Source organism: Sminthopsis crassicaudata, chromosome 4, assembly GCF_048593235.1.
Source record: "Sminthopsis crassicaudata isolate SCR6 chromosome 4, ASM4859323v1, whole genome shotgun sequence".
NCBI classification, from domain to species: domain Eukaryota; kingdom Metazoa; phylum Chordata; class Mammalia; order Dasyuromorphia; family Dasyuridae; genus Sminthopsis; species Sminthopsis crassicaudata.
The window spans coordinates 96,571,599-96,623,272 of record NC_133620.1 but is presented as its reverse complement, the minus strand read 5'-3'; the positions used below and the strand labels follow the sequence as shown (position 1 = coordinate 96,623,272).

At 40.4% G+C, this 51,674-nt stretch overlaps 1 protein-coding gene across 2 annotated transcripts; it reads left to right on the top strand.

The window, feature by feature from the left end:
* Positions 1 to 18,236: 18,236 nt before the first annotated feature.
* PHLDA3 (pleckstrin homology like domain family A member 3) lies at positions 18,237 to 47,561 on the top strand. 2 transcript variants are annotated; one of them, XM_074308762.1, is made up of 2 exons: positions 18,237 to 19,232; positions 46,090 to 47,561. In XM_074308762.1, the coding sequence occupies exon 1, from the start codon at positions 18,788 to 18,790 to the stop codon at positions 19,166 to 19,168; it is 381 nt and encodes a 126-aa protein (XP_074164863.1). In that variant the 5' UTR covers positions 18,237 to 18,787; the 3' UTR covers positions 19,169 to 19,232; positions 46,090 to 47,561. The 2 variants fall into 2 exon arrangements, with proteins under 2 accessions (XP_074164863.1, XP_074164862.1); XM_074308761.1 differs by lacking the exon at positions 46,090 to 47,561 and adding an exon at positions 21,697 to 22,396 and having other exon boundaries at positions 18,255 to 19,232.
* The last annotated feature ends 4,113 nt before the right edge of the window (positions 47,562 to 51,674 follow it).

Genomic DNA, 51,674 nt, shown 5'->3' with positions numbered 1-51,674 from the left:
GATTGGAATAAAGCTAATCTGGTGTCTGAACTAATGCTAGGACCAATATAGTGAGCCTCCCATATATTTGGGAGTAGGGAGCCACTAGATTGCCTGAGGAGGGATGAATAGGACCACAGGAGAAAGGGATCAGGTTAAAATTTTCATGCTGTGAATCAACATGAATTAGGCTATGAATAGGGCAAGACAGGAGGCAAGAAACAAAATGAACATTGAAAGAGGGAAAAAAAAAAGTAAAGAAAGGAAGGGTTGGCTCTGTTACTATTCCTATTTTACCATTTAAGAAATTGAAGCATTTAGAGTTAAATGACTTGCCCAGAGTCACATAGTGAGTAAATGTCTGAGGCAATTTTATTTTTTCTGCAGAGCTCTATCCAATGAGATACCTGGTGGCCTCTTGTGTTACTTATTCACAATACTCACTAAAAAAGAAACAAGAAGCTGCAAATGACTGTATTCTTTGTTTCTTCATTTGCATGAAACTAATTTATCAGGACCAAATGAATAGAACATCTGGAGTTTCTGCTGTGACTAAAAATGATCTTGTCTGCTCCTGTGTAGGCATGTTGTTCAATTATGTTTGATTCTGATCCCATCTGGAATTTTCTTGATAAAGATATTAGAATAGTTTGCTATTTTCTTCTCCAGTTCATTTTACAACTGAGGAAACTGAGATAAACAGGATGAAGCGAATTGCCCAGGAATATAGAGCTAGAAAGTGTCCAAAGCCACATTTGAACTCAGGTCTTCCTGACTGCATGGCTGGTGCTCTATCCATTGTGGTATCCATCTGCCCAGGCCTTTTATAGATAGAACTCTTAATAGATTTAGAACTGACTGGAATCTTAGAGGTTATTCTGTGCAAGCTTCTTATTTTACAGATGAGACTTTAAATGACTTGCTCAAAGTCATACAGAATGGGAATGATAGGATTTGAATCCAGGTTCTTACACTAAATTCAGTGCCCATTGGGCTTCCACTCAACATTGGTCAGCAGTGAGATAGAGGCAGGCCGAGGGAGGTTTTTCACACTGGACTCCAATCCTGGATCTGTAGTCAAAAAGTTGCCAGTTCAAATCTCCCCTCAAACTCTAGCTCCATAACCTCATATGGGTTCCCCCAAAACTCTTCTTCAGCTGTAAAATTGGGACAATAATAGTGCCCCTCAGATGGCTGTGATCCACAAGATATGGTCTCTTGCCCTGCAGAATGTTATATACCAGTTGTGGAAACAAAATATAAACACATAAAGTGTAATTTCCAATGACAAGGCAGGATATGCTTAGTGTCACAGGAGGAGTATACAAAATAAATATGTGAAACAGTCTGGTCAGAGGAGGTGCCTTCCTTGAGAGAAAAGAAGAAAGGTTGTCATGTGGAAATTTTGGGAGTTATTGATGAATCCATTGGTATGATAATAATGGAGCAGCAGAGGAATTCTACTAATTCCTGTTTAAGCCTTAGCTAGTTTACTTGTGACTGTTACAATCAGAGCTGCTGAGAGGCTACTCTACCCACTCCAAATTAGTGCATTTGCCAAGGCACAAATGGCTCCATTTGTCCTCCTTGGCATAGGAGAGTGTAAGCCCCAGTGTTCAGGAGCTGCTCAAGTCAGTTTGCCATTCTGGCAGAACTAGCCAGTTCTTGGGTTGTGGCATCCCATCAGTACAAAAGGGATGTGGTCTGCTGTCACTGGCTGGCACATGCCATCGCAGTATCCTTTGTTTGAACATTAATAAATTATAATGGAGAGTGAGCTGAGCTTCTGTTGTTTACAACCCAATGACGCGTTACATTGCCCTTAGGCAGGAGAGACCATTGGGGGTGGCTACAATTCTCTCAGTTCTCAAAAACAGAGGCCACACTTTATGTCTTCTTGTATTCCTTAGAGAATCTAGAACAGTTTCCTAAATATAGTAGCTGTTCAACAAGTGTTTATTGAAAGAATGAATAAGTAATTCATATTTAATAATTCTAAGTTCATAAATTATTTTTTCTCTCAACAGACCCATAAAGTAAATATTGCAATGGATAAAGTGATAGAAATAGAGTTAGGAAACAAGTGTCAGACACTTATTAGCACTGTGACCTTGGGCAAGTAATACATGAGAATCATCCATTGAGTATAATTATAGTACCATTAGATTATAAACTCCTCGAAGAAAGGAATTTCTTTTTGTCTCTTTTTGTATCCCCAGACCTTAGCCCAACACATGTGGGTTCATAATCCACAGTTTAAGAAGCTTAGGTATAGATGAAGAAACTGAGATTCAGGAGGGTTAAATGATTTAGCTAGAGTGACATAGCTTTATAGCTAGGTTCTGAATGCTAAATCTCTCCTGATTCTAAGCCAAGAAGGCTTAGGAAGGAAGGAAGAAAGGGAGAAAAGAAAGGAAGAAGAGTAAACCCTCATAACAAGTATGCATAGAAAGAGAAAAAGAGAAAGAAAAGAGAGGGAAGGAGGAAGGAAGAATAGAAAAGTAAACCCTCATAACAAATATGCATAGAAAAAAGGAAGGTAGGAAATAGAAACAACAAAAGAAAAAGAGAGGGAGATAGGGAAGAAAGAAAGGAGGAAGGAAAGAAGGAAGAAAGGAAGGAAGGAGAAAGGGTAAACACAACAAATATGCATAGAAAGAAGGGAGATAGAGAAAGAAAAGAGAGGGAGGGAGGAAAGGAGGAAGGAAGGAAGGATAGAAGAGTAAACCTTGAGAATAAATATGCATAGAAAGAAGGAAGTAGGAGATAAAGAGAAAGAAAAAAGAGGAAAGGAGGGGGAAGGAAGGAAGAAAAGAGGGAAGGAAGGAAGGAAAGAAAAGAGTAAACTCTCATAACAAATATGCATAGAAAGAAGGAAGGGAGATAAAGAGAAAGAAAAGAGGGAGGGAGGGAAGAAGGAAGGAAGGAAAGAGGGAGGAAAAGGGGGGATAGAATGGAAAGAGGGAAGGAAGAAAGAAAGAAGGGAAGGAGAGAAAGGACTGAAGGAAAGAGGAAGAGGGGGAGAGAAGGAAAGAAGGAAAAAAGGGGAAGAAGGAAGGGAAAGAAAGAATGATTAGAGAAGTTTCCTCAGAGGAGGTAATATCTTACATCTTACAAAAGATGTAGAGGCAGAAGGAACATTCTGGGTGAAAGGAACAATATGTACAAAAGATGAGCAAGGATTTCTCACAAAGGCCGAGTCAGATATTTTCAGTCATGCTCAGGGGTCCCAGGTAACCTTGAGGGCGGCTGAAAACATTGGGCAGCATGCTGGACTCAAGTCCTGAGGGACTTAGTGCTAGAGGCAGGTCGCCCTCTGCTGGCTGCCCATTCATCCCTACTGCATTCTAACTTTTTTTTTTTTTTTTACAACTGGTCACCCTTCTACTTACACCTACCATTGCTTAATCCTGCAGAATCCTTGCTGCTGGGGACTAGCTAGCGAACTCTGTGGTTACGTTTTTTAAACTGGGAAGGACTTCAGAGATCATCTTGCCTCATTTCCTTTCATTTTTACAGATGAAGAAACTGAGGCTGAGAAGAATGTTAGTGACTCGCCTAAAGTCCCAAGTTAGTAAGTGGGATTTGAGCCCAGTTTGTCTCCACTGTGCTTTTTCATCCAATACACCTCTGGAACATCTGGGGAGCCAATACTAAGAGGAGGAGACAAGATTTGTGGATCAAACGGGAGGCAGAAAGAGGGGCTGAGCAAGAGTGAATTGGATCTTGACTCCAGAGATGGAGGCTGGAAGATTATTTTCGGAAGGGATCGGAAGGGTGGTTTTGTGGCACGTTCTGGCATTTTGGATGGAGCAAGGAGGGAGGGAATGTGTGAAGAGGCAAGAAGGGGCAAGAGGGAATGGTGCTGTTTCTATGGGGAAGCAGCAGCAGCAATGCCTCTGGCCAGCAGCAGATGGTGCTAGGGAGTCACTAAGAAGTCCGCTCTTCTTGTCTATAATCCTTTACTACTATTCAGTCAATAGTCAATAAAAATTTATTAAACCTGCTATGTGCCGGGCTTTGTTAAGCACGGGACTACAGAGCTTAGCAAGGTGCTTTAAAATTCACACAATATTTCACGTATGCCCTCTTCCTGGGGCATCTGCTATATTCCATTAAACAAATAAAAACACAGTTGCTCAGAAAATAGAACTGAACAGTCCAAGATAAGGCCAGACTCAAACCTAGATTTTTGGTTGGGGAATAGGACTGGTTCTAACATGGGTAAAACTATAACTTGAGATTTTCTGTCCTCTTACTCCATCAGCATCTTGGGGTCCTCCTTCCCATTCTACAGACCTTCCTTCCCTAGTATATATATTACCATATATATTAGTAAATTCGTAGAAAGTTCTCTTTACTCTGCTATCTATCTATCTATCTATCATCTATCTATCTATAGGGCCTTTCTCTCAGATCCATGCAAATTAATCCCAGATACATCTTTCTTTCTTTCTTTCTTTCTTTCTTTCTTTCTTTCTTTCTTTCTTTCTTTCTTTCTTTCTTTCTTTCTTTCTTTCTTTCTTTCTTTCTTTCTTTCTTTCTTTCTTTCTTTCTTTCTTTCTTTCTTTCTTTTTTTTTCTGTTGTTGCTGAGGCAATTGGGGTTAAGTGACTTGCTCAGGATCACACAGCTGGTGGTTAAGTGTCTGAGACCAAATTTGAACTCAGGTCCTCCTGACTTCAGGGCTGGTACTCTATCCACTTCGCCATCTAACTGCCCCCCCCCCAAATTTTTTCTTGAAGACCTCAAACCCTTCTTTGCCAAAGAAGAGACACTTTAATGGATTGACCTGAGGCACTGGGGCAAGGGCCCTGCCTGAACCCTTTTGAGAAATTGACTCTTATTATTGGGAGGAATTCTTTGCCACATGCATAAAAGTGTTTTTTTGGTTTGTTTTTATCCCTGTATCTCTAGGAAATGAGGGGTATCTCACACCAGAGGCAGACATTTAGTGAGAAAGCTAAAGATATGAAAAGGGTAAAAGCTGGGGCAGCTAGGTGGCCCAGGGTATCTATCAGCCTCAAGTCAGGAGGACCTGAGTTCAAATTTAATCTCAGACAAATAACACTTCCTAGCTGTGTGATCCTGGGCAAGTCACTTAACCCCAGTTGTCTCAGCCAAAAAAAAAAAAAAAAAAAAAAAAAGTAAAAGCCAGTATCAGTATGATGATGGCTGGTGGAGGTCATCTCTAGGACTGAGCACTGGTCTCGGAGTCACATGACAGAGGTCTGGGTAACACCTTGGTTTCTTTACTCATAATATAGAGGATTAGACCATATTCCTTTGAGGGTTAAGTCCTGTGTTCCTAGGATCTTTGCTCATTCAGTGATCCCTTTCAGCAAAGCCATAACAAGCATTTTCCCTCTGGAACAAAAATTAGGAAAGGCGCCCTCAGTGTAAAAGGAGACACTTTGGGATACCAGCTCAAGGTGGAGGGGGAAAGGGATACACATCTGTGGGAATTCCCTCATAGCTACAATCCCATTCAGCAAGCATTTATCACATGCTAGTGTGGATAGTGGATGTGATAGTGTGATAGTGATCACGTATCTGAACACTGTTGGATAATAAAGATTCTTCAACAAATTCTTCAACAAAGAGAAGAATAGTTCCTGCCTTCAAGGAACTCACCAGGTGTATATATTGGGGGAGGGAGAGGGGGAGGAAGGGGAGCAGTGGGCAATATGGAAGTAGATAAGTAAATACAAGATAATTATAGGAAAGACAGAGCACTAATAACTGGGAGATCAAGACATGCTTGTTGTAGAAAGTGACCTGTACTGAATTTTAAAGCAATCTAAGGATATCAGAAAAAAAGAAGGAAGGGAAGAGGGAATGAATTCTAGGCATGAGGCACAGTCTATAAAGGAAGATTGAATTTGAAGGAGGAAGATTGAATACTAAGCATGGAAAACAGCAAATAGGTTAGTTTAGTTAGACTGTGGAGTGTGTAAAGAATAGTAATATGAAACAAATCTGGAAAGATAGGCTGGAGTCCCAATATAAAGAGGTTTAAATACTAAACTGCTGGATTTATATTCTATCCTGAAGGGAATAGGGAACTAATGAAAATTCTTGAACTGGGGAGTTACGCAGTACATGGATAAGTACAAGGTAATTGGAAAAGAAGAGAGGCTTCATGAAAGACCTGAAATTTAAGGTGAGCCTTGAAGGAAGTAAGGTTTCTAAGAGGCAGAGGTGAAGTATATGTATATTCCAATTTTGGAGAAAATTTTGTGCAGAAATATAGAGACAGGCATAGAACATAGGCTCCAGTGCTTTACACAACAAGCTGAAGAGATTTTATTTTATCCTGGAGGTAATAGAACATCAGGGAAGATTTGCAAACAGGGAAATAACATGGTTAGATATGCTTTAGGAAAATAATTTTGGAAACTATGCAGAATAGATTGAAGAAGAAGAAGAATCTGGAAACCCAAAATCTTGAAAGGAGGCTGTTGCAATAACCTGGGAAAGAGATAATAGGAGTCTGAAGTAGGGTGGTGGCTCTGTGAGTGGAGAAGAGACAGATAGGAGGTTTGTTGCAGAGGTAGAATCAACCTTGGCGACTGATTGGCTATTGAGGTATGGGGTGAGGAAGAAGGCAGAATCAAGCATGATTCTGAGCTCATAAACTTAGGTTACTAAAAGACAATGGTGTCTTCAAAGGAAATAGGGAAGTTTTGGAGAAAGATGGGTTTTGAGAAAAGGTAACACATTGAATTTGAGATAGCAATGACACCTCCAATTGCAAAGGTCTAGCAACAAATTGAAAATGTAGGACTGGGCTCAGGGGAAAGTATTAGAACTTGAAATACCAATCTTCAAAGAGATAATAATAGAATTCATATGAGCTAATGAGATCATGGAGAAAGAAAGTGTGAGAGAAGTGAGACCCAGGACAGAACCTACAGTTCTGGGTGGGACACCGATTAAATGATCCAGTCAAGGAGTCAGACAGGTAAGAGAAGCAGGAGAAAGCAGTATCATGAAATCTGAGGGAGGAGAGAGTTTTCAAGAAGAGGGAGTGGCTAATAATGCCAAGAAAGGGAGAGAGGTCCAGAAAGGTGAGTTCTGAGAAAAGGCTAGTGGATTTAGCAATTAAGATATTCTTGGTAACCTTGGAAAGAGAGGAGTGAGTGGGTGGAGAGGAAGTAGAGGTAAATAGGAGCACCAGCTTTTTTCTAGGAGGTTGGTTGTTAAGAGGAGGGTAGCTACAGTAAGATAGCTTCCTACTTAAACTAATTATTCTTGATAAGTGCTAGTTATGCCAAGGGAGGTCAGGATGATTACTTTGGAGTAAGTATGAGAGCGAGTGGGTCTGGGTAAGGAGGAGTGGCAGGCTCTTAGTTATGCACTCACCTCTTCCCTCTACCATCATCATCCCTGTCCTCAGTGCATTCAAAACCCCCAAACTCATTCTTCCTTCTTAAGACAGATGGTGGGTAAGATCTGGTCTTGAGAGGTGGGAAAGGACTGTATCCTTCCTCTGAGGACAGAAGACAGTAGGATTGGCTACCTGAAAAACAGATTCCTCTGGATCCTGGAGAGAGAAGACCTTCTATCTCACAGCACTTGTGCTTCTCTAACCACTCCCTGAACCCACAGGCCTCCTCTTTAGCCTGGAGTACCTCTCCTAATGGAAGTCTTTTAATCTTACTCTCTTTATTCGGTCTAAGGACACTTTGGACCAAAATTACAGGATTTAATGACCATAAGTGTAGAGCTAAAAGAGACCTCAGAGGACCTCATTTTTATGGATGTATAAACACAGGATCAGGAACAGCTAGGTGGCTCAGTGGCTAGAGTGCTATACCTAAAGTCAGGAAAACAAATCTGATCCAAAACATTAGCTGTGTAATATTGAGCAAGTCAACTGACTTCTGTTTGCTTTAATTTGCTGGAGAAGAAAATGGCAAACCACTCCAGTATCTTTGACTGGAAAACCTCATGGACAGTAAGGCCCATGAAGTCACAAAGAGTTGGACACAACTGTATAATTGAACAATAAACACAATATCAGGGAATTTAGTGTCTTAGTCAATGAGGTCCCACAGGAAGTGTCATCAGAGGCCTGACTGGAACTCAATTTTTCTGATTTCTGAGTCAGAGCTTTCCCTGTCCCATGGGGCTTCTTAAGCCTATCACTTAGTAAATAGATCACTGAGATTAGCATCATTCAGCCCCAGACATGCTTATTAGCTGTGTGATCTTGGGTAATTCACTTAATATCTCTTTTGCCTCAGTTTCCCCAAATGTAAAATGGAAATAATAATAATAGCACTGACCTCAAAGGCTGGCATGAAAATAAAATGAGATAATATTTGTAGAGTACTCAGTTCAGTGTCTGGCATAAAGAAGGCATTATATAAATGTTATTGTTGTTATTGTTATTGGAGGGCAGCCCCCATATTATGATCTTCCTCTCTTCAGCTATACCCAGGTACCTCAACTTGTTTCCAGATGAATTTTGAAGATTATTCCCAACTCTATTCTGTTCTCCAGATGCCTGCTGCAAAGCCCTACCTGCCTCACTCTGGTTACAGATCTGCCATTTATTTGGAAACTTCTCTCATAAGAACTTCTGTTTTTGAGATTCCTTAATCCTTAGAAGGACTGAGTTGAAATTCTAAACCAGAACAAGGGTGAAGGAGTTACTGTAAACTAAAGGAGTAGAATAGACCTTAATTATGAGCTATGGGATATATTTCAGGCAAACTAAACAGGAAAAAGAGAAATGTGTTAGTACCAAGGTAGATATTTTGGGGACCCAGAAAGCCTCCAGGATGGATGAAGGAAATTACTGGTGGATGAATGCAGGATTACCTGAAGTACAACCAGGAAATGTTTTCTTCCAAGGGGAAAGATAGAGAGGGAAGACTCAGAAACAGTTACAAGGAAGAGATGAAAATGCTGGCAGAACATTAGCACTTGGCTTAAAAGTCTAAAAGTTCCTCCTAGTACCCAAATCAGGATGGATACAGGAAAAAGAAAAAGTGACTGGATGCCCTGCAAGCTGTGCCAGACTGGACAAGGAGAATTAGTCTATGCTCTTCCATTACACTCATTTTCTTGCCATTTCAACATCTTTTGCTTTTTCTTTAATTTCCCAATTAAGTTCCTTTGGAAAAGTTCAAACCTTACCTTATACCTTATTCGAATTAAGGGAAAAGGGGATTTGTTCACATCTAAGCCAAGACAGTAAAGGGGAGGGACCCAACATGGTGGTGCTAGTATTTCCTGGCCCTAGACTGAGCAAGATAGATAAGATCTCAGAGTAGGACTCCAGGCCAGTGCCTCATAGAAGAAAAGTCCCTGAGAACCTCAGCAGTCCTTTTCATAGTAGTCTGAAACTGGAAACTAAAATGATTGGCTATCAAATGGTGAATGTCTGAAAAAAATTGGGCATATGAATGTAATGGTATATAATTGGGCCATATGAAATGACAAAACGGACGGTTTCAGAGGAAACTGGGAGGATCTTTATGAAGTATTGCACAGCCATCCAAGCAAAACCAGAAGAACAATTTACACAATGCAACAACATTACAAACAAACAACAATAATTTTGAAAGACTTTAGAACACTGAAGTTTAATGATAGCCCCACCATTCCAGAAAACTGGTGAAACACACAACCCATCACTCATTAGAAAGGTATTAGAAAGGTGATGGACTTAAAATACAGAATGAGACTTGTATTTTTGGACATAGCCAATATGAAAATTTGTTTTGCTGGACCATGCATATTTACTACAAAAGTTTACTCTTCCTTCTTTCCTTCTCTCCCTCCCTTCCTCTCTTTTTTCTTTCTTTCTTTCTTTCTTTCTTTCTTTCTTTCTTTCTTTCTTTCTTTCTTTCTTTCTTTCTTTCTTTCTTTCTTTCTTTCTTTCTTTCTTTCTTTCTTTCTTTCTTTCTTTCTTTCTTTCTTTCTTTCTTTCTTTCTTTCTCTCTTTCTCTCTTTCTTTCTTTCTTTCTTTCTTTTCTTTTTCTTTCTCTTCCTCCCTTTATCCCTCCCTCCCTTCCTTCATTTTTCCTTCCTTCCTTCTTTCCTTTCTCTTCCATGGATACAGAATTTTAGTAATTATATGTATATGTATAGCACAGAGACTTTTTTTGGGTAGTATTGTCATGTTTATTATATTGACATAGCCTAGCCTTGACTACTGACTTTTCCTCTAGTTATTTAAATTATTTTTTATTTCTTAAAGGAATACTCTGTAATTGATCTATATTAGTTTCTTTTGTGCTTTGATAGTTTGATCCCCAGATATTTTATTTTATTAAAGCTTTTTATTTTTAAAATATATGCAAGAATAATTTTTCGACATTGACCCTTACAAAACCTGTGTTCCAAATTTTCCCTTCCTTCCCCTCACCTCCTCCCCTAGATGGCAAGTAATCCAATATATGTTAAACATGTTAAATCCAATATATGTATACATAGTTATACAATAATCTTGCTGCATAAGAAAAATAAGCTCAAAAAGGGAAAAAAATGAGAAAAAATAAAATGCAAGAAAACAAAAGCAAAAAGAGTGAAAATGCTATGTGCACAGTGACTTTTTAATTCTTTTTTCAGTTCCAAATTTTTATTCCCCCTCCTTCTCTTTAGCTCATTGAGAAGACAAGAAAAACAAAACCCATTACAAATATGTATACTCATGTAAAATAAATTTCTGTATTGGTTATGATCCGAAAAGAAAGAAGAAAGAAAAAAAAAGGGGAGAGAGAAAACTGTTTCAATTTGTTCTCTAAGTTCATCAGCTCTCTGTCTAGAGGTGGATAGCATGTTTCATCATGAGTCTTTTGGAATTATGGTGGGTAATTGTGTTGACAAATGTAACTAATTGTGTTGATTAGTTACTAAGTCTTTCACTGTCTTTACAACATTTCTGTTGCAGTGTAGATGTGGATTATTATTTTGGTTCTGCTCATTTTACTTTGTATCAGTCCATATAAGTCTCCCCAGGTTTTTCTGAAACTCTTCCTTTCCTAATTTCTCAAAGTACAATCTATTACATTCATATACTTTAACTTGTTCAATCATCCCCCAACTGATTGGCATTCCCTCAGCTTTCAATGCTTTGCTGCCACAGAAAGAGCTGCTATAATTATATTGTTCCTTTTTTTTTTTTTAAACATATGATTCAATTGAGGATGGGGCAGTGTGGGCAGAAGGAGAAAATTTTTTAAAAAATGAATGAGTGAAGAGTTTTAAAAGAAAATTCAAGTTAGGGAATGAGAGTTATGATTTCTACTCTCTTCTTTTCTCCCTACCCCCATATTTCCTTACACACCCTCTCACACAGGATACCACCTCCTTTCCTCCTCTGCCTGTTCAAACAGCTGGACATAGTTGTGATGGCTGGTAATCAGATCCAACACTTATTTTTTTTTTCCTTTCCTCCACTTTTTTTTTTTTTTTTTTTTTGTTCTCAAATGCATTCTCCTTATATCCAATTAAGGGGAGAAAAAGAGAGTCAAAGAATGTGTCCCAGGTCACCCAATAAAGCTGAAGGAGACTAAAAGAACCCCGAGATAGAGCTGTGAAGAGAATCATAGGGTCACAAATTTAAAGGTGAAATGAAATTTTGAGGTCATGAACTCAAATTCTCTTTATCCTCATTTTACAGAGGAGGTATTTGAGACCCAGAAATTTGTCCAGTGTTACACAGCTAGTATCTGAGGGAGGATTCAAACCTAGGTTTTTTGGATCCCAAACCTATCCACTATGCTACATTGCCGTTTGAAAAAGTACATGGTACTAAAGGGAGTTAATTCTTAGGTACTTAAGTGTAGAGATGAGTTCCTTCTCAGATTAATCCTAAATGTAGAGCAGTTATTACACAAAGGTCTTGGAGGATCAATGTTGATAAATAAACAATGTCCTATTGCCCAAAAGTATTTGGAATGGTAGGAAAGGTTCATATTCTCAACAAAGTCTCTTTTCTCATTTAGACACAGTTGGGTACTTGCCTCTCAATTCTCCCTTTATTAGATGGACTGAGAAAACTTCTTAGGACAATGAAATAATCTTTGTTCAGAGAAAGCCATGAAGATCTGATGCCCAGGGCTTCATTGAAAAAGAGTCCTTAGAGATCAGGAATAGATCTGTGCAGGCATTTAGGTAGTTTTCTCATAGCTGGACTATTTCCAATTTCCTCCTTGCCATATTATAGAAAGGCATAGAGGACAAAGAGCTCTTTACTTTGTGGTAAATCAACTCTTGCTGAGATTTCTGGACCTTGTCATGGATGGGTCAGTGTCCAATGTTTCCAGTGCTCCAGGATAAAGAGATGGCATTTCTGCAAATGTAGGAATGCTGGCACAAATGCTGGAATATTGGGGCTACTAAGATCTTTATCTATTTCTCTTGCCCTACTAGGTTAAGAAATGCACATTTTATTTTATTCCAGTTCCCAGCAGATAATCCTCATCAGGGATAGGTATCCCCTCTGAGTGGTTAGGGCCCTTTGAGGTCATTGCATTTAAATTTTATAAAAGTCCTTAAACTTTTTTTGTATCATACACCTTTTTGGCCAGCCAGCGAAAACTATGGACCCTTTCTCAAAATGATGTTTTTAAATGCATAAAATATAAATATAAAATGAATAAAATACAAAGGATTACAAAGGAAACCAATTATATAGAAATTCTGGTGACCAAAAATATTCTTTTTTTTTTCTTTTTGGTTGTTTTTATTAAAATTAAAGCTTTTTATCTTCAAAACATAAGCAAATATATATAATTTTCAATATTAATCCTTGCAAAAGCTTGTGTTCTAATTTTTCTCCCCTTTCCCCCATCACTCTCCCAGATGGCAAGTAATCCAATATATATATTTAAAATGGTAAAAATATATGTAAATCCAATATATGCACACATTTATACAATTATCTTACTGCACAAGAAAAATCAAATCAAAAAGGAAAAAAATGAGAAAGAAAATAAAAGAGCAAAATATTCTTTTTAAAATTGTCAATCTTCAGATTAAGAAGCCCTGATTTAGATCCATTGGGCAGCATGAGAGACTTGGAAGAAGAGGCCTCTATTTGGAGTCAGAAGAACTGGGCTTGGATCCCAGTTTATTTAACCTCTCTGAAGTTCAGTTTCCTCATCTGTAAAGTGAGGAATCTGGATTAGTCGAACTCTAAGAAGCCTTTCAGTTCTAGGTCCTAAATTATTCCCAAATTACAGAAAGGTGAAGGTCCATACTTGTCTACACTTCTGGGGTCCTTGACCCCTTGCTAAGGGATATAGGGAAGTTGGGGTCATTTGAGGGCACCCTGGTATAGTTACCTTTGCCCCTGAATCCTTGGCACCCAGGTGCCAGTATAGCATGGGAAACCCCACAAGCCTTAACCAGACCCACAAAGCAAGCCCCAGCTCCTTCAAGTCCAGGCCCAGCATGTCATAAAGGGGTGGGGGGAGCCACGCTCTTCTTGTGCTAGACGAAAGGGATCTCTGGTGACTCAGGAAAGTTATTGGTTTGGAAAGTGATTAAAGAGCATCTAGTGGGAGGGGATTTCCACTGAGAGAACCAGGCCCCAGAGCAAGTCTGGGCGGGTTAGGGCTCAGCCAAGAGAGTCTGTTGCAATCACACCTATAAAACCCAGATCTTTAGAGAACCCCAAACTTTGATTCCCTTTTCTTTTTTCTTTGCAGAGATCCGAGGAAATCCCAAAGCCACCCCTGCCCCCAACAAAGGCGGGGGCATCAAAGTGGAGCTGAAAGTAGGCAGGGCAAGAGAAGTCTTAGGTCCAACTCCTCAAATGACTTTTGGCTCATCCCATCTCTCAACCTACTAGACTTGTGATTGAACTGGAGCCTGGAGCAACACTAAGCAGGAAGAGACCTTTAAGCATTTTAGGGCAATTGAAGAAGTCCCTGGCTTTTTAGGATGTGAAGGAGTGAGTTGGGAAAGTCCTTTTCCCATCCCATTTGGGTAAGGAGGAGTCAGTAACCTGGCTTGTCTGACTCAAAATCCATGAGACACATCAGGAGGTGGGAATGGGGGTATCATCGAAATACAGATTAGTTGGCAATAGTTTGCCAAGAGACTCCTGTGGGAATGGGAGTCACCAGGTTTAAATGCAATTAACTCACATTTATAGTGCGTTAAGGGTTACAAAACACTTTCCTCACAAGACCCTATGAGGTAGGTAGTGCAAATTATATTATCCCCATTTTCCAAATGAGGAAGCAGACTTGAAGAAATTACTTGCTCACAGTCATACAGCTAATAAATGTTGTATTTATTTATTTATTTATTTTACATATGAGTTCATTACACATGAATTTAATATTTTCTGTTACATGCTATAAATGTCCTTCCAGGGTGATATCATTTGGGACTAGGACCATTCTAGAGTGTTATAAAAACTATACCTCCTCCCAAGGTTTTCAGTCATAGTTTAGGTGACTACTTTCTAAGGATTTTGAAGAAAAGATACCTGTCCAGGTAGAGAGTGAGATTTCTTTTAGATGTGAGATTCTGTGCTTCTCAGGTCTCTTATTTAAAGGTGAAGTCCTTCCTAGTTGTTTGCCTATTAAGGAAAAAGAAGATATTTTTCTATACTGGTTGCCAGTTACTTCATCTGAACCATTTCCCCCTCTTCTACCATGCTCTGAACATTGAGTGGGGGTTTAGCTGTCCCAGGAAGTCAAGATTCCCCCAGAAGGAAGGGCAAGATCTACACTGTTGTTTTTCCTCTGTTGGGGAGGTACCTGAACTCCTTAAAATTGTATCCATATCTCTGGTTTTCCTAGGAGAATATCTCAATACCTGCTAAAAGGATTATCTTCCCCTGACTTTCCCTTCTGACCCCTAAGAAGTTAAAGGGAATGTTGGAGCTAATTCTTTTTTATAATCCCTCTAACCAAGCTATAGTTGTTTCAACTCCACCAGATTCTGGGGCCATTTTGTAGGAGAGTGGGATTATAAGCCAGGACATTTCTCTTCTAGAGCAGATGGCAAAGCCCAGATCTTAGTCCATACCAGTGGGTCAGATCAACTTTCTGCTATGGGTGGGCAGCACAAGTAGGCCAGTTCTGGGCAGAGGCCAAGGGACATTCTGTCCAGTGTCAAGTCAACAAGTCAAGTAAACAAGTGTTTGCTGAGCATCTGTTCTGTGCCTGGAACTGGGCCAGACAACATTCCCTAAGAAGGTCAACCAGAGCATCCCTATTCCAGAAGGTAGCCAGAATCTGACTTAGGAGGTATGAAAGAGCATTGAGTAAAAACATTCACCACTCTCCAGAGTTCATTTACCTCTGGGTCCTCAAATGGCCCAAATGATCTATCCTGGGACTAGAATCCCCACTGCCCATGCCAGAAAGGGATATAAGGTGAGCCCATCTCCCCTATCAGAGGATTGTGAAACCCAGACCAGAATTCCTGGGTTTCAAAGACCCTGTGTCTACTTCTGATCGCCTAAGTCACTAGTGCCTTTCTCCTGAAATGATTTTATATTTACTTAAATGGGTATATGTTATATCTACTAATGGGTGTATGTCCCCTAATGGAATGCAACTTTCTTGAGGGCAGGGATTATTTCATTTTTATCTTGGTAGCACCATAACCTAGCACAGTACTTGGCACATACACCATAGTCCCTTAATAAATGCTTGTTGAATGATATATATAGTGGTTAGAATTGGCTTCTGTTTCTACTACTGAGTTTCTTTGCCATCCCATTTCCTCAACCTGTTCCCTTTTCTTTCTCAGCCCCCTGATCATCCTTTCTTTGACCCTTCTTACTACCCCAGGCAATATGTACTTTCAATAGTTGAAAAAGAAAGGGGAAATTCTGTCACTCAAGTGGGTATAAGGTGTAGGTGTAGGATCATGAAGATTCACACATAAATAATGCTAGAAGGTTGAAGCTGAAGGAGAGCTTAGATTCAGGACAATGAAAACCTCTTGAGGGCAGGGGCTATTTGATTTTTGTCTTGTATCTTTAGTATGTAAGTGCCTAGCACATAGTAAGACCCTAATACATGCTTTTGTTTGTTCTTATCCGAGTTCATCTCTTCCAGTTCTCCCCTTCCCCTGTACCTTTAAAGATGAGGAAACTGAGACCCAGAGAATACACTGACTTTTTCCAAGGTCATAGTAATTGACCAAACTGGGTTGGCACCCACGTCTCCTGATGCATGCTAGTGTCACTTCCTCCTGTAAGCATAGGTAGGAAGGTGGTAGGTTTCTTGGCATTCTGAAGATCTCAGCCTGCCCTCCAGGGCTTGGGAGGAGGAAGTATCTGAATTGGATGGACAACCAGATTGAGGAAGGATGCCCTAGATCTTCTGGTCTCCTTCTGCTCAAGCAGACCACAGACATTGCCTGCAGGAGAATAGCTCCCCCATCACCAGCAACCACCAGTTCAGACCAGTTGTTCTTCTAGGGAAGACACTATACCTTTTCTAAGTGAGGAACCTCACAGTGCAAGTTCAAACATTTAGAGCTGGAAAAAGCCTTAGAGATCATCTTGTCCAATGCGTCCTTTTGCAGATGAGAAAACTGAGAACCAGAGAAGTTGAGAGATTTATCTAAGATCATACAGATAGTAATTGGCAGAGTTAAGATTTGAACCTAAGTCCTTTGGATCCAACTTCACTCTTTCCACTGCTCTGTTTCTTCCTCTCCCTCCCACCCAAAGTTACTAAGAAAGGAAGGGCAGAGACTTCAAAAGTTTTGCACAGAGAAAAGATGGTCTCTCACCTCTTTCCCTTTAACCAAGGACAAGAAAAGTACTATGGGTGACACCGTTAGGTTCTAGGGCACAGAGGCCAGAATCATGAGGTGCTCACACTAAGAATCCTTATTACCAACATTATTATATATTATTAATCATATAATAATCCATTATTAACATGTGTTGAACAGTGCTAATAGGCCCTTAAGAAGCCAATGCCTTGTATTGTATCTAGGTTATATTGTAACACATGTAAAATGTATGGGATTGCCTGTCATGGGGGGAGGGAATAGAAGGAGGGGGGGATAATTTGGAAAAATGAATACAAGGGATATTATAATATATATATATATATATATATATATATATATATATATATATTATAATATATATATATATATATATATAAAGAAGCCAATGCCTGGGGAAGGTGAAATTATGTGGAATCAGTAAAGATGTGATGACCATGAGTAGACCTAGGAGATCAAGTTCTCATCCTCAGGCCCCACTCCCAAGACTGACTTCGGTCCCTACATGGAAGGGAGAGGCTTTTATTTCCTTCTGCTATATCTTATACTTTAGATTCAGGAGGCAATCCGTATCTCTCTTACAATCCATTCCCAGGAAAGCACCTCACCACCCCACCTCTCCGAGCCTAGGCCAGCAGGGTGGAGACTGTCAGCTCCCAGGGTCTGAGCTAAGAGATCCTGGGACTAGATTTTAATTCAGAACTGAAAGTGATGTGCATATAAGGTATCCCTTCCTCTCTCACCCAGCCAGGAAAGAAAGAAGGGCGAAGGGACTTATCTCCTTATCTCCATCCCCTCTCCCAGGCCTGACGCCTTCTCCTGATCCCTAACCAAGGGGCCGCAGCTGCTTCAGAGCCTGCTTGTGCTTTATTTCTCCTTACCTCCACCCCCCAGACCAAAAACCTAGCCTGGCTCTTGGTTCAAATGAACTCTGTTCAGTCTGGAGGGGGAAAACCTGAGGGGAACTGGGGAAAGGAGGAAAAAAGGATTCAGCCTAAGCCCCATACATGAGCTCTGAAAATGTGAGACTCACTCTGACCTTTACTGCTGTGCTGGAGCTCAGGGGAGCTGGCCAAACTGGCAGAGGGCGAATGAGGAGGGGCTTCTTTGGACGAGGGTGCGGGTGCATTTTCATACCGGGACGCATCAGAGGCTAGTTAGATCTTGCCAGGCCCCTCTAACAAGCCTGCACTCCAACTCAAACCCCTCTCCACAGCCTTGGAGCGCTCCTCCTGGCAGGCCCACCCCTAACAGCACGGGTCAAGGCTATTAGCCACATGGTCCGGCCGAGTGGGGGGAGGAGGCGGAAGATGGAGGCGGGGGATGTTGCCTAAGGAAAAGAGATGGAATAAGACTTGGGCTTTTGGGACGAGCGGTTTCCCCTCTCATTCTCATTTCTCCTTCTTCCCACCCCTCCCTTCCCCTCCCTTCCCGTCCCTTCCTCTGCCTCTCCCATCCCCCTCCTCCCCCCGCGTCCGTTCCTCGGGCCTGCCAGTTTGTGAATGAGTCCCAGCTGCCGCCCCGCCCCCCAGGCTGTGTCTGGGCCAGGGCCTGGCCCGCGGAGGGGCGGGGCCGAGCCGGCCAGGAATGCACAGAAGGGCAGAGAGGGAGGAGATAGAGGAACAAGTAAGGGCACATCCCGGGAGCTGCTGCTGCTCAGCGCCCAGACAGAGCCCACGGGGAGGAAGCAGACTGGGGCAGCATAGACGGGCCGGGCCGAGAGGAGCGAGCGCAGCGGGGCCGCAGAACACGGGCCCCTCGAGGTGCCGGGGGCCGCAGGACCGTGCCGGGGGACTGTCACCCGGGGCACAAAAGGAAGGCGGGGCTGTCGTCCGAAAGGACGTAAAACGAAGACTGCACAGTGAGCATACGGAGAGAGCAGGGGCACACATAGCGGGCACGGGTCCCAGCCGGGCAGGGAGCTAGCTCGAGGGGCGGGATCCAGGCGCCAGCGCGGGGGTACCTGCTGCCTGCCAGTCCAGTTTTAGGCTGCCCTCGGCGAGGAGCGGCGGGTATCGGGAGCCCTTCCCAGGGCATGATCAGAGTCTGAGGATCGTGGGGTACCAGGGCTCGCAGCCCCGATGACGACGGCCGCAGCGAAAGTCTTGAAGGAGGGGGTGCTGGAGAAACGCAGCGGGGGGCTGCTGCAGCTCTGGAAACGCAAGCGCTGCGTGCTGACTGAGCGAGGGCTGCAGCTCTTCGAGGTCAAAGGCACCGGCGGGCGGCCCAAGGAGCTCAGCTTCGACCGCATCAAGGCGGTGGAGTGCGTGGAGAGCACCGAGCGCCACATCTACTTCACCCTGGTGACCGAGGACGGCGGGGAGATCGACTTCCGCTGCCCGCTCGAAGACCCGGGCTGGAACGCGCAGATCACTCTGGGGCTGGTCAAGTTCAAGAACCAGCAGGCCATCCAGACGGTTCGCGCCCGGCAGAGCCTTGGGCCCGGGACCCTGGTGTCTTAGGCCCGCTCCCCTCGTTAGCTCCGCCTGGATCCTGCCGTCCTTTCAGGCCAGGGAACCATCGCAGGTTAGTGACCCGGCTTTGTGGGGGTGGAAAGCCGAATTAACCCCTCTCCCCTAACTGCAGGAAGCGGGCAGAGGACATAGAAATCCCGGCCAGGCCCGGGCTCCCAGCTCCGACACAAAGTGGGGGGACATGAACCCGGTAATGCACGCCTGAACTCCCTCCTTGTTGGCAACCGGCCAGAGGGCAGGGGGCCAAGGCGAGAGAGGGACCGCTATTTTTTGACTGAGGGCACAGGTTAAAAAGAAGGATAAAGGAACCCAGATTGACCTGGAATACAATCTCCCACCTGCTCCAGACACTGGGCCTTATTGGCCCACGTGGAAGGAAAATGAGATTTCTTTCCAGTCAGGCTAACCACCATCTTTAGTCAGAGAAGAGGGTTTAAGAATCTCGTGGGCTGGTGTAGTTACTGAGTGTGTCCAGACATCACGCTAATGTCATCAGGTACCCTGTCTGATCTCTCCCCCAGACTATCGGGAGCAGCCACAACCTTGAAAATAAAAGGAAAATAAAAAGTAGAAGCGTCAGAGCGAGGTCCCCACTAACGTGGCAGTCCTAAATTAGGGATGTGGGGCTAGCTGGAGATTTGATGAGGGACTGACTGAAACTCCCATGTCTTATGATCTTATTCATATGTACAGTCATAGAATGTCAGACAGAATTGAATCAAGGAATTAGAAATTAAAATCATCAACTCCTGGAATGTTAGAGCTGAAAGGGGAGGGGTATAGGGGGCAGTCATAGTCCAACTCCTTTATTTACAGATGCAGAAACTTGGGCCCAAAAGGGGTTTTCTTTGTGTCACATAGCCAACTAGTGATTTCCCCCTCCTCCAGATTTAATGATATTTAGGATACAGTGAGGGTTTTCTTCTCTTCTATACATTGTGGCCTAAGCGTTTGATCTCCTAGTGGAGGAAGGGATGGGAAAAGAAGAGACCCAGTGTGAGGGGACAGGATATCAGAATCAGAACCAGATCAGGTTTCTTGTTCCTCCAGCTATCTTTGCTGAGAAAGGAAGCGGATTGGGAGAATGGGGTTCAGAAATAAAACTTAGATGCTGTAGAATTAAATCCTTCATCTTAAAAATCCAGACCAGCACAGCGAAAGCAGTTTTCCTCTCAAGTGCTGTCTACTCCAGAGGGAAGGCATTTGGATGCCTTCCATCTTACCAGGGACTGGCCAGTGGTTAAAGGAGGTCGTTTTTCCACTCTTTTCACTGACAAGGGAGAGATCCTCAGGATCAAAGTGATGAAAGGGAACTGAACTAATGCTCTTCAAATAGATACAGGAGCTTCAGAGGGGCAGGATGGTGTATATTAATAACATGATGGTTTCAAAGAGTGGTGATAATCATCTTGTAAGCATGGACTGTTTTCTCCTCAGGGTCCCCAGACTCAGGACAGGAAATCTGGTAGGGTTCTGAGAGATACATGGGTCCCCCAAAAGATGATAGATCTGAGATCAGACAGAGGATGAGGAAACCGATTCTACAAATTGTCCTAATCAGAGTAAATAAGGCCAGTAAGTAGCGGGCCCAGAGTCTAGAGGAGCAGGGGCTGGACATGATAGGGCAGCAGAAGGGCACACCATAGTCCACAAGACAACACCATGATTCATTCTTCATGACATTTCATATTCCCAGGGAAGCAATGATCTGTTGAAGGAGGAGGGGACGGAGGGAGCAAGCTTAGGAGAAACTAACCCTGGATGTTAGGAATAAGACCCAGGAGACTTGAATCCCAGCCCAATGCCCTCTGCCCCAGATACCATACATCTTGGGGGTGGGGTAGGGAAGGAGAGAGGCGCAAGACTTCAGAGTAGATGAGGAGGAGGCATCGTGCTATGGTAGAAAGACTTCTAGAGTAGGAGTAAGAAGACATGATTCCAATCCTGATTCTGACATAAAGACATAGAGGGACTTTGAGCAAAACCTTTCCCTTCTTTGGAGCTCAGTTAATTTGTCTGTGAAATGAAGGAGTTGGACTACACAATCTTTAAGATCTCTTTCAGCTCTAATGAGTCCATAAGAACACTAATCCCCTTCAGTCTCTCTTCAGGAAGACCTCTATGCTTTCCCACAAAATATTCTATTCAAATCTCAGTTCGTCTTCCTTGTTTTAATAAAGAGAGGATTAGAGTCAAGTCAGCTTTGAGAACCTGAAAAAGTCTATTACAAATCAAACTCCTTTATGGTTGTCTTTTTTTTTTTTTAATTTTAATAGTTTTTATTTACCAGATATATGCATGGGTAATTTTACAACATTGACAATTGCCAAACCTTTTGTGGTTGTCTTAGCCAATATTAAGGATGTCCCTAGTCTCTCAGAAGCAATTTCTTAGCCTTGATAGGTATTCCCTTTGCCCCCACAAGCCTTTCTGCATCCAGCGTGGCCATGGTCCTTTGCTTACTGATGATGGCCATGGGTTGTTGCTTAGCCCTAACCATTGTTCTCCCTCTTCAGCTTCCCAGTCCTTTCAGAAACCGGGGAGCCTGAACTGTCCCTGCTGGTCAGGATGAATGAAGTGGACTCATGTGAATGGGCAGGAGCAGAAGGAAATAGTGTCCATGGGGCTTTGCTTCTCCTGGGGAGGAGAGTGGAATGGCAGGAAGGACTGAGAATGAAGATACTGACCCTGAAGGCCCCAGAAATGTCACTGCCTTCCATATAGACATATATGACTCTGAATTGTCTGAGAGTCTTTCACTACTCTCAGAAGAACCTCTATTCCTCACGTGCAATCCCATTCTTGAAAATCAAGAGACTGCCATCAGTCAGTCTGGGCTCCAGCGCTCACCCAGAGAAGAAGAGGACGTTCCCACAACCATGGGCTGGGTACTTCTAGGACTATGTGAAAGAGGCAGGTGGGGCCAGCCTTAGCCTAGTGTGCTGTGAAGAGGAGCCATGGTGACTGTCTCTGAACTTCTGCATTGGGGGAGCAACCCCAAGGGAATGGAACAGATGGGGCTTAGTTCCCAGTCTTTGGGACTTGTTGCTGCTTAGGTCCTCTTGGGGGACCCTCTGTCTAGGCCCCTTCTCTGTACCCCTATGACCTCATACCTGTTCCCTCCCCGGCTGTGGTGTTAGGGTTCAAGGGCCTTGCCATTACCATTTCATGCCAGTCACAGAATGAAGATGTCCCTGATGAAGGGTAGTGACAACACTATTGACTTGAGTGAATTTATTTCCTCGCCGAACCCATAGTACAGGACAGGGCTTCTTTCTCCTGGTCCTTAGCTCAGAAATTCTCATGGTTTTCAAGTTCGGTAAGGGGGAGAATTTCCATTTGGTAGAAACTGGAAAAGGAGAGGCAAAGTTAGACCATCCCAAACCTCACTCTCACCCTGCCTTCTGGTGACCACCACAAGATATCACTGATCCTTTAAAAAAAAAAAATGCCCCTCCTACAGAAACTCCACTTGGTGGGTTGGAATCCTAGGAATCTGCTCCGCTTCCTGGATGAAGGATATCTGACCTCCCTTCCCCCTTATACTCTGCCCTGAGACCCATTTAAGGGTGAGTTGAAAACTAGAGAACAGATACAGGATGGGAACTATTTATTCTTCCCTCTGTCTCTCTACCCACCCTTTGATTTTTGTACTAAGGTTAAAGAGAAAGAGATGCCCTGGGCCATGCAGGACTTATATGCCAAATACAGACTCCTATGTATTGGGTACCAACTCCCTTCCACTTCTTTTCACTGTCCCCCACATTCCTCACTTTACCTTTCTCCAAGCAAAACACACTTTGGCCAACACAAATTTCATCCCAAGTGTCCTAGGTAGAGTAGCAAGACTGGGTACCAAAGGACTCCTTGCTCCTGGCATAAATCCTAAAGTACATAGGACCCCTCCCATTAGCCTTTCAGGCAATTAAGGTCCTCTTCAACCTGTCAATCAATCAACACACATTTACTAAGTGAGATTATGCTAAGCCTTTGGGATACAAATACAAAAGGGAGAAGATCTTTGAACTCAAAGAAATAATATTAGATGTTCACTGACTTCCTAAGGTTTCTTATTGTGTCCCACACCCAGATTGTGCACTCATTCTTTCCTACCATCTTTTTCATTAAAACTGAACTATCTTCTGTCCCATTCACCATTACCCAATGAGTTCTCTTTTTTCCAAGGTAATAACTAATTTGACTTCAAAAATCCACATTAATAGGTACATGTAACAGAGGGCTGTCCTCCCTCTTTTATTCCTAGGTAGGACTCATCATTTAATGGGAACTTTTTTTTTTACAGAAAATCCTTGCTCCTTTAAGGTCTAACTCAAAGTAATGAAACTGGGGATTTCAGACCAATTCTTTGTGGAGTCTTATTATATCACACCAGATTGGGAACTTCTCTCTCACTTCCAGGTGAAGTACTGAACTTAGGAGAGGTATGGATGGGGAGGGAGAGCAGACATAACCTTTACCCAACTGCTATAGTACTCAGCAAAAAACTTGGAAAAAATCAGGGCCTCCAAGAAATAGTCCTTTGGCTCCTATGGCCTGGGAGAAAGAAGAACATAGTAGACCAATGTATCTGGATTTGACTTCTACTCCTCCCTCAATGCCTAAGGTTTGGACCCCATTCCTTCCTTTATTTCGTCTGGTATTCTCATCAACAAGGGATGCTCTGCCATCCATACCCTCCAGAGCACTATGCCATTATCCCACTCATAGGGTAAGAGCCCCTTTTTCCTACAGCATCTGAGAAAGAATGCAGCTTATCAAAGGTCACATAGCCACAGAGCAGGGCCTAGAGCACACTTACTTTCCCAGCTATGGAATGTCTTTGGGACCATTTGATCCTGATCTGAGAAAGATCTTTCTTCCAGTGTTAGGAATGTTTTAATGGCTCCCAAATGTTGCTATATTCCTAAGGAAAAATAAAAAATCCCTCAAACTTTAGGATTCTTCAGATTAGCCAGAAAATGGGTTGGGAACTCTGTGTGGGGTGGTAGGGTGGGGAATGGATGGGGGGATGACAGAAACTCAGCCTTGGTTATGCCATGGGATATACATGAGATGGAAAAACTTTCTCATTTGGCTCTCAGAACACTGTGCTGCTGAGGAGGAGGAGCTGCAGTCTCTCTGTGGCCAGGCAAATGAGTCATCTTTAAGTAAACTGGGACAGAATAAGTCCCTGGTGAGCAACTAAGAACCCTGTGGACTGTGCAGGCTAAAGGGTTGAGAGCCTGGGGGTGGGGAAATTGGGTGTGGAGGGCATTGAGACAGAGGAGTGATGGCTCACATTTGGATTAGAGGAGGAAGGAGGAGTATTTAGGAAGGTGAAGTTTACTTCCTATTCACTTAAAAAAAAAAAATCGAAGTTCCTACCAGAATTAGGATCTGTACTATGGTGTGGGTATCCAAAGCTTGATAAAGGAAAGGAGTAGTCCCAGTTTCCAGTCAACTAGGAGAGATAAGACAAGAACATAAATAATTGTGAAACTGGCATTTGTACAGTGCTTTAAGGTTTGCAAAGCTCTTTACAGATAGCTCATTTGATTCTCACAAAAGGAAGTGGTATTATTATCTGCACTTTAAAGCTGAAGAATCTGGAATAAACAGAAGTTAAATGAATTACCCATAGCCAATAAATGTCTGAGGTTGGATTTGAATTCATATCTTCTTGACTCCAGGTCCAGTGTTCTACCCACTGTGCCAACCAGTTGCTACCCTATTGGGACACAAGATATACTGTTTTTGTACCAGATTTGTGATTTTGTCTTTGAAGGGAACTCCTAGGGAAGAATGTGCTCTACAATGAAGATCAACATCTGCTCTGCAAATTCTAATAGTCTGAGTTGTCTGAAACATTCAGAAGTAAATGGCCCAGGGTTACACAAGCAGAAGACAGAACCCAGGTTTTCTTGGTTCTGAGAGCAGCTCTGCATTCATCAAGTCATATTGCTTCTCATAAGGTATATTCATTGACTTTACTTGTATACATGTTGTATTCTCCTAGCAGAATGGAAGCTTCTTGAAGTTGGGGAACCATTCTTTGTCTTTAGGTAGAATTTCAGCAGTAGAGCTGATGATAATTGGCATTTGGATTGTATTTTAAAGTTTGAGAAGTACTTTAGAGCCATTATCTCATTAGGAATTCAGATTAGACTGTGAGCTATTAGAGTCAGAGCTGAATTGCTTTTTTTTTTTTTTTTTTAAACAGATGAGGAAACCCTGAGACCAAATAGGTTTGGACCTAAATGCTCCTGACTCCAAATTCTATAGGGAGTATATATTGGATTGAATGAACTATATTAGGTGATTAAGAAAACACTGTTGGTATAATCAAGTAGCTGAGATAATGTCCCATTTGAGTAGAATTTGGGATATATATGGGGAGGTAGCAGAAATATAGTAGGAAAGGCAGATGTAGAGAGTCAGATTTTATAGGTTGAGGACTTTGGACTGTGATAGACAATGAGAAACTACTAAAAGTGTTTAAGCAGGAGAAGACATGATTTGAACTGTGCTTTAGAATGTGATATGCTTTGGGATTAGATTGGGATGTGGAAGAACTGAGAATCAGTTTCCTTTTATAATAATCCAAATTGTAGTACACAGAAATTGAATTTGGTTGGGGATGTTAGGAATGAAAAGAAGCTGATGCTGGAGAGATTGCTGAAGTGACAACTAAATGAATATTTAGGATGAGGACGAGCCAAAGTTGATTTCAAGGTTTTGACTGTGTGTGATTGGGAAGATAGCGGTGCCATTAAGAAAAATATTGAAATCAAAGAGAGGATCTAGAGTGATATGGAAATTGATGAGTATGTTGAGGCTTGCAATCTGATTCAACAATCAACGATTGGATAGAACTTATATATGCCAGGTATTGAGCTAGGCTCTGAGAACACAAGGCAAGAGAAGAAAATCACTGTCCTCAAAGATCTTACATTCTTCTGATGGAGACCAGGAGTCCATATTTCAGTTTTCAGCACTGCATCCTGGTAGATCTAGCAGGTAATTAGAAGTGTAGGTTTGCAGATCCAGAGAGAGAGGCTTCAGGGCTGAAGCTACAAATTTGGAAATCATCTACACAGAGATGTAGGGGTAGATGAAAAATGAGGGGAAAAAGGGAAAAGGGTCAAGGACAAAAATTTGGGGACCATCTATAATGACCTGAAAGGACTCCAGGGACCATTTAATATGACCCTCTTCCCTTTATTTTATAAATAAGGAAATTGAAGCTATGGGAGTTAAATGACTTGTTGGGGTTAATGAAGATAGTAAATGTAGGAGATTGGATTTGAACCCAGGACTTTCTGAGAAAGAGCAAAGAGGTAGGAGAATCAAATGATATAGTGGGACTAAAACCAAGGGAGGAATTTCAAGAAAGAAGGTGTGGTCAATAATATCCAATCCAAAGGAAGCACAGAAGCCAAGGAACTTGAGCACTGACAAAAGGGCTCCAGGATAGATGATTGGGAATTCTTGCTGCCCTCTGAGGGTGAAGTTACAGTGGAATGATGGAAAAAGAAGTTAGTCTACAAAAGGTTGAAGAAAATTGTTGTTGAAAATTCCAAGATGACATCACTATGTCAGGATCAAAATTCAACTGGGGCTGATCAGACCAGTATGAGCTTCAAAGGTTCTGCCTCAGATTAGGCACAAATAGTCCACATGAACACTGGAGTGGAGATGTCTCTAAATCTGCATATCTCCTGTTTCTTTTGAGTTACTACAATTTTGAGTAAGTGTTAGGGAGGAAGTAGAAGTATAGATAGACTATTCTTTCAAAAAAGTTTGGTGGTGAAGGGACACAGAGAGAAAGTAGAATAATTTAAGAAGGTAGAGTTGAGGAAAAACATTTAGGTTAGGGGAGACTTGAAAAGTCCATAGGTACCTGCCTTTTCTCCACTCCTGCCACAACAACTCAATTGCAGTTCTCCTTACCTCTCTCATCTAGGCTATGACAACAGCCTCTTGATTGGTTGGGAATGGGAGCCAAAGCACATGCCTCCGGCACAGGTCTGACCATGTACCCTGTTGCTCATTAAACTCCAATTCTCCCTGGTATCTTTAGAATCTGTTTGTTTTATAAAATAGCCTTCTGTATACTACTTTTCCAGGCTCAATATGCATTACTTCTTTTACATATTCTACAGTCCTGCCAAACTGGCCTTCTTGTAGTTCCTTACACATAGAATTCTCTCTCTGAGGCTTCTTTGTCCCCTCTGTTTGGAATACATTCACTCATCCCTTCTCTTAGAGCTCTTGGCTTCCTTCGAAATAAACTCAGGTACCACTTTCTAGGGTACTCAAGGTCTTTTTTGATTCCCCAACTCTTGCTAATGCCTTTCCCTCCAAATTACTTTGTATTTAAATTATGTATATATATATATATATATATATATATATATATATATATATATATATATATATATATATATACATATATATATGTGTGTGTGTGTGTGTATATATATATATATATATATATATATATATATATATATATAGTATCTACTTGTATTAATAGGTATTGTTTCTCAGATAGAATATAAACTCTTGAAGGCCCAGAGACTGTTTCCTTTTTATTTGCAACTCAACATTAGGCATATAGTAGATCCTGAATAAATAAATTATTGATTGAATGATTAAGGAAGCTAGTGAAAGGTTAAACACTGGACATATGAAGAGATGTTTGGGATAGCTGCTGGAGAGATAGGATGGGATGTGATTCAAGAAAAAAAAAAAGTAGACGAACCTTGGCAAGGAAGAGACATTTCTTCCTCAGATGCCAGATTAATGGATGAAAGGGGAAAAGTGAAAAATATACAGACTTCTGTGATGGAAAAAGAAAGAAACTGAGGGGAGATTGAATGAGATGGACCTCAAACTTGGTAAAAGTAATTCTATTAAAGCGAAGTTTTTGTGTGTGTGTGTGTGTGTGTGTGTGTGTGTGTGTGTGTAAATGAAATGAAAATTGAAGACTTGAGAAGAGTGTAAAAATAATTTTAGAACACTGATTACAAGGAGTCAATAAAGGGATGGCTGAGAAGCAATGGAGTCCCCCCATTAAGGACTGGAAACATGGGAATCTTTGGGCATCTCCAGCACTATTTTTTACTTTCTCCAAAAAATGTTTGCCAGCTAAGGCCTAGGGCATGCAAAAAAATGGGTAGTAGGGGTTTACAAAAGAGTTGAGGAATTTTTATATTAGCCCCAAATCTACCCATGAGCATTTTAATATTTTTTCCAGTTGATTAGATCTGACTTTATTTGTGTGGAAAGTGTTTTGTAATTGTGTTCATGTAATTTCTGATTTTGCCTTGGCAGAGAGACTCCCAAATATTTTATATTATAAATTGAAAATGTTTAAAGTAAGAATGGTAAAGGGACAAAAGTAAAGTTAAGGGACAAAGGCATAGGAGATAGAATGCTGGGCTTAGCATTAGGAGGTCCTAGTTTTAAATCTCATTATGACTGGTACACAGTAGGAATTTAATAAATGTGTGTCTACTGACACCCTTATTTTTCTTATCTGTACAATGAAGGGGGACGATTAGATGGCATCTAAGATCCCTTTCAACTCCAGATCTACGATACTGTCTGTGGTCTTGTGACCATGAAGTTCTGCCTGGACAGGAAAACAAAAATTGTGTGAAGTCGATGGCCTAAAAAAATGGGGGAGGGGGTCATAGTGAGGATAAAGAGAAGTTTATATAGGAATGAAGGAAGAGAGAAAAGAGAATAGAAGATATTGGGAATGGAAAGAAATTTCAGAGTTCATGTTCTTTGAGTTGGAGTCATTTTAAGTGAAACTGGTGGAATGGCTGAAGAGGAATGCCAATGAAAGTAATTGGAATTGAGAACAAAGAAATAAATAGCTAGGATAATCAGTATAGATGTTAAGTTTCAGAACTGATACCTGAGAATGAAGTAAAGAGAAAAATTGAACCAGTTATAAAAGTTAACCAAGTGAAAAAAAGCCAAAAGAGAAAGGGGCATTGAAGAAAGGGGCAGTGTCCAGGAGGCTTGGAATGTCCTAAGCATGAAGAGAAAATGGTATTATCTGATGACGTAAATGTCAAAGGAGGAGTGGTTGCTGAGTGATGATGGAAGCAGCAATAAGGAACAACCAGTGTGGCAATCCCTCCCTCCTGACCTTGTGAGTCAGGAAAAGGAGATAGAGAAGAGGCTACTTCCACTTGGGAAGATTTCAAGGGATATTATATCATCAAGGAACTGCCAGGTTTCCTTTGATTCCAGGAAGAAGAAGGGAATATCCAAGAAAATACTAGAGGATGAAAGGCAATTTATTTGCAATAGAATGAGGTCCCATGGAAAGGTCTAAAAGTGGGATGGATAGAGATATCAGGAAATTGGAGAGGAGTGCTGAGTTGAATAGGAATGAGGGTATTGGGGGAAAAAAAAGTAAAGGAAAAGAGTATGAACCTAGGAAGGCACAATATGACACAGTGGTTAGAGAATTGGGCTTGGATTTAGGAATCCAAGGATGGTTAGAAGACTGGACTCAGTTCCTGTTTCTGTCATGTACCTGTATGAATGTGAGCAAGTCATTTTATTATTTCAGTCCTTAGTTCTCTCCTAAAATAGGATTTAAAATGTCTGTCTCAAACGGTTGTTGTGGGGCTTAAATGAGGCATGTAAAACATTTGATAAACATTGAAATGCTACATGTGTATATGTCAGTTATTATTATTACTTCTTGATAACAGTGTTAGTGAACCCTTCCCCCTCCCCAAATCTGGAATTCCTTTTATTTGTATTCAGTTGAAGGCTTGATAAAAGTACATTTTAAAATTTGGGCTATAACGGATCAATAAAAGGCTTTCTGGAAGATAGCAAAGGCCCAATTGAAACTAGAACACCTGAATCAGTAGTGGACACCTTTAGCTCTGCCTTTTCTTTCTCGAACATTGTTTTACTGATTCCTCCTGATAAACTTCCCCTGGTAAAAACTATTCAGGTCAGTGATTGTATAATTTTTATCTTTATATTCTTATTCTTATTCATATTTTTATCTTCATATTCATATTTTTCTAACATGTAGTCAGAGCTTATTCATTTATTTATTTATCTACTTATCTACTAATTTATTGATAAATAGGCAGAATTTTGTTCATGGAGGAATTTGCAAAATCAATCCTTTTGGAAGTAATAATTATCTCTGGTGACTAATATGGAGGCAGCATTCTGTTCTGTAAAGTGACTGATGTCAGTCAGATACAATATGCCTCAACTGTAGTGAAGGGAAGAGAATGTATACCTGATTGCAAGGTTCGAGGACATTAAAGTTCTTGTTAATGCCTCTGCTGAGTTAATCAACCTTTCCACTAAATTGCAGTGTGGAATGAAGAGAAGTTTAAGTCAAGTGCCTACTATGGGCTAAGTACTGAAGACACAGAGGAAAGCAAAAATATGGTCTCTACTATCAGTTTGTTGGTGGAAAAACATGCAAATAGCCAGGTACAAACTCTCTCTCTCTCTCTCTCTCTCTCTCTCTCTCTCTCTGTATATATATATATATATATATATATATATATATATATATGTATATATATATAGTTTGAACATATGTGTATATGTATATATGTACATGCATATGTATGTATGTATATAAATATAACAGGATGAATTTGGAGTAATCTCAGAGGAAAGACACTAAGATTAAAAAGAACTGGAAAAGACTTAGAATGTGGAATTTTATCTGGGACTTCTTACTTTCAAAGAGTCTAGCTGTGGAGGCAAGACCAACCCACATGGAACAGAGGACAATGAAATGCTGAGCTGTATGATGCTGGCACAAGGTACTAAAATGAGGTTAAGGGAAGGTCTGAGATCAGGGAGATCAATGTGAGTCATGAGGAAGGTGGGACTTGAAGGGTAGGTAGATCTGGATAAACAGAGAGAAGAAGAAAGAAAAGGCCTTGGGGGAGTGTGGAGGAGAGTGTAAATAACAGTGTTAAAAATATGGAGGTGTGAGAGACCGCTGAAGTATACAGTATTGGGCTTTCTGCCACATCCCTTTCTAGGAGCTCCAGCTTCTCCTCTTAGGACTTCCACTGAACTATATTCAGTCTTATGACTTTCACTTCTCAACATTTTCTCAACTTTGCTAATCGTTGCATCCCACTGATCTATACATTGCCACTATTTGTATCTCTGCCACTTATCTGGGTGACCGTGGGGAAGTTATTTACCTTCTCAATACTTCAGTTTCTTTATCTTTAGGATGATCTCATACATCTCTGCTCCTAAAGTTCACCAGGTTTAATTCAGTCTTCATGATCTTTAGTAACAACTGTGGCTAGCATTTATGTACTGCTTTAGATTTGGGAAGTACTTTGGATATGTTATATTTATGCTAGGATCTCTGGCTTTTTCAGGGTCCCAGAACACACCAAACCAGTTTGGGGATTTTCCCACTTGGGTCCTCTGCATGTTGCTCACTCACCTTATTCTACCAAATTAATTTCTCTCTAAGCCAGTTCCTTTTGATTGATGGATAGGCTGTGCTCTAGCTAGGTTGCTGTATAATCACTTAGTTGAGTGTATGCCCCCCCCTCTCACTCTAAGCAACAAAAATGTTCAGGTGGCTCTAGCACACTCCTAGAATTGATCTTCTCTCTGTTTCTCACACATGGTAGTTCACTTCCTTTTACTGTACCTTTATACAATCTATCTCCTATGATGGAATGTCACATCTCTTCAAGCATGACTTTTTCTGATCTCTCCAATTGCTGATGTTCTTCCTCCTTAATTACCAGTATTCATACAGCTTTTATATATTATTTATAATTTTATTTATATAAATATCTTCCCCAATAGAATGTAAGAAATCTCCTTGACAGTAGGAATTATTGGAATTTTTTTTTGTTTTTATATTCCTTTATCTCAAATGAGATATTTGTAAATCATTTAGCACAGTTCCTGGCACTTAGTGGATGCCTAATAGATTTTTGTTCACTTTCCTCTCCCCACCAAAGCTTAACAGAGTATTTGTGACATAGTGGATCCACTTGTAGATCAAGTGTTCATATTTTGAGTACTAACATATTTGAGTTCAAACTTATAAACATCTGAAAACCTATGAAATTCTTATTACCATCTGCTGCCTTTTCTACCCCTCCGCTGCTATCAAAGCAGATATATTAGGAGGGTGACACCAAGAAACATTTTATTATCTTTCTTTGTTTCCAGAAATGAAATAGGCAATCATATACTTTAAGGAACTGATAAGAGAATTGCAGTTTGCTTTTAATTATCTGTGTCAATGGAAGGCTAGCATAATCCAAACAAACCAAAATAACAGGTAGTTTTTAAAAAAAGCATTGCCAGCTGGGTTTGAAATGAATGTCATAAGTGTGGTGATACCAGCTTATTTTTATTAACTATCAGGTTATTCAGAGTATTGGCAGAAAGATCACATTTTCAGAATCACAGGATTTTAGAGTTGAAAGTACCTAACTATTCTTTTAGAGTAGGAAGGGAAGTGACCATTCAGGCCAACTAATATATAAAGAAATCCCTACTATAACATTTAACGAGTGGTTCCAGAAGTAATCTAGGTGGTAGATGAAAGTCAATATGCAAAATATGTCTTATATGTCTATATGTTCCCAAAAGATACATGAGAGACACATACTGATTACTCATTAAGAAACTGATTCACCATTGACAAAATATATAATCCATGATCCATATCTAGTTGAGAAAAGACTTGCTGTATTTTGGAACTGTGACATATTGTATCATAGGACCCTGTGCTGTTTAATTCTTTAATTCTAACTTGCTGTTCCTCTCAAAAAAATTTTCCATGTCTTAAATGTCCCAACTCTTTGCTCTTTCTATTAATTGAATATGTCCCATGCAAATATTTCCTAATTGTTTTGAGAATTGTCTCCTTATTTGGAACCTTAGGGAAAGGGTAGATATTCTTTCTCCTATCTCTGTTCAGTCTCTCCCAGGATTTTGGCTGGGAAGAGAGAGGGAGAGGGAAAGGAAGAAGGAAAGAGAGAGGGAAAGGGAGAGGGAGAGAGAGAAGGAAAAGGGGAGAGGGGGAGAAGGGAAGGGAGGAGAGGGGAAGAGGGGAAGGGAGAGAGAGAGGGAGAAAAGAGAAAGGGAGAGGGAGAGGGAAAGGGAGAGGAAGAGGGGAAGAGAGGAATGGAGAGGGAAAGAGAGAGGGAGAAGAGGGAGAGAGAGGGGAGAGAAAAGGGAAAGGGAGAGGGAAAGGGAGAGGAAGAGGGGAAGAGGGGAAAGGAGAGGGAAAGGGAGAGGGAGAGGGAGGAAAAGAAAGAAAAGGGAAAGGAGAGAGACAACTGAGGGGGAAAAACAGTAATGGGGATGTAATGGGGATATAAGACAGAGGAAAGAGAAGCATGAGGAAAGGAGGAACAAGAGGAAGAAAAAGAAGAGAGTACAAGTTGACCAAAGGAATATCAGGAAATAATCTCCTAAGAAAGTTCTCAGGAAGAAAAGACTTGAAAACTCCCTCTTGTGTTTATTTCATTTTTCATTTCCTTAGGCATCTCTGCCTTTACTAACTCCAGTGAGTGGCCTCATAGAGCTAGTCAGATGGAGTAATACATGGGACCCTGGGTCTAGAATATGAAAGAGCTGAGTTCAAATGTTACTTCAGACACATAACTGTGTGACCCCAGGTAATTCATTGACCCTCTAGCTGCCTCGGTTTCCTCACCAATAAAATGGACAATATAATAGCACCTACCTGCAAGGATTGTTGTAAGGATCAAATGAGATAATATTTGTAAAAGTACTTAGCACAAAGCCTGACATAATAGGCACTTAACAAACACTTAATTTCTTCCTTCATAGAATTTTAGAATCGAAAGGAACTTCAGAGATGATTTATTTCTACCTTCTTCTTGAAACATGAATCCCCTTTGTAAAACCCAAAAGAACTGTCCAGTTCTCTTTGAAGCTTCCAATAAAAGGAAATTCATCACTTCCTATGGCAATCCATTTAACCTTTTGGATAGTAATAGTGGTTAATAATTAGCCATAATGTGCTTTCTATTGTAATCTGTCTCCTACAGCTATTTCTCAGACCCCTGATCTGGGCCCTCTTATGCACAAAACCTGGGAGATCTCATCAGCTATCATGAGTTCACACACACACACACACACACACACACACACACACACACACACACACAAACAGTTGACTTCCATATTTAGACTTGGTTTCTCTCTTGATCTCCATTCATGCAGTGCTAATGACTGCTGTATATATAGCTATGGTATAAGTATCTCAAAGTCTTCATTTCCAGAATGTAGTTCATCTTCTCCCCTAAACCTTCCTTTTCTTCATACTTCTCTATTTCTCTTGAGAGGATCTGTTCTTTCACTCACCCACTTTTGAAACATTAACATCATCCTTGACTCTTCCCTTCCTTTCACCCTCATATTCAACCTGTTCAAGTTTGTTGATTTTTCATACAGATTTTTTTCTTTTTCTTTTCCATTTCCCCCTTTTCTTGTTCACATGGTCAACTGTAGTTAAGATACCTTTGGACTATTCTAATAGTTTCTCATTGGTCTTCCGGCTTCCATTTTCTATACAGCAGTGATTTTTTTTCCCCTCAAAAAATATAGGATCTTACATAGAATTAGGAAGAACTGGCTTCAAATCTCAATCTGCTACCTAATTATGTTACTGTGAATAACTTCATGTCCCTGAGTTTCAGTATGAAAAAAAAGGGAGATAATAATACTTGTATGTAGTAAAACTGCCTATTGATACTTTATAAAGCTAATACATTTTAGGGCTGGAAGTGACCTTAAATTCAACCCTCTCACTTTACAGGTGAGAAAATGGAGTCACTGAGTAGTAAAGTGATGTACCCAGGGTCACACAGATATTGTTAAAGGTGAGACTTGAATCTAGGTCTTCCTGACGCCACAACATCTTATCTATGACACTACACTGCCTTTCACTTTTGAGATTTCAATTAATTGAGAAGCTTTTATTAAATTTCCTTACCTCTGTATAATCTCCAACTGCTGTGTGATCATAAGCAAGTCAGTCAGATAACCAGTATTTATTAAATGCCTGCAATGTACCACTGTAATAAGTGTTAGGGACACAAAGAAAGGTGAAAAGTCATTTCATCTTTGAGCTTCAGTTTCTTATCTGAAAAAATAGGGATAATAATATGTGTAGGATGTACTTACAGCATAGTAATGAGGTCTCATTTGATAAATCTCTCAAATTAGATCATACATTTGAAATGCTAATAACATAAATGGTAGTTATCATTTGCTGTAACATGGGAATGATAATGTACCATTTATCTAATATGGCAGTTGTGAGGAAAATATAAATTTTGTAGCATTGCAAAAATATGAACAAATACTAGTATTCTTAATAGTAATTAGAACAATGCAGTCTAAGGTTGCATTGACTTCTTCTCTGTCATGCCACAATATTGACTCCTACTGAATTTTCAGTACAGTATAATCATTTTCTACACGATCAGTCAATAAACATTTATTATATACCTATTTTGTAACCTGTGCTAAATAGTGAGGATACAAAAATAGGCAAAAAAAATAGTTCTGTCCTTAAGTAGTTTATAATCTAAAAAGGAACTTACCTTTCTGTTATTATGTATATCTAATGGATAATAATAGTAATAATAGCTAACATGTGTATGGCATTTATTTGTGCCAGACTGTGTGTTAAATGCTTTACAATTATTGTCTCATTTATCTTCACGACAAGTCTGAGAAATAGAGGCTACTATTATCCTAGTTTTTTAGATGAGGAAACTGAAGCAGACAGATTAAGTGACTTGTCTAAAGTTACACAGCTAGTAAGTATCTGAGGCTACATTTGAATTCAGATCTTCTTGCCATTGTTCCATCTACCCATACAATTACAAGAACAATAACCAATCACATCTTCTTTATCCTTTATTTATACAGTTAAAGTTTTGAATTCAAGTGTTTTCAGATTAGTGGATTTCCTTTCCCTCCAGCCTCCTATTGTTCTACCCCGCTTGGGTATCCTGCTTCTATCATCCTTAGCATTAGTTTCTCTCTCAGTTTTGTGTAATCCACAATTGTTAAACATGTCATCTATACTTTTACTATTGAAAAGAAAGATGTTTGATGGTCCATGGCTAATGATAGATTCCTGGGGCACTTTACTAGAGACCTCCCTCTAGCTCAGTATTATTGCCTGGCAAAGAGTAAATACTTAATAAATGCTTGCTGATTGATTTTGATCTCTTAATCTCTTCTTGTTGGGTTTAATCATTCATTTAGTTCTGAATGCACCTAATTATGTTGCCTAAGTCATATCTGCCCCTCCCATAAGGACAACATAAGAAGCTTTGTCAAATGCCTTGCCAAAATCCAGAAACACTATCTATGACATTATCCTGATTTAGCATAATTCTTTGCACACAGTAATTGCTTGATAATTTTTTTCATTATCCACCCTCAGAGTAGTGCTTTTCCTCCTATCAGAAAAGGAAATGAGGTTAGTTTGACATGGCCTGGTCTTGATGACCTATTATGGCTCTGAGAGATCACTATTAGGAATCATTACTTCCATTTCTAAGTGCTCACAAACACTTCCTAGAATAACACATTTTAGAAAATTTCTGGGAATAAATATCAAGCTACAAGTCTGTAGCTTGAAGAATTTAGTTTTTTTTTTTTTTTTTAATTGGAATTTATTGGTCCAGGTCCAACAGAACAGCATCTCTCCCATTGTCTGGAATTTTTCAAAAATCACACTGTACTCACACAGATACTTCTCCTTGTCCAGCGGGGTTCAATGGACTTGAATTCCAGTGGGTAGATCTTCCCAAGTCAAGATTTCTGGGGATTGTTTATAAACCGGACCAATATCAACACAGGTGGAGAAGAATATAGGAGCAGAGGGGATGCTGTTCCTTCTTTTTTCCCAAAGAAAAATAAAATGTAAATTAGTCCTTCAGCTGGGAAGAAAGTGATGTGGCTCCTGAAATATTCTTACAATAGTTACATTTCTTCCCTCTCTTCACTTTTTCCTTCACAAGTTTTGATCCTACTGATGTCTTCCTCTCCCTTTCATCTCAGGTTCTTGTAACAGATTCCTGTGACCATAGCTAAAGAGAATCCCACATTCTGCCTGCCCCCATGCCTGGAATGCTCTCCCTCCTATCTCCACCTCCAGGTTTCCCCAGCTTCCTTCAAGTCCTAGCTAAAAATCCCCCCTTCTACAGGAAACTTTTCCCGGATCCCCTTTAATTCTAGAGGCTTCCCTCTGTTGATTATTTCCAATTTATTCATTATCCAATTTGTGCACAGTTGACTTGTCTTTCTCATTAGATTGTGAGCTTCTTGGGAGTAGTTTTACCATTTTTATATACTCAGAGTTTAGCAAATGCCTGATATATAGTAGACTCTTAAATGTTTATTTTTTTAAAAATTCAAAGCACATTAGAGCTGGAAAAGATACTAGAAATCATAAGGCTATAGATGAAGATCTTAAAGGATACCTAGTATAATCCCAGAGGCATAGTTCCTCAGGGGTCACACAGAGAGCAAGTTGCAGAACCATGATCTGAACTCAGGTTCCCTGGGATTACCATCTAGTCTAATCCTATCCCTTTTCTGTTTTTACAAATGAAGAAACTAAGGCTTTAGAGAGATGAAATTCAAGTTCACACAGCTAGTTCAAGGCAAAAGCTGGAGTAATTGAGAACACAGAAATTTTTTTTCCTACTACATTGTATATTCTAACTTCCTGGCAAAAACCAAGCCAGGGCTAACTCAGGATTATGGTCACTATTATAAGATTAAATTGTACTGTAATTAATCCCATTAATATTAATAGATTATAATTCTCTAGCATTCTCTTATAAGGAATTTAAGGTACTATCTCATCCATTTTCCTATATAATGGAGAGAGCCAAGACAATTTTCCTCATCAAAAGCACAAGGCCCAGAGAGCTTGAGTGACTTGCAAATAGTCACACAATCTGTCATAGACTGAGTCAGGAAGAAAGCTCCAAATTTCCCTATAATCCAATTCTTTAACCCTGGATGACTTTTGGTTAAAAGCAATGTGATCCCAGATGCTACTTGAGATAGCTAGTTATTTAAACCAATGTGAAACCATCCTAAAGGGCCACTGGGAGCTGCTAATTGTTACAGATCATATTTAGAAGTACAGTTTTTAGATTTCAATTACTTATGCCAAGAGAACCTATTCTCTGCCTAACCACAGTGCCCTTTCTCAAACCTTTGCTACCATACTCCCATACACCTGGCATTTCTCACAGTCTGGGTGGTCCCCCCAACTCAATCCAGCCTGGCTTATTCTGTTTCTTCAGCTTCTCCTTCACTCCTTGACCCCTCCTTTTTGGACATTACATAAGACTTAACATTTTAAAGGTTGTTTTCTTTAAAATTTTTTGAGTTCCAAATTCTTTCCCTCTCTCCAATTCCTCCCCCACCCACTGAGAAAACAAGCAATTTGATATTAATTATACATTTGGAATCATGTAAAACATTTTCATATTGGCCATATTTCCAGAAAAAAAGGAAGGAAAAGAAAGTGAGAAAATCATATTTCAATTTGCATTCAGCATTTAGAAGTTCTCTTTCTGGAGAAAGCATTTTTTCAACATGAGTCCTTTGAAATTGCCTTAGATCATTGTATTGGTTAGCATGTCTAAGTCTTTCACATTTGATTATCTTTACAACATAAATTGTTGTAAAGATGTTGTAAAATTGTTGCTCCATAATTGAACAAGAATTTCTTCCTAGCATATCCAAGTTATATTGGCCCTTTTTGGATAGTTTGACATATTAGGAAGTTTTTCCATTTATCCACCTCTGCAATTTCTAGTCATTGTTTTTGGTCATTTCTAGTTCTTCCAGAGTCAGTCAGAACAAACCACATCTCTCTTTCTCATGACATCTTTTCAAATATTAGAAGCAATTATGTCAACAGCTCCTTCCCCATCTTTCCAAATCTTTTCTTTAGGCCAAACTTTCATTTCCTTTGGTGGATCTTCCTATGGAAAAGACTACTTGCCAGTATTTTAGTTTGGGAATTTCAGGGTCAAAAGAGGTAAGAAGATCTGACTTCTCCCAGACAAGTGGCTCAACTGATCTTCGGACTCATTCATAACAACAACAAAAATGTCTTAAATCTTTCTGGCTAATCCTTCTTTTATTTATTTATTTTTCAGTTATTTATACATTTCTTTTTTTAAACAAGTTTTCATATGAGTCATATTGGGAGAAAAAGATCAGAACAAAAGGGTGAAACCTTGGGAAAGAAAGAAAAAAATTGGAAGGGAAAAAAAAAAGGTGAAAATAGTATGCTTCAATCTGCATTCAGTCTCCATAGTTCTTTCTCTGGATATGAAAAGCATTTTTCATCTAAAGTTTGTTGGAATTATCTTGGATCACTGAATTGCTAAGAAGAGCTAAATCTTCACACAGTTTTGCTGTTGCTATATATGATATTTTCCTGGTTCTGCTCACTTTACTCAACTTCAGTTCGTATAAATCTTTCCAGGCTTTTCTGAAATCAGCCAGTTCATCATTTTTCATAGAACAATAATATTCCATTACTTTCATATACCACAAATTTTTAGCCATTCCCCAATTGATGGGCATCCATTCACTTTCCAATTCTTTGTCACCACAGAGCTGCACATGCAGGTCCTTTTTCCTCTTTTATGATTTTTTTTTTTTTTTTTTTTTTTTCACTACAGAATCAAAGGGTATGCATAGTTTTATACCCTTTGGGCATAGTGGCTAACCCTTCTTTAACTAAACATCTGGAAACTTCTGGGCCACTTAGGGACTGAAAATCCAGAAGACCCAGCTCCCCAGTGTCATTTTCTCCCAAGTCATCTAAAAGAATATAAGCTCCTTTCCAAAGCCAAGGTGTCAGGTTAAGTGTCAGCTTCGGTCACCGGAAGAAGAGGAGGAGGGGGAGGATGAATTATTTTTAAATTATGATGCATGGCTGTGTGCTATCGAGCCAAGGAGGAAAGATGTGGGAGGACCCTGTCTCTCTCTTCTTAGTCTCCCAATCACCTGTTAAAGTGTCTAGAGTCAGGAGATCTCTCTAGTCCTTGACAAGCTGTTAGAGAAACGTTCCGCCCCCATCCTCCTCCACCCCTGATTGGAATCTATACTAGATTGGTTGCAAGTCACAAGATTCGGTATTTAGTTTCTTCTCTCAATCCCTGGAATCAGGAGCAATACTGGAGAACTCAAAATAGGGCAAGAAGAAGGGGAGGTGGGGAGGAGTAAGACAGGGAGCACTCATTTGGCACTGAGAACAGTCAACTGGGTTTAAGTCAGTGGTTCTGTAACAGAGCAAAGTTAATTGGCTTCCATGTCAGTCTCATTTATAAAGTTTAACCAATCTAACATGAATTAACCCATGAATTTAGTCTCATTAACAGGATGAGTCAACCAACTGGAGAAATATCTGTCCTGCTAGATAGATGCATTTCTGATTGGAGAATTGTTTTTAAGTAGCAATTATTAGTACCCAGATGGAACAGCTGAACACTAATGGTACTTTCTGACATTATATTTATTTAGGTATAACTGTCATTTTTATTGGGCAGTTAGGTAGCACAGTGAATACAACACTGGGCCCCAAGTCAGGAAGACTCATCTTCCTGAGTTCAAATTTGGCCTGACAATTAATTAATAGTTGTATGACACTAGGCAAGTCACTTAACTCCTATTGCCTCAGTTTTTTTATCTATAAAATGAGCTGGAGAAGGAAATGGCTAAGTACGCTGTTATCTTTGTCAAAAAGGAGTCTGAAATGAATAAATAAATTTCTGATTTCCATCCCACTCGATTAGATTTTACTCTTTTTGAGATCAGACACTATTATTTTTCCTTTGGATTCATCACATCCTAACCCAGTGACCTATGGTACAGGAGAAAGGAACTGAATTTGAAGTAATAAGATCTGCACATAGTGGGAACTTAATAAATATTTGCAAAATGAATAAGTGAATGAACAATACTATGGTAAAGTGGAAGACATTAATTCACACTTAGGAGATCAGAACATAAATCCAAGCTCTGACATTTATTGATCTTGAGCAAACTACTTAACCATCTCTTTAGCCTCACTTCTCTCATCTGTAAAGTGGGGCTAAAGACACTTGCACTACCTGCTTCATATAATTATAAATGGAGAACCAGAGGGGATCTTGGAGATTATTTAGTTCTGCCTCCTCATTTTATAGATTAGGAAACTGAGGGCTGAAGTCATTAAGTGGCATGCCCAGGGTCATGCAGCTAGTGAACTTCAGAAATGGAATTTGAACTCTAGTCCCTTGATCACATTGCTAATCAACATTCTAATATAACTGTACTCTCTCTTTCCCAAAGGGTTATTGAGGGGAAGGGCTTTGCAAACCTTAAAACCTTTGTAAATCTATAATTATTGCCATTGGTCAATTCTTCTGAACTGAAGACCTATGTGAATATGTATGTATGTATAGTAAACCATCTTCTGGGGACTAGGAAAGAGAGAAGAGGAAGGAAATAGACATTTATTTCATAATAAATGAAATTTATTTACTATGAACCAACCACTTTACAAAACACTTTGTAAATATTATCTCATTTGATCCTTTTAACAATCCTGGGAAGTAGGTACTATTATGCTTCTCTAAGCTGAGGAAACTGAGGCAGATAGAGGTTAAGTGAGTTGCCTAATAAATATGTGAGGCTGTATTTGACATCAAGTTTTCCTGACTCCAGTCTCCAGACCTATACTCTCTCCCCTAAATCATTTAGCTGAAGGAACTGCTATTTCTTTTCTTTTTAGTCTACAAAGCATGTAGTATTGTACCAAGAACTATAGGAATCATGTCTTTTTCTTTGTGATCTTTTCTACTATCCAACTAGTTGATTAATCCTCTAAAAAATAAGGGAGTCATTGCATGCTATTAGTTCTCTGAATATAACTCTGACATCCTATAATCCTCATAGCTCTTCATTCCACCTTAAAACTCTGCCTTGGGAAGAAAATTGAAAATAATTTCAGTGACTGGTTGGCATGAGACCAAGTTCTAGTCAAGACTCAGCCATTTGACCCACTGTGTCACCTTGTCAAGTTGCTCAAATTTTCTGGGCATTTGTAAAACAAAAAGATTGGATTAGATAATCTCAAAGGCACTTTTCAAGTTTGAAGTTCTGTGATTTTGTGACCTTGAATGTACTTGTTCTAAATCAACATGGTCTGAACTGTTGGAAGAGAGAAGAGAGAAAAAGGAATATAAAGAAGTGATCAAGAGTGCTCAGTCAAACCAGCCAATAATTATTTATTTACATGAATAATTATTTGTTAATAATTATTAACCAATCAATATTTATAAAATATTTACTATGTTTCAATCACCATCCTAAGCACTAGGGATACAAATACAAAGTTAGTCCCTTTCCTTCAAGAGCTTAAACTCTAATGTGGAGACATGCATAGAAATAGAAACAAGCTATACAGAATAGGATTCCAGGTAGAGTTTGAGAAGACTTATATGAACCAAAACAAAGTGAAGAAAGCAGAACCAGGAATATTAGGTACAATGATTTCCACAATGAAATGGGAAAACAAACCCAGTAAAATGAACCTGAACGCTCTTTAATTATGTCAGAACTTCTTCCAGAAATGAGCTAAGAAAATCTATTACTCACTGCAGAGTGGAGATATTTTAGGTATAGAATATTGCATATACTGCTAGACACAGTTGATAAGATGAATGTTTTTACTGAACTGTTTCCCCATTCTCATGGGAGCAAAAGAAGGTTCATTGGATAGAAAGGAAGAAGAGAGATATTTGACTAAGAATATGATGTAAAAACAAAAGGCATCAATAAAAAAAAGTTACAGCAAAACAGAGTGCCTAGAACTGAATGCAATACTGCAGGTGTCACTGAAGCATTGGAGGGCTAATTGTTCCCTAGTTATAGAATCTTCCCCACTTCAAAGATCCAGGATTTCCTTCATGTGGGCATCCCCTATACCAGGGCAGACTGCAAAAGTAAGGAGTTTTGGAAGTCAGGATCCCCGAGAAGGTCAGACTTCACAAAAGACTTCATTGTATGATGTTTGCATAAACCAGTTTCTAAGTTGGATGTTCGCATGGAGAGGTTCAAAGGAAGCTTGGCTGTTGAGATCTCAGCTCAGCTCTGTTTGGGTGTATTGAGATGGAAGACCGTGGAGTCAGATGACTTAATATCAAATCCTCGCTGTGATATTTCCGAGCTGTAACAATAAGATTTGTACTACCTACCTCAGAGAAGTGTACTTTGTAAACTTCAAAATGCTTTATAAACATTAGTCATTGTTATTATATTAACTTTGGGCAAGTCACGTAATTAAGACAGAAAAATACTAGGTGACCTCTATAGGGTCCTTTTCAGCTCAAGATTTATGATCCTAAGACTTTGCACACTCCTGATCTTGCCTGATTTGGGGGGATATTCTGAGAATAAAGTGGTTTTAAACAATCAAAATTGTTAGGCAGGTGGGAGAGGAAGAGGGGGTTTCCTAATAGGATACCAGGGGCCTGAAAGAATCCCAAGATTGTCTTGTGTTCTTCAGGAGCTAACTCCTTCTCAATTCCATTTCTTCAGAAGGAAAAACTGAGGCATGGAGGAGAAGGTGGATATGATGGTCAGGAATAAAACCCAGGAGTTTGCACTGGACAAGCCTTCCTGCTTATTGGGAGACTGAGAAGGAGGCAGGGGCATCTGCCCAGGTTGAGCTCTTCTCCCACCCAGGTTTCCTGGATCCTGCTCAGCCCCCTCCCTAGCTCCTAATTCATAGCTCCCCCTCCCCACCCTAGGCGCCTGTGTGGGAGGCCCTGGCTGAAGGACAGGGGAATCTGGCTTTGGCAAGAAGGATAAACTTCCCCCGACCCCAGCAGGAGCCTCTCTCTCCCACACAGGGCTCAGCAGCCCCATTGGGTTGCAGGATAACTGTAAATCCACCGCCCACGGAGACAGCTGGGTCCAGGGTGCTTCTGGCAGATTTAACCCTTTCCTGGACTGCTGACCTGCTTCCAGACTGGGTCTTCTAGATCTGGGTCTGTTATCTTCAGCACACGTAGAACAACTGTGAGCTAGGAAGGGGCGGGGGCCATTCAGTGGGCCAACAGGGTGCTTCTGCCCCAATGCACAATGTTTCCCAAACAGTCTAGAATCCTTGGAAGGAAGCTTGAGTATTGTTTATTGTGGGGCTGCTGGGAAGATGGCCAGGCTCTGTTAACCCTTTGTAAGGTTTGTGGGGAGGATCTTTCTACAGCAAAAAGGTCATTAAGGTCATGAGCCTCCTCCCTCATAACCAGCATCCAAAAGCCCTTTACTCAACACTACGTAGGAATGGTTGCCAGCCTGGGAGTATGCCCATAGTGCCAGTGGATAACTAGCTATTTGAGAAGTACTGAAAAACTTGGTTACTCTAAAGTATCTTTCCTTCTGGATTGTCATGAAGGTAGCCTTCCCTGAAATTGCTATCATGGAAATCACTAAGGGATTAGGTAAAGGAAGTAGAGACAGACATCTCCAGAAGGCCCCTCTTAAAATTATAGTTTGGCTCTCTCATTTGTTTATTTTATTTATTTGGTGCATTAATAATTGGAATGCTTTTATACTCTGAGCAAGCATGATTCCATCTGGTATTGTGGGAGGGACAATAAGCCTGGAGTCAAGAGACCTGGTTTTGATTCCTTGTCCTGACAGTTGTTAAGTTGTATAAGTTACCTCATGAGACATCAGTTAGTCATCCTAAAACAGACGTAATACTTGCGTCACCTAGTTATTGGAGGGGGGAATTTTAAAACACAATAGAAGTTTGTATTATTACTTAGTAGATTGCAACTTCTTGAGGGCAAGCAGCCTAATTTTGTTTTTTTAACTCCATGCTTCCAGTTCTAATTGGACTGTGTATAGTAAGGGTTTAATCACTGTTTGTTGAAGTCAGTTGTAATCTTTATCAATGCAGACTATAATTTAGGAGATGGTCTGGTAGTGTTTCTGTTGAAAAAAAAAATCATCTCTGGATAGCCATTGTCTGGGACTGAGCCTTTATGGAATTAACTGTGATTAAGCCATGGGCTGACCATCCATCACAGGTCTTTGATGGAAACTTTTCCAACTTGATTAGACTGGCCAAAATTTGTGTACCCTTATCCAAGCTAGGAGAACCCAGAATCAATACTATAGCATGTTGAGCGATCAAAAGGAAGATGGTGAGGAAGGGATAGCTGGAACAACTGAACTTTCATATGATACTTTGGAAGCTCAGTGTAGAGAGTGAACAAACTGGCATTCTCTGATGTGACCCTCACAACAACCCTATAAAGCAGGCTGGGCTAGGACTAGTGTCCATATTTTATAAATGAAGGAATTGAGGTTCGGAAAGGTTCATCATTTGGCCAAGGTTATGCAGCTGATTTTTGATCAGTTTTCTTCCCTTAAATAGAGAACAAATGAGTTTGGTGGGGATGAGAGCCAGGGCAAGGACATTCCAGTGAGGAAAAAAAAAGGAATAAATTGCCTCAGCAAGTAATGAGATCCCCATCACTGGTGACCACATGTCAAGGATGTAGATAAAATTCATGAATAGAGATTGAACTAGATGAGATCTCTTCCAACTCTGAGATTCTATTATTCCCTAATGGGGTCACTCTACCACCTCCGTGATTGCTCATTCTAATTTTGCCATTCCTCAGATCAGAAAGTTCTCTTTGGTGTCCAATATCTGGCTAACCTGCTGCAACAAAAAGCCAATTTCCTTTCCCCAAATTTTTATAAATCTGAGGCTAGAAGGAAGGGATTGGGATAATGGTTTTATCATCTGATATCCACAGGAATGAATGAATAGAGTATCCAAGGCCTGCCTGGTATGAGAATTAACAAGCAAGACAAAATTCTTGTTTCCTGGAACTGATGGAAGAGATGAAAGATTCGAGGAGTCTTAGTGGTTTGCAGAGAATGGAAAAAAGTTCCTGGCAAAGAACTAGGCCAAGAAGATCTGAGAAAAAGAACAATGCCCAGAAGTACAAACACCTGGTTGCTCATTTGAGGTATCTGTCCTGGACACAAGAAAAATGGCTTACAGGACTCAAGACAAGGCACAAGATAATGACAGCACATCCAATTAGAGTCTTAGTTTTGTCAGGTAGCAAAAGTTCCCTTTGCCTGGGGTCCAAAGAAATATCAGAGAAAATACTGTGTCCCTTTTTTCCTTTTTGGGGCTGTTTCTTTGTAAAGTAAGGAAATTAAATTAGATGATTTCTAGCTCTAACATTCTATGATTCTGTTGGAAAAAAGACACCTTGGAATTTCAATTGCTCTAGATTAGAAGAGGGGAGCCATCTGGGCTTCCAATATTTGTCAGTCTCTATACTTGCATGAAATAAACACTGGCTTCTTCCATTCTGGGTACCTAATCTTTCCTCAGTAGGACCCAGGGGATGGTCTTTCTTACTCACTGAGTAGATAGTAACACAGGCTTCCCTTTTCTTCCAATCAATCCCCAGAGGGAAAACAGCTCCACAGAGACAGACTTCTCCAAGACCACGTCATCTCCCTCAGCTAAACAATGGGCCCTTGTAAACAGGTCTGAGTTCAGATCCTGCCCCACCCTATCTGCTGGAGGTGGTCGGAAGTTCAGATTCTCGGAAGCGGGGGCTCAGGGATGCTGTGCCCAGGAGCTGCAAGCACTGTGCTGTACTCCAAATCTTTTGGGGGTTTCCTGTAGAACTGAGGCAAAGCTTTAAAGCTTCCAGAGGCCAGAGATAGAGGAGGTGAGGGCAAAAGAAATTCAGGGAGACCAACAGGAACAGTGATGCAGAATAGCCTGGTGCAAAAGAGCTTATTAACAGGATCATAGGATTTAAAGCTGGAAAGTATCTTAAGAATAGTTGAGCCTAACTTCCTCATTTCATGAATGTAGAAACTGGGAGAGTGTGGGGGACAGTGGACAAAAATGTTCTCTCTGGAATTGGAGGACTCAGGACCTTGGCTGATTTTAGACAAGTCATGTAGCCATTCTGAGGCCAAAATGTCCTTTTCGGTAAAATGAGCAAATTGAAAATAAGAAGGAAAGCAGTAACAGAATCCTGATCTTTATGTGTGCCTAATCCTGATTTCATTCTTGCTGCTCAAAGAGAAACGATCGACCAAAAGTATGAAATAAAACAGACATCAAGCTATTGTGTTGATATTAATAACATTTCTGTTATAAGGGAGAGTTCTTTGGGGGTGGCAGGGGAGAGGGGGATCCCTGGGAAATGACAGTGATTTTTTTTTAAAGTATCAATAAAATATGAAAAGAAAATGAAAAGATTAAATTAGATGATTAAATTACTTTTAACTTTAAATAATCCAATGAGATCCATAAAGCTATTGGTAATGATGCCAGAAGAACCCAGGTCTTCTGATTCCTAGCATAGAACTCTTTCCCCTACTGCCTCTACATGTCACATTCTACCAGTGTGGGGAGCTGGAGAATGGCAGTGGATGCCAAAGACTGGTGGCTTGCTGAAGATTGGATGCACGTAGAGGATGTGATTTTTGCCCTTTCTCCAGAGTGGAAGACTCCTCTGGGATTCTGATGGTTGAATAGCTGGCTTCATAGCTATGGGACTAAGGTGGCTCTCTTAGCTCTTGACCAAGCTCTCTTTCTCTCAAAGCTTTCTAGAGCCTAGAAGTAGGGAGAATGCCCAGGGCAGGGAGCTGGGTCAGGGAGGCAGAAGGTCCCAGCTGGACAGACCAAACCCAGCCATCTTTTCCCTGAAATTCCACACACCCTGGGCGTTTGGCAGGAGTCAGGGAATGTGCATCATCTGAACAATTTGTCTTTCATGGGATGTTTGCATCAATTGCCTTATTGTTTCTTTCCTTTGAGACTGATGTGGTTGCTGTTCTGTGGGCTTGCTGAGGCATTGGGGTGTGTGTATGTATGAGACAGAGAGAGAGAGAGAGAGAGAGAGAGAGAGAGAGAGAGAGAGAGAGAGAGAGAGAGAGAGACAGAGAGACAGAGAGACAGAGAGACAGAGAGAGAGACAGAGACAGAGAGACAGAGAGAGACAGAGAGAGAGAGACAGAGAGAGAGACAGAGAGAGAGACAGAGAGAGACAGAGACAGAGAGAGACAGAGAGAGACAGACAGAGAGAGAGAGACAGAGAGAGACAGAGAGAGAGAGAGACAGAGAGAGAGAGAGAGAGAGAGAGAGAGAGAGAGAGAGAGAGAGAGAGAGAGAGGGAGTGAGGTAGAGAGGAAGAGAGGCAGAGACAGAGACAGAGAGAGACACACAGAGAGACACAGAGAGAGAGAGACAGAGAGAGAGAGAGAGAGACAGAGAGAGAGAGGGGGGGGAGGGAGAGAGGGAAGGAGGGGGGGAGAGAGAGAGAGAGAGAGAGAGAGAGAGGAGAGAGAGAGAGAGAGAGACAGAGAGAGAGAGACAGAGAGAGAGGGGGGGGGGAGGGAGAGAGGGAAGGAGGGGGGGGAGAGAGAGAGACAGAGAGAGAGAGAGAGAGAGAGAGAGAGAGAGAGAGAGAGAGAGATTGAGAGAGAGAGAGAGAGAGAAAAGAAAAAAGAAGAGAAAGATTGAGAGAAGAAAGAAGAGATACAGAGACAAAGAAAGGGCGGGGAAGGGGAGGGAAGGAATGTATGTATATATGCATATGGAAGAGCAAGAAGGAAAGAAAAGGGAGGGTGGTACCGCCCTCTGGTGGACAACTTCGCCCCTCCACACCCAAATGCTGTTTCACAGACATATCTAAAAGGAACTCAAGAGAATTCTAGTCTAAGTCTCTTTGTTTTTCAGATAACAAAACAAAACAAAACCAAAAAAACTGAGATTTCCAGAAATTAACTTTCTAAGTTCTTACAGATAGTAAGGAAGAACATCATAACCTGAACCCATATCTTTTGATTCCAAATTGATTCGCATTTTTTTGGTACTAAATTTGCTAAGGCATGAAGGACAAGCAGAGGAAAGAGTGAGGAGAGAAAGCCCCTTTGATATCCAGGGCTAAAAGTCTGGCCATAATTCCCTAATGTTGTTTCCAAGGCCATAAAGAATGGGAGAGGGACTTTGATACTTTAAAGTAACACTACTAGCAACTGTTGACCCTTAAAGTCTATAATAGGTTGCTTCATTTCTCTCCCTTATCCCACTGAGCCTGGCATCTGGGATACTTGGGTCTCTATTCTCTTAGACAGCCTCCTTTGGATTAAAAAACCTTTGCAGGTAGAATTCAGTACTAAAACAACATAAAGAAAACACGAGATTCTCTCTCTGTAGTTCTGTCTCTCTATGTCTGTCTCTATCTCTGACTCTGTCTCTGTCACTCTGTGTATGTGTCTCTTTCTCTCTCTGTATTTCTTTATCTCTGTCTCTGTCTCTCTGTCTCTTTATCTCTCTCTCTATGTCTCTGTGTATGTCTCTTTCTCTGTCTCTCTCTTTGTCTCTCTCTGCCTCTCTGTCTCTACTTCTGTTTCTTTCTCTGTCAATTTCTGTTTCTCTGTTTGTCTCTCTTTGTCTCATTGTATCTCCCCTTTTCTCTGTCTCCATCTCTTTCTTCTACCCTTGACACTTTACAAATGAGGAACCTGAGTCCCAGAAAGATTAAGCCTCCCACAGGTTGAAAAGATCAGAGGCAGGATTTGAGTCACATCTTTGGATTCCAGAGCCAAGGTTCTTTCTCCTGACCATATTGGAGGCCTTCTTGAGATATTTAATATGTGGAGATTAATGTAATACTCATGTGGTCTCTCTGTTGTCCTCCTGCTCACTACATTTCTGTGCTGTTTGAATGTGTGATCATGGGTAATTCAATTATCCATGCTGTAACTCATGAGGTTCATAACCCATAATCCACCTATAAACTGGAACTAACACTAAGTGTACTATCTCATTAATGGGCAGCTATGTGGCATGGTGGATAAAGTGCTGGACCTGGAGTCAGATCTGTGGCCTCAGACATATACTAGCCATGTGATCCTGGGCAAGTCACCCTGTTTGCCTCACTTTTCTATAAAATGAATTAGAGAAGGAAATGGCAGACCACTTCAGAGTCAGAAACCCTCCCCAAAAAAGAATTGATTAAGACTGGAAAAAATAACTGAACAATGTCTACTTCATATGATGATTGTAAAGAAAATGCTTTGTAAACTTTACATTATAAAATATGAATTATTCTGTATAATTCTTGAACAATTATTAGGTATCTACTGTATTCTACACACTATGCTAAATCCCAGGCTTATAATGACAAGAATAAAATATACTGTTCTACTAAATTTACATTTTACTAAAATTACTAAAAGAGCAGCTAGCTGGCACAGTGTGTTCAGCATAGGTTCCAGCATCAGGAAGAGCTACCCTCAAATCTAGGTTAGGTATTTTTTTTCTCCTAACTGTGCAAATGAACTTTTAACTACAAATACAAGAGGATATTATAATTTTACTTTGAAATAAATTGTGTGACCTGTACACATCCCTTAGTATCCTTTTTTGTTGTTTCTGTATGTTTCTGTTGTGAAGATAAAACGAAATGAAATTTCTAAGTTGTTTTTCAAATCTTAAAATACTATATAAGGGGCAGCTAGGTGGCACAGTGGATAGAGCACCAGCTCTGAAGTCAGGAGGCCCGGAGTTCAAATCTGATCTCAGACACTTAACACTTCCTAGGTGTGTGATCCTGGGCAAGTCACTTAACCCTAATCGCCTCAGCAAAAAAAAAATAAAAAACAAACAAAAAAAACCCACTATGTAAATACTAGTTATTATTATTATTATTATTATTATTATTATTATTATTATTATTATTATTATGTCATCATTTAGACTGCTTGATAACTGTCAAAGAAATTTTCCTAAAGCCAAAATCCTACCATGTCCCCTCCCTTTTATACCCACACCTTCCCTTTCAATAAACTCCAGTGGTTCTCTATTGCCTCAAGGATCAAACTGAAAATAATCTCTTTGGAGTTCAAAGCATTTGAAACCCGTCCCTTCCTATCTTTCTAATCCTTTTCCAACCTTACTCTCCTTCATATATTCTGTGATCTAGTGACATTGTCCTTGCTATTCCTGGCACAAGACACTCCATTTATCTGAGTGAACATTTTCACTGCCTATCTCCCAAATCTGGAACTCTCTTTCCTCATCTCCACTTCCTGGCTTCCCTTGAGACTCAACTAAAATTCTATTTTTCTTCAAGAAGCCTTTACTAGTCCTTAATCTTTTATTTTTTAATTTAAAGTAAGCTTTTATTGATGTCTTTTGTTGTAATTTAAAAATACTTCAAAGGATCAAGCTATGTTAGAATGCATATGGTGAAATTTTTTTCAAAGTACAATTACAGTATCTCCTTGTAATTATTTGCATTTAAGAGTTCATTTGAATAGTTAGGAGGAAGAAAATATTTATTATCAAATACAT

Excerpts from the sequence above, each read along its gene's own strand:
- PHLDA3 (XM_074308762.1), top strand. The coding sequence starts at position 18,788 with ATGACGACGGCCGCAGCGAAAGTCTTGAAGGAGGGGGTGCTGGAGAAA.